Here is a 72,089-nt window from a genome sequence, read left to right on the forward strand (position 1 = left end):
ATATATTGGGATCCCTTTCCATTTTGATGGTTGTTTCTTTGGCTGTGCAGAAGCTTTTAGTTTAATGTAGTCCCATGTGTTCATTTTTTCCTTTTTTTCTCTTGCCTTAGGTGTAATATTATTTTGTTTACTAAGGATTTGGGCCTGAGGTCTCAGGTCCCCTCCTCCCTATGAAATACAACACTGGATTCCTCTTTGTTCTGAAGTACAAAGTATGTTTCCAGAATTGTTAGCTAAGTTTTACTTTATAACTAACTGTTTGGCTGTGCTGGGGACATCAGCCAATTGAACAGAATATTTTCTTCAGGTTTGGGAAGTGATTTCAACTCTTGAATGTTCTCTCAACCTCCTAGAGCGTATCATTTTTTCCTTTGTTTATTGAAATATTTGTATTTGCACCTTTTTATTTACTTATTCACTTATTTGCAATAAGCATGTTTAAAAGTTTCTGGAATGTTTCTTCTTGAAGATGTGTCTAGTCTGGAGAACAGCTGAAGGCCCCGCGATACGTAGCACAGCACGTACCTGTCTCAGCTCCTCATGCTGCTGTGAAACTTACCTTTCACAACAACCATTTTTCACATTTTCCCCAACCCCCAACTCCACCACCTCACTCGAGTCTCTTTTTTTAGCTAAATTTTCTACAGTTCTCTTCTGAGAGCTTTCAGCAGGGCCCGTGGGTCTTGGTTAAGCCAATGGCTTTTCAAATTGCCACACGATGGAAAACTCTGCTCAACCACCTATGCCCAGGGATGATTCTTGAGCCCCAAGAAAATCATATGTATGAGATTTATAGAGAACCATATTGTTCTAAACATCAAATGTGAATTTTACAGCTTTTTCTCCTAATGTCCAGTTCAAATAGAGCTGAGGTGAGAGTGACTATAGGAATAACATTCAAATGTTGTCACCATCTGGTGCCCGTTTGGTGGCCGATGTTGTATGAGCAGGTGGTCCTTGTGTATCTTTGAGTGGCCAGCTGTCCACGTCACAAAAGCCACTGTCACATTTAGTGTTAATTGGCATCTTGGTTGTAACGATCTGTGGAGAAGCCAAAGCTTGAATAGACCTCAGTATATTATTCCTCTTTGTCCTAAGAGCTCTGGGTCAAGGCTGACAGATATTTCTCTCTCTGTCCTTTTCCCCTAATCTCCTACATGAAAGTCTAAAAGGGTGCAGAATAAGCATGCTCTGTCATTTAATGCATAGAACATCAAATGTGCATGTTGTTAGACTAGTTCTTAGCTGAGGTAAGGGGTTCACAAAGGAACCTCAGAGAAACTTCATGGGAATGAGAACAGCTCACTCGCTTATTTTGAATGCTCTGGAGATGATTTTTCTACCCCCAAATTTAAATATTAAAATTTTAGAAATAAAAGAACCTTTCTATTTAGTTGCTGTGTGTGAGGGGGTTCTGATCTATAGGTAATGGCTACCAGAGGATGCAGGGGAAGGGACTCTCACGCAAAATCACTGATCTGCACAACCAGCAGTTTCATATGGTGTACTGAATGCTTCCAATTTCCAGTTTTCAGGGTTTTCTGGAAAAATCTGTTTCCTAAAGTGAAATACCCCTATATCATATATTCTTTTTTTTTTTTCCTAGCATTTTATTTTATTTGGCCACAGGGCTGGTGTTTAAAATAAGTTTACCCAGTCTGACTTGAATGATGAACTTCATTGCCTTAAGGCCAGTCTTAAGACACTATTAATGCACTTTAAGTTTCAATGTTATGCCTCTGAGTTCAAGTTACTTGCCAAGAATAAGGAGTTTTACTTGTATGAATTTTAGTTAGTATGAAGGCTCTATTCAAAGTCATGAACACACATAAATGTTGACATTTAGAGTCGACTTTCAAAAATCTTTTAATCTAATACCCATCACACAGAGAGAAAGAGAACATTTCCAAGAAGTTAAATCATGTTTCAGATACAATGAAAAAAGGTGTGCCTCACAGCCAATACATTGGCTTGAAGTGTTTGCATCAGAGTAACCCACAGGTGGCCTCATAGTCTTCCGCGTGCTCACACCCTTGTCTGTCTCTAAGTGACACCCCGTTCTCTGTGCCACACAATGTAGCCCTAGATTATTAACTGTCTCAAATATTTGTGTTATATTTACATTTTTATGTCTTTATCTGTATTTTCAGATTCTTGGAGTGAGGTATTGATATTTTAATGATTTTGATTCCTCCAAGAACCTAGCACTGTGCCTGGTAAATTGAAAAAAGCTATAATCTCTCAACATTTAGTAAATATTCATGGAGCAAAAGTAAAAGATAGGACAGGGAGCTCTGTAAACAAATTAAACTTTTTAGGTCACATTTTAAAAAAAATGTAAATGAGTAAAAAATAAGCCATTTGCACATCAAATGTCTTGAAGATACCGATCTCTGTATGAGGAAGTTAGGGGTTGGCATAAACCCGGCCATTGTAAGGGAAGGAAAAGTGAGACTGGTATCTTTTATGCATTCCATTAATTCTAAGACTTTCTGAATCAGAACTAACGGCACTAACAAATTATGTAAGCTGAATTAGTCCCATCGCTCAAGTCTTATTCTTTTTTATTTGAAGAATATTTGTCACACAGATATTTAAATGGAAGCAGGGCTACATATGACTCTGACACAATCCTTTGTCAAACAGAGGAAAAGTTAATCAGGTTGGTGAGTAATCACACACCACCTTCCCTGCCTCATCTTCCAGGCTCTTGAGAAGGAGACTTGAGAAAAATAGGTCATTATGAAGGAAACACTACCTTATTTTACCTTAGTAAAACAGAGTGAAATCTTAGTCATTAGTCCATGCGTGATATTTTACCTCCTTTGACAATTAGGCAGTTTTTATTATTAAGAAAAGTGGTTCTATTTAGAGTCTGTCAAATAATCCTGGAAAGAAAAATAAAGTACAATGTTTCAATGTGAAACTGAATGAATCACAACTGGCATGAGTTAAATAACTAAATTAAAATCAAGTTTTGAGCTGCCTTATTTGAATCATCAGCTTGGGAACATCTCGGAAAGACAGATAGCTCTGGAGGCCTGTGGCAGAGGAGCAGAGAGTGTGGGATTCTGACTTTTTTCATGAGTCCTTTTCCTCAAGAAGCCCGGCCCTTGGGCTGAAGAGTGTCTCATTGCAGTGGCTGGAGGGACATGTTGGGCCAGGCTTCCCTCTCGTCCGAGGACCCAGTGCTGTCCTGGCGGATGTAACCAGGGCAGCCACGAAGGGCGTTCAGGAAGAGGGCCGTGTTGAAGCTTAGATGGCAGGGCCGACGCAGCAGCAGGTGGACAGCTCCGGGAAGGAAGAGACAGTGGGAAATAGGACCTGAGATTACAGAGGAAAAAATGAAAATATTAGGAAAAAGTCTTGAGCTCTTACAATTATGAAAAAGTTAAATAATGGAAGAAGACATAACTAGTTGGGAACTCTAGGAAAAATTAAAAGCTGTACGAGAAATGAAATATAATCATATCATACTCTTTGGCTTCGGAGTCAATAATTACATGGTAGTAAGTAAACACCGTCTTAAAATTTCCATGTTTAGGATAAGCTTTTTGGGATAGAATATGGATTACATATTGATGATCAAAAACGTTTGTTATTGCAGTGGCTATGTAAAACATAGATAACAGTATAGGGGGGTCAAAGGTGAGGGAAGGCGGAGATAAGGAAAGAGCAGAGGTAGGCATCTTCTCATAATACATAGTGAAAAGTCAAGAAATACTCCATCAGTTGATGGAATAAGAAATAAAAATATATATTTTTTTAGTTAAGAACACTACCAATGAAAAACTTAAAAATAAATAGTGATGTAACTATTTTAAGTGGATGGTGGGAGGAGGTGGGGCTGATGTGAGTGAGTGAAATCCCGGTCCATCCCAGCAGGGAGTGGATGGTCTATGCTGACAATTCCTGCATCTGTAAATAGGTGTGCAAACATACAAGTTGTCAACAAAGACTTAGCCACAGGAAGAACATATTGAAAGTGGCTTCCTCTGTGGATCCATCCTAGGGGGAGAGATGGTAGAGAGTACCATTTCTTTTCATCATAAGTACTACATGAGGTGATTTTAAATCACATATGTGTAATTCTGATCAGCATTTTGTAGAAAGCTGTTGGAAAAATGGAAAAACTCTCATTTACTGATGAGATAAGCATTGCACCCTTACTCACACCTGTGCGTAGAGTTCAGCTGTCCAAACCGGTCCGGGTCAGTTCCGCCCCATATTTTCCTGGAAAAGCTGTCTGTAGATTTTAGACCTGCATAAGTTCCCCTTTCTCTCCATTCAGTTGTAAGAGGTCATCAGGTTCAGGAGGGGAACTTAAAAATATTTAATAATAAATAGTGTATCTGTATGACTCAAATTCAAAGGGCGCAAATGGAAATATCACAAAGTCTGCATACTATTCATGTTCCTCATTTACTCAATATAATCTTTTTGTTTTCTTTTAAAGACTTACAGTTCTACTTAACACACATAGAAGTTAATATACATGTGTGTACACATATAAACTTATGAAAACCCATTCAATTACAAATTTTGGGGTAGTTTGAATTTATAATCCACTATTTAAAAGGAAAAATAATATATTCCCCCCACAATTGGAAACTCCAATTTGTTTCTCCAATTGTTATGCATTAATTCACCAAGAATGTCTGTATAACAAAACACCAAGAACCTAAATATATAACACTTAATGAACTCATTAATGAGTGTGTTTATATGCAGTGTGCAATGATAACAAAGTTTGTTACTCAAAATAGGATCCATGGATCAGCAGCATTGACATCACCTGAGAAATGCTGACTATCTGACCCAAACCCAAACCTAGTCAGTCAGAATTTACATTTACTGAGATCCCCAATCGATTTGTAGGCACATGAAAATTTGAAAAGGTCTGCTGCACGGGGTCAGTTATTAACCACATTTTCTTTTTATGACTTTGCCTCTCTTTCAATTTGCTTTATCACTTCACATTTTTCTTCTTATGTATGGACATTTCTATATCTCTTAGGCTCCTCTATTTTCTCCTATTCCATTTTTAGGGGATATTTTTACTTAAGATACAGGGGAGTTGATGACAGTGATGCAGACCTTGATTAGGCGGCTTCCGCAGAGACACAGTTCCATGTGGAGAACACTGAGAAATTATCGAAGTTCCCTCTGATCTTGCCTGGAATCATGCATAACATTTGTGGATTATAGCAATTTTCAATTTAGATAGGGAATATCAAATAAAAGTTCTAGCAGTACACACACACACACACACATAATAGACTCTCTCTATATATAGACTCTTCTGAGACAGAAAGGTCAGCAAAAAAAATCCCTCTGCTTTTTAAAAAACAAATAGTGCAGTAATATACAGACTGTGCAACACTTTCATTCGCTCCCTTAGAAATCATCACATGTAAGTACGTATGGTAGTCACCAGAGGGAAGGGGCAGAGGGGTAGTACAGGGTAAAGTACAAATATATGATGATGGAAGAATATTTGACTTTGGGTGGTGGACACACAGTGCAATACACAGGTGATGTATAATGGAATTGTACACTTGAAACCTATATAATCTTATTAACCAGTGTCACCCCAATCAATACATTTAATTAAAAAAACTTTCTTGATCTTCTTTATGGCAGCCAAGTACTCCACTATGTAGTTAAGATATAACTTAATATGCCCTGGCCGGTTTGGCTCAGTGGTTAGAGTGTCGGCTTGTAGACCAGAGAGTCCCGGGTTTGGTTCCCGCTGAGGACACGCGGTTTGGTTGCAGTTTGTCCCTGGCCCTGGTCAGGGTCATGTGGGTGGCAACCATTCGCTGTGTCTCTCTCACATGGATGTTTTTCTCTCTCTTCCCCCTCTCTCTCTTCTGCTCTATCTGAAGATAAATGCAAAAAAATATCCTCTAGTGAGGATTAAAAAAAAAAAAAGATATAACTTAATAAAACAAACCCATTTTGATGGACATTTGGGTCATATTCAATATTTTACTATTATAAACAATGTTGTATATATAAATGTGTACATATACCGTTTCATACACCTGGAAGTATGTCTGTTGGAGAGCATAGAGTGGCTAGATCAAATGACCTGACCACTTGTAATTTTGAAATTTTGATAGTTATTGTTAACTTATTCTCAATTTAATTTATATTCCACATGAGAGGGGCCTGGCTCCCATAACTTTTTCAATAATAGTATGTTATACAACTTTGGGATTTGGAGACTTCTGAACTATGAAAAGATTTTTCAGTGTAGTTTTAATTTATATTTTTGTTATTATGGAAAAGTATCTTTTAATTTGTTTATGAATCATTTGCTATTCTTGCTAACTATCTATTTTAATGTTTCGCTCATTTTTCTATTGGGTCACTTTTATTGATTTCTTGAAATTCTTTACATTAGGAAGACCAACTTTTTAAGTATCATATAAGTTAAACTTTTCCTCTTCCCAGTTTGTTAACTTTTGATATTACTTATGGTTTATCTGTCTATCAATCATCTATCATCTATCTATCATCTATCTATCTATCTATCTATCTATCTATCTATCTATCTATCTATCTATCTATCTCTATCATCATCTATCTATCTATCTCAATAGTTTTTATAACAATGTTTAAAGTATTTTGTATTGCTGAATTAATAATCTTTTCTTTCATAGGTTCTACTTGTTCCCATTCTGATTTGGTAAAAGAATTCTCCTAGTTTATTTAATGTTCATTTGTGGTTTTATTTATTTATTTTTTGGTTGTAATCCTTTTCTAAGTTATTCCAATTCTAGTTACTAAATGATTCTTTTTATGAAGAACTTTTCATAACACAGATTCCCAGAAGCCACACCCAGATATTATTATTATTTAGTAAATTTTGGTGGGAGACCAAAATAATGTCCCAGATCATTTGGCTGTGCAGCCATATTTGTGAATCATAGTAAAGTATTGACTCCAAATTCTTGCTTTTCCCTACACATCCAAACAATTCACGGACACCAGCTGGGTGTCCCACAACACAAGCCAATTCTGACACTATTTACCTGGAGATAGTGTCAGATCCCACAGGTTGAGGGCTCAGTACTACAAGACTGCTCCCCCCTCTTAGATGCCACTTGCAAGTCCAGGTTGTCACCTGTGCTTCTGAAAGACTGTGGCTTGGACATTCCAACAAACCCCTCCTTGGGTTTGATTAGTTTGCAAGAGCAGCTCACAGAACTCAGAGAAACATTTGACTTACTAGATCACCAGTTTATTATAAAAAGATATAACCCAGGAACAGCCAGATAGAAAAGATGCATAGGGCAAGGTATGGGGAAAAGGCATGGAGCTTTAATGCTCTTTCCAGGCATGCCGGGCTCCCCAAATTTTCCCGCGTTTACCAATGTAGACAGAAGGAAAATTTTTTCAGTGCTACGCTTTTCCCACTGACCTGCTGTAGGGGAGGAAAATGTTTCCCTTCTTCCCTTCTAGGTTCTTTGATGGGTCTAATAACTAAATTGACATAAGACAGATTAATGGGAAAAAAATTAAAAATTTTTATGTACAGGAACCCCAAAGATATGAGGCTCAAAGAAGTGACCAAAACAGGTAAGTTTTATACCTTTTAGACAAAGAAACATTAATTTATGAAGCATTGACAAGACAAAGAAGTTTGGGCTCAGGTTAGCAGATTAGTGAAGAAATAACCAGGTTTACAAGACAAAGAAGTTTGGGCTCAGGTTAGCAGATTAGTGAAGAAATAACCAGGTTTCTTTATACAGCCTTCTCAGCCTTAAGTCCCCTATCTCCTTCGACAAGGATGTCTTCCACCCTATGGTACAGGGAAGGTACTTTCCACATGGGAGGTTTATTTCCTGCTTTCAGGGGGTAAAGAAGATCAGATTGTCCTTTTTGTATCAGCTCTTGTTTTAAAATAACTTTAATTAAAAATACAATGCCAAAGTGGCATATTTTGGGGTGGTATATTATGTTCCCCCTTGCTGCTATGGAATGCTAACATTCATCCTTGGATATCTATTCCTTAGACTGGGTAGCACAATAAACTTATACTGATGGAAAGTAAGTGTTCTGTACTTGCTTTCTAGAGGAGTGTGACCACCAGTTAATGTCAGCTTAATTCTCAACCCTGCTGCACATCAGTGCTTGGGAAGCAGTCAAGAATGTTGACGACTGGACCCCACGCATGGACTCAAACCACCCAAACTCAGGACCTCTGATCTCAAGTTCAAGGCCTCTCCTCTTCCTCTGTATCATATGCTCCTTTAGAATAGCAAGAATGGGACAAAAGAAAGTGTGGGCGTGAGGAAGAAGAACTGGCCCTAGGGCACCAAAGTTGTGCTAGAGATTTAGGGAGTTCCAAGAGATGGCAGAGGGGTGTCAAAGGGGCAGAGGAAGGGTGCTGAAGACAAACATATTTAAATACTTCTCTATCTAGAAGGGCAAGTAGATCACTGCTCCATTGTAGGCGACGGAGATAACTGCTCCTTCACCAGGAGACAAAGTGTGGAACAGACATCAGACTTTTCAGACTGGAGTGTTGCTGTTGTCCATGCTTTTCTCTTTCAAATGGTGGGCTTCCTCAAGGCCTTGACCTTTCTCCACGTGTAACATCAGAAATACCGGGAGGCTTTCTAATGCCACAGTTTCAAGGACTTGTTTAGGTTGTCTGCAGGACCTCATGCCTCTCCTTTTCTTGAAGAAAAGTAATGAAATCTTGCTAATTCATAATTCACAGGCTGGACTATTTGCTAAGATTTTGGATGCTATAAACAAGGGCTTATCTTGGCTTTGCAGCTTATATTTACAAGAAGCCTCTAAAGCGTTTCGCAAACAGCACTTGGGCCTAAGGAGCAGTTTCAATCGCGCCATTCATGGCAGGTCATTGCCTTGTCCTGAGGATAAATCCGGTGCTGTGTGCTGAGCAAACATTTATATTACACAACTGCAAGCATTTAACAAGGCCGAAGTGCTTTCTGATCGGAAAAGATGGCAACTCATTAGACCTATATCTCATTACGGACCCACTCTGAGATGCATAATCAGGGCTGAGGTTAAAACAGAGCTTCTGATGAAGCCCTCTGCTGCACGGCTGGGGAGGCAGAGGTGACATGTCAAACAGGCTGCGCTCGCTGTGCTCCAGGCACTGGGCCTGGGATGTGGCTGCAGGCTCTCTCCCAGTCATCTTTACTCTGGTGCAGCGGAGCCTCTCCCAAGTCTTTCCTTCTCCCCTCTGTTCCCTGCGGCCTCCGAGTCAGGGCTGTGCGGCCTTGGCCAGCCTGTCCTCCACAGCCAGGGTGTGGGGGGCCTTGTCTTCTCGTTGCTCCATTACCAGTTCTGAAACCCTTGGTCTGCCGTGAAAATTGAGGGACACTGAGCCATCTGAAGTGCTGGGAATGACGGGTCACAGTATCAGGGCCTGATTGAAACTGCATGTTATACTTTGGCATTTTTTACTTTGCTCCAAGGCTAATGTCACCCACGGAGCCTGCAAACTGCAGCCACTCAGAGTCGCGTGCTAAACAACAGAGTGTCAAACGCGAGAGAAAATCCACTTAGAAACACAACCATATTCACGTGCAAGACCATTTTTATAAGCCTCCTGTTTAATAACCTCCTCCCCTAGTCATATGATCCCTTTTTGCAATTAGTATATACCTTTCACCATTCAATGATGAGATATGAGGGCAAGGATTTCTTGTTGTAAAATTTTGTCTCTCCAGCCCCTGTCATGTAGCAGGACAGACAAAAACTTCTCAATAATTGTCTGTTCAAAGAATAAGTGAAAAACTGGCCTGGGATTTTTAGTTGTTGAATTAGGAGGTCTGGGTGTCAGACACTGTCATTTGCTGTACTGTCTTCATACTACCTGCAGGAGAGTTGAGGAAGTTAACCAGGTGCGGCCTGGAGAAGCCACCAGTCTATCCCAGTGACCCACATGCCACCGTGTCCTGGGTGCCTGTCACGGGCAGGCACTTGGCCCAGGCACCCTTACACACAGCATTTCATTTAGACTGTCCACAGCCTTAGGAAGCGGGTCTTCTCCCTATTTCACAGAGGGTAAAACTGAGACCTAAAGAATAATAACTTAGCTCTGGCTGGTTTGGCTCAGCAGTTGGAGCGTCAGCCTGAGGACCAAAGAGTCTCGGGTTCGGTTCCGGCCAAGGGCACGTACCTTGGTTGTGGTTCGTCCTGGCCCCAGGGTCGTGCAAGAGGCAGCCAGTCGATGTGTCTCTCACATTGATGTTTCTCTCTCTCCCTCTCTCTCCCTCCTTCCTTCTCTATCTAATGATACATGTAAAAATATCCTCGGGTGGGATTAAAAAATAGTAATAATAACTTAAAGGTTATGTAATTGTTAAGAATTCGAATGTGGGAACCTAGAAGTGGAAAGAAGTTATTCTTAGTTTGACTCCTGCATTTGAGGTTTTAAGAGCAACCAAAGGGTTTTCTCCCTGAAGGCCAAGGAAGGGGGAGGGGGAGGTGGACTAGATGGGTGAGGGGTCATGGTGACCTCTGATGAATTGGGGTCCCCATGTTTTTTTGTTTTTGTTTTTACAGTTGTGCCTGTCATTGTCTCTTCCTACCTGGTAGTTTGTGGCTTTCAAGATATCACTTAAGAAGCACATTTGGGAACTGACGTGTGGGTGATAATCTCGAGACTGTGCTGTAATTACTGCTCTGGCGGGGCTGCCCTGAGGAGTGAAGCGGCCGCATAGCGCGGGTGTGAAGAGGACTTGAACACGGCACCAGCTGCACGGCCCTGGCGTCCTCCCAAGAGCTCCCGATGGGATATTCTGCATGATTTCTAAGACCACCTGGAGTTATTAGTCCCTTGAGGACCCCCATAAGACCCACTATTATCCTTTCCTTTGCTCCCCAGGTGCCTTAACTCAGATCCCCATTCATTGTGAGATTGAAATACATGCACCTGCTGGTCTTATTTGAAGCAGCAATAGAAAGCTGTGACTCCAGACCCCTAAGTGGAAATGATGGGAGAGCACTTTCTTAACGTCAGGGGAGCTGGTGTCCGCGTAACCCGGAACCAGAAATTGGGGCTCTGCCTTCTGGCTAACTCAAAGTATCATCCTGATCATTAGAAACTGCTGTTTATGCTTTGTCTTATTCTGATATATACTATTACTAGTTTTAAAGATTTTAATGAGTTTTTCTTTTCGGATTTGAGTTTCAAGGCAACTTTAGAAGTTGGTTCCTGAGTAGATGAGTTCGGTGTAAAGGAGGAAATGAAGTTTGAGTCACTGGTATTGTTTCCCATGTGGTTCCCACCACCGGATGTCAGAAATAACTTTGAAAGTGCTTTTGTCATAGAAGTGCATTGATTATGCACTGATGGGAAAGATATACATTTATGTGAAAAGAATTTTATAATAAATGTACACAACTTCTCACCAAGGGTACATATATAAAATAATTGGCTGAGAATGTGAACATTTTCAGTGATATTACACTAACAATTTCTAACTTATTATTTTCATAGACACCTTAAATATTTATCAGCATGAATTCAACCAATTGAACAAATAATTGCACTTAAAAACATCAAAAGCTGACTATTTGTATCTACCTATCTGTCTGTCTGTCTGTCTTTTTATACCAGTTTTCCTTCTTCCATGGAAAATGTACTTCTGAATCTAGTGAATACAACCAGAGGGAATCGAACTAATTCTGACTGAGTCTGTGGGCGCCGTTTTCACAGCTGCCACCCTTCCTCGTATGGGTGGAGAAGAGCGGGAAGGACAGTGGAAGGAACCTTCCTTTGCATCTGCACCAGGTGGCTGGGCAGGTGCCTGTCATGCTTTGCACCAGGCTCCTCGGAGCCAGCTTCTGGGACAGGCCTCTCAGTTCCGCGAGGGGGAGCCGGCATTCGGACTTACCCCTGGGATGCCAAGGTCCCTGTGTTTCCCACTATCCCTCTATGTCTTCATGGATGCTTCTTTATAACATTGGAAGTGGAAAGAGAGTAATAAGAATTCTAAATAAAACTAGTATTAAGTTGAAAAGAGTATAAATAAACCTGAATTTTAAGATGTGGTTTAATAATAGCTTGAATATCTATGTTTTAACTGAGAGTTAAAGAAAGCAGTTGTACAAATATAATAATTTTCATCTAAAGTGCTGGCAGGCACGTAAAGATCAGGGTTTGGGTGTCAGCAAGGAAGACAACTTAGAGAATACCAGAATTAGGTGTGACCTTGAATTTTAAGTCAGTGGTCTTTTGTTTTAAATGCAGGTGGTTTTAGTAATCTTTTGGGTTTGATCTCAGAGCTGAAGAAAATCAATGGAAAAATGTCCATATTTGGATACAAATTTTTAGGGGTGGGTCGCAGATTTCCTAAAGTTCATCACTGACCCCTTTCTTTCACCTTTTCCTGGGGTCCGTGGGTCAATGTGAAAGAACTTTAAGTGTTATCACAGATATTATTCCTTAAAATATTGGCTGAACTTTGTTCCTTGAAATTTCACAAGGCCTGAAAATGGAAATTAGCCTTTCATTAATAGTCAGATGATAACAGGGTCCATGTTCAGGGAAATGTAAAATTGGGCAAATAGAAATGCAGTGCATCAGACTATAATAATAGCTCAAATGTAGTGCATACAGATGGTTTTTGTGTGTTACAGGTCTTTTCTTATAATTATCACAACCTCACCATGCAAGGAAGTTCTGAGAAGGTTATCAAACTATAACTTTACAGGCTGAGAAGGGAGAAGCTAGGATTTGAACCCAAGAAGCCTGGCACCAGAAACTGTTCATTCGGTCCTTATAGACATTTCTAGTTTGGTTTAAAACACATGTTTTGATTCATAAGTAATGCATTTTCTAATCCAGCTGCTGTGGATGGTTGGATTTGACCTTTAGGTGCCAAGAAAATGGTATTAGTAAATAAAATGGAAAATTCAGTCATCTGAAATTTCAAAATATCTAGAAGTTTGCATATCTGATGAAATGACCAGATTTATTAGATTTCTATGAGGTGTTGGGCTTGAGAGGCACAGGTGACATTATGTAAAGGGTACAGAATTCCCAGGCCCACCAATTTGTGGGCCAGGTGGTGATCTCTTTAACAGCCTCCATATGCTCCTCTCTCCTGGCATACATAACCCTAGGATGGCATTATTACATTTCAAAATGACAGATAATTTTAATAGAATGCCAACAGATTTTTAATTAAATTCAGAATGATGTCTCTTAGTAAAAAAATAAATATTTTATAAATATTTCTAGACTCATGGATAGAACTTGAAAGCAAAGTCCTTACTTGAGCACTGGTGTGAGGGAGTCAATATATTAAGCAGCTTTCCTACCTTACAACTCTGTGAACTCATCACCGAGAATTTATCTGCAAGGTCTTTAGAAGGGCAGGCTATTTGTAAACTCCTTTTGACTTAGTTGGCAACACATAGAAAGTCTTTTTCCCACCGCTAAATGATACTTGAGAAAAGAAAAAAAAAAAAGTGGTGACGCTAGATCTATCTAGTTGAAATAAAAACGACTTCCTTATTTCTGCAGAAGCAAAATATACCACTTACAGAGAAAGAAAGGAGTTATGAATAGAAATAGAATCAGGTCACAGTGCATTTCCTCATTCCCTGCTGGAAGTTATTACTCAAGCACTGTGGTCTTACCGCTTTCATGATACCTGTCATTCTTCCTGTACTTTAGATATCGGTTCATCAGCCCCTGCTATATTCTTAACTGTTTTAGGGTGCTTATCCTGTCTTTATTTATCCTTGAGCACACTTCCTGTGCCCTGTGCCTTTTCCTGCACCAGTTTCTGCTCCATTTGATATTCTGTACTCAGAGGTGTGCCATGTATATTTGAGATTAAATTGAATAGTCCAATACCAATTCAGGAAAGTTTTGACCCATTTGTACAAATTATTTAAAACCTTCCCTTTCCCACTGAGGGAGTAGAACCTTTAGATTACTGCCCACGTTTGCCCTCTAAGCTCTCCAGTATCAATATGATGTTACTTTCTTTTAAATCAAAGCTATTACCTCCTTGGAATTCAGTGTCTGTCCTTGACGACCACTGTCACTGTGATCCCTCTCAGCTTATTCCTGTTAACGCATCCATTTTGGTGGCCTTATAACACCTCGTCTGTGCATCTCCAAATTTTGCTTAAATAGGCATTAACCAAAATAAGAAGGTATTTAGTCCTCTAGTGAGCACAGTGATGATCAGCTGAGTCATCAGAAGAATCTCACAATTAGGGTATCTCCTCCTAAACCAGCTTGCCTTTCAAGCACCGGTGTTCTCACACAGTTCATCTGCCTCCATCCTTTCTCCTTCTCTTTCCTTCCCTCTTTCTCTCCCGGTCTCCGTTCCTGCATTTAGAAAGCCATTCCAAATCCTCAAGTTGTGGTTAATTTTAGAGTCTTTTATTATTTACAATTTGGAGTGCTAAGAGGTTTATCAATTCTTTTTTAAGTTTTAAAATGTTTACATTATTTTATTACTTTTACATTATTTTTATGTTAAAATAGTCCTACAAAGCTCCAACATAGAATACAAAATTCACACGAAACTTTGAAGAAAATTTTTTCTAAGGGATCTTTGGACAACGTATCCAGAAAGACTGGAGGCACAGGGCCTCCCCCCACCCCTTTTTCTGTTGTTAGGGATATTTCTGTGACATTTTTGAGAACTATTCAAAATCTCTCTGTTAAGACCAACTTTTCTTTGCAATCTTACCATTTTTATCTTATGTTTTCCAGGCTCTCGGTCAAATCCCACAATTTCCTACTCAAAGGCCAGCTGGTCTGGGAGGTTAGGTGGACATGAGGGTGGGCGGGCTGCACTGGGCTGTGCCAGAGCACCATTGTAAGGGCTCTGGTCAAATGTTAGCATATTTCCCAACTCCTCCATCGGTGTAATCAAGTTGGCACTTTGAAGTTGACCATGGTGGGGGCATTTACACTGCAGAAAATATCGAGGGCTACAAATCAGTCTTTTAAAAAAACTGGTCATTAGCTATGTTCTAGCAGAGCCTGCACGGTTGTGCCTGGTGCAGGCGTCCTTCTTATGTTTTGTACGTTACTGCTGCATTAGTCTCTGGGGATGAGGGAAGCAATCAGACTTGCCCCTGGTCTGACAAAGGGCTTGGTTATTAATCAAGTGGTCATTTGGCCTAGCTCTTTGTTCAGCCCCTGCTTCTAAGTATGGATGTGTTAACCCCAGACAGAACCATAGATAAGGGACTGAAGCACAGAGTGACTAATGACTTACAAGGTCACAATTCTAATTAGAAGCAAAGCTGGGACAAGACTTCAGGTTTCCTGAATTCTGAGTAGATTTTGTTGCTGTTATAAAATTCTGCCTCCCGTAACCTAAAAAATCCTAATTCATAAATGTTCCATTGTAATGAGCTACAGAAAACATTGCAGGCTACAGAATAAAATACTAGGTCTAATAACCTTAATCTTAATATAATTAATATTAATCTTTTTCACATCTAAAGAATAGAATACATCAAGAGAAATAGAAAATGTATATACTATTAAGAGACACATACTTTTAAATAATTTAACATTTTATCTGTTAACATTTAAAGGAATGTCTGGCTCTTGCTCTCATAACTTGAACCCACAATAGCACAAATTTCCTCATTGTCAGTGGTTTCTTCCAAATCACTTGGTAAGGGAAACTGCGATGTCTTTAGCCAGAAACAGGAAGATAGAGGGCAGCATGGGACCGGAGTGCAGGCTGCCCTTCAGGAGAACAGGACGATGCCACTTGCGCATGGGAAGAGGTAGCCAAGAAGATGGAGAGAGGAGTGGCCAGTGTACCCACATCCTCTCCCCAGCTCTCTAGAAAGAAACGCAGCACCTCTCTCATTGCTGAAGGAGAAAAGGGGGACCTTGGAGACAAAGCCAATGGAGGATAAATGAGGGCTCTCCTAGTTCAAAGTCAATGTGCAGATTGAACCGCGGAAGCATGCCGAGCTCAGAAGGAATTATTTTTAGAGGCTGCAAACAAGGGATCTTGCCTGGCAGGCCAGTTTTTGCTTTGCAGGCCCTTCCAGCCCAGTAATTGGAGAGGTTCGGCAGCCCGAGGAGGGGCTCGTGGTTCCTGCCGCATGCTCCCCTTGCACACGGGCGTGATTTAGCGTGCTGCTGAATAAACACAGCCAGGCCGGGAAGGTGAGAACCCGCCGCTTCAGCAGAAAGAGAGAGTGAGCCTATAAATATGCCAGAGGGTCAATAGAAGTGATTTCATTTTCCTTCACAGGACTGCTGATGAGGCCTGACGGCCGGCTCACTGCAGGGCCGCATCACAATGGTGCGAGCCGAGGGCGGAGCGGCTGCAGGCAGGCTGTCTCCCAGGCTGCAGGCTCGGGAGCACCGGCCTGGGACAGGCGACAGTGCACCAGGGAGGACATCCTGGGCTGCGCCTTCCTCTTCTTGCGGGGAAACGGCTTTGTTCTCACTCAGCCGCCCCCTCCCCTCTACTTCTATCCCTTTGCTATTTCTAGAAAGAATCTTTTTTTTCTCGCTGCTGGAGCGTCGGTAACAAAGGAAACGCAGGAGACCCAGATACGGAGAGGAGGGTAAAGGCTCGCAGGAGCGGTGGGGTCGCAACACGCCCGTTAGGACAGAACCGAGGAAATCCTGGGACAGCACCTGTGCAGACCGTTCAAAGGGACACGAAAGTCTTTCTAGGGAAATCACCTATAAAACAGTTCAGGAGCTGAAATAAAGCTATTTCCCTGCAAATAGTTTCCTTTCGACTTCAGGGAATAGCACATCAATTTCCCGGCGCCACCCAGTTACCCCGTTGTTAGGGCTCTTTCCTCAGGTACAGGCGGCCTCTCTTTTCTTTTTGCTCCCAGACTTCCATTTGCTCCTTGAAATTCTATCTCCTTTTCTAAGGCTGGTGGATAGAACCCTGTTCCTGTAGTCTCCGGCCTTTGCTGGCTGAGCGTGACAAATGCAATGGGACCCCTCCACCCCGATTGTTCGGCCCTCTCAACCCTGGTTCTGATTGCTGCATTATCGATCTGCCTGTGGACCGTCTAGAGAAATGAAAAGGCCAAATGATTGTGACATAAATTTAGTAGTCCTCCTTGGCACCTTCCTCTTTTCTGCACTCAGTTAGTGCAACACTGCAGGTATTTATTTAGTCTTTTCAATTTTCAGGAGAGCAAGGAGGTCAAGAAGGGGTCTGAAGACAAGCTGTTCCCCCACCCTTTCCCCAAACGGCCTGCTTCATGGGTGCACCTGTCTCAGTCCTATATAAATCACGGTCCCATTTTAATGAACAAGTATTACAGTATTTGTTAGAGACCATCATTCTCTCATAGTCATTTATTTTATAAATAGAAAGAGATAAGCAACTATACAAGTATTACTTACATTGCTTAAAGCAAGGTCTATTTCCAGAATTAGAATCTTCTTGGGTATAAGATGTTCAGTTTTTTTGGCCTGCTGATTTATACCAGTTTTCTAAAGTTCATGGGTTAATGTAGTCCTACTAAATGTTTCGTTTACTTGGTGTTTTTTTTTTTTGTATACCATACTTTTGGTGAATGGTTACAGAGTTTATATGCCATAATGCTAAGAAAGCTAAAACTTTAAAAACTCTGAAAACACAAATATGTGCATATTTTCATGAGTCCAGGCCTGAATTCTGCCCCAATTAATGTTGAGTTGATTTAGAGCAGAGGTTTTTGTAGCCTGCAGTGTTTTTTTTTTTTTTTCATATTTAAATAAGTGATTCAGAAGAATATACATTGATAAGGAAAGTACTCCTCATTGTTTGGCTTGGATCTGTTTAGTGTTGTCTGCTCTCAGCACTTCCCCTGGGAAGGTCCTGCCATTCATCCTTAACCTACTACTAGGCCCAGCTTGGTGTTTGTGCATAATAGTGTAGAATTACTGTTATTTGAATAAAATCTAAAGTCTATTTTAAGTATTTTATCTTCAGTAAAAACAACATTTAGGAATTGTGGAGCAGGAAGGGAAACTCCTGAAGATGTACTTAACCCAATAATACATTTAATTTCAGATTTTTACCAATAATTTCTTTTATTTAATAGTATTTAGAAGAGATGTAAAACCACAAAATAGGCAAAATCAAGCTAGGAAACAGAAAGACTCCTTAGTAAAACAATTGAATAAGGATACTCATCAGACAGATAATGAAAGAATCAGCATTCTCAAGTATGTGATTGAGGTGCAGAGGGGGCAGCTGGAATTTCTACCTTACAAGCACAAAGAAGAACAACAACAAAAAATTGATAAACCTATTTGTTTTATAAAATTTGGAAATGATACATATTTCACTACCGCAGCATAGTTGTTTTATCAGAACAAGAGAAAATCCAGTGACAAAAAAGAAAGTAAAAGAAAAAATTCCCATACTTAAAAAAAAAAAAAAAAATTCTCACACTGAACATGACAATAATTGCAAAACTGAAAACTAAGGCCTAAGGAGAAGACTGAAGAAATGGGACAACAAGATAGTGGGGTGAAATATAAACTTTGGCCTGCCCGGCGGCTGTGGCTCAGTGACTGAGTGTCAACTCATGCATAAAGAGGTCACCTGTTCGATTCCTGGTCAGGGCACATGCCCAGGTGGTGGGCCCAGTCCCCAGTGGGCGGCATGCAGGAGGTAGCCAATTGATGTTCTCTTGCATTGATATTTCTCTCTCCTTTCCTCGCTCTCTAAACATTAATGAAGAACAAATATTAAATATATACACACACACACACACACACACACTGTGAATCGTGGCCTTTGGTACTGGCTTTGTACTCAGTGATTGGTCGAGCTCTGTCCACAGAGGCACGGTCCTGGTGACCTCAGCTAAGTGCATAAAGTATTAATATATTTTAGTAAAGATTCTATGCTAGCATCTCTGAGTTCATGCATAGGTAGTATTTCTCCTTCTGTTTCCACTCCTGATCTGGTCCTTGCCAGTCTATGTCTATGGTCTCCGTAAGATATGAATAATGGCTGCCCATTCTGAAAGGACACACTGCAAACTTGTTATATAATGAGAGCAAATTTGGCAAATGCTCTGAGATTTAGTTTCCTTATCTTTAGCAATTTGATTATGATGTGCCTTGATGTAGTTTTCTTTATGTTCCTTAATATGGGTTCCATTCACCTGCTTGAAACTATGGGTTGGTAACTTTTATTAAGTTTGGAAAAATTTTGGCCATTATTTTTTCAAATATTTTTTTCCATCTCCTGCTCTCTTTCCTCTGCTCTGAGGACTCTGGTTACACGTGTATTAGGCCACTTGAAGATTTCCAAAGCTCACTGGTGCTGTGTTTGTTTATATTTTTGTCCGTCTTTTTTTCTCTTTGTGTTTCATTTTGGGATATTTCTATTGCTATGTTTTCAAATTCACTGTTCCTTTTCCCCGGCATTATCAAATCTGTAATTAATCCCATCTAGTATATTTTCCATCTCAGCTATCGTGGTTTTAATCTCTGAAAGTTTGATTTAGATCTTTTTTATTCTTTCATGGCTCCATTTCTCTAGCTTTTTGATTATATGAAATCCACTTATAGTCATTGGTTTCACGTCCTTGTCCTGACTCTAATGTATTAGTTCTGGGCCACTTTAGATTTTTCGCCTCAGTATAAATTGCATTTTCTAGCTTTTTTGCATGCCTGGTGATTTTTGATGGGATGTAAACTTTGTCTTTTCAGGCCTTAGTAGTTGTTTTCTTTTTACTTTTATTAGTATTTATTTTATGTTGAATTTACTCCCAGGCCATAAGTTTTTATAGTTTCCTCTGGAGTATCTTTATTTATTTTTTTTCTGTGCAACCTCCTCTTCTGGTAGAATCACTTCAACGTGGCAGGAAGAGCTCATGTGTGGGTTAATCCTTGTAAATTAAGCTCTGCAAATTCTGCATTGCATTTTGGGAGCTTTGGTCTCCTGGCTGTGCTCAATGCCCAGAGAATCTACATCGAAACCCTTAAGTTCAGCGTTGCTCTCTGCACTTTTAAGATGTGCAGCAAGAATTCAGCACTCTTTTTGGGCCACCAACCCTGTATCTATCCCCACCGTTTGGCTGGGGCACACCTACCAACTCTACCATTGTAACGATGGAGTGGCACACATTGCTTCTGTAAAGTGACATCCTTCAGGGACTTGGTGGCTTTTTGAATATGCATACCCTTGATGGCCTAGGCAGTTTCTTGAATATTCTTAAAGTGAACATAGAAGATTAGAACCTCTTGATGTGTATGATTCTGTGAGGTTTTCTGGGTCAAGTGAATAGTGAACCATTTTCAGAGGTCACCTCTGGCTGCTTTTGGGAAGAGGGCTTTAGTAGTTTTTTATTCCTATACATGTTGAGTTTTGTTCTGAGATAACTTTAAATTATTTAGACACAGTTTGATCCTTTCAAGTCTTACTTTTAAACTTTGTTACGTGAGTCCAGATCTACATTTTTTTCAGTTAATTTTACCCCACTACTGAGGCAAGACCCTTCTGAAGACTCTACCCAATGCCCTATGAGTCTTGAGGATTTCCAATCTGACGGGGGTTATAGGGGACACAGGTACTATTCTCTGTTGTGTGAGTTCTCAGTACTTTCCCCTCTAATCCTCTCCAGTGGTTCTTTCCTGGTCTAGAGAAGTTTCCTCACACACACACAAGCTGGTCAGTACTCTGCTGAATGTGCAAGGGGAGCCCCTGCAGGTCCCTGGGTTTCTCTCTCTCTGCCACTCTCCTGTGAACTCTGTGCCCTGTTCTTCCAATTCTAGCTATTTGATCTAGACTTCTGTCTTCACGGCATCAACTCAGGGAGTCTGCTGACTTCTGCCTGATTCCGTTGCCTGTTTTCATGGCCTGCAAATATCTCTCAAGGAAGTAACCTTGGGGAATGGTAGGGCTCACCTCATTGATTTTCACCCTTTCAGAGGTCATCGTTATTTTTTCCTGATGCCCAGAGTTTAAAAAGGTTGTTGCACGTATTTTCTAAGTATTTTTGGTGTTTTGGACAAGAGGAATTTTTAGTACATCTGGTCCTTGTTACACCTTCTTGCCCAGAATCAAAAGTACTTAATTTTCTTATCTTTAAAATAAACTAAGTTTTTACTTACTACAGAGTTGTGATAATAAAGTAAGATGTATTGTTTTAAATGTATTTACTTATCTTATTTTTAGCCTATCTCTTTCAAAGATTTATAGAAATAAAAATATAGACATCATAGAAGAACATGTTGGAAATTAAGATGAACTCAAGACAAATATTTCCAAAGTTTACCTTAATATTTAATTCAACTACAACTTGTCAAGTGCCCGCTTTGAGCCAAGCCCTGGGCAAGGTACTGTACAAAACATGTCATTAATGTTCAGTACTATTTACAGAAAGTATGCACATCAACTGAGTGTAACTTTGCCTGATGCACAGATTGAAATTCTTCCTGAGGATCCTCATGGAAGGGAACCATGTGATGCAGTGAATGGTTCACTCTTCCTCTCTCACTTCCCCATTTACACTCATCATGCTTCCCCAGGGTTCTGGACTTCCACTCTCTGTTGTTGTTTTTCTGTCTGGATTTTCTCCAGGAAGGCTTCCGTGATCTGCTCATCAAGACTTGGTGACTGTCTTAAGAAATTCCAGAGTCCTCAGGACTTAATTCTGGCATAGCTCTTGTGAGATTGGTTATAATAGTTTGGTTATCTGTCTTCACTCCAAACTATAAGCTCCTTAAAGGGAGGGATGATGACTTTAGTTCTCTGTTCCCAGGGCCTTGGATACAATGTCTGGCACATAATCAATGTCAACAATGTTGAATAAATGCATGAAATGAATGAGTTAATCCTAAATTAAATAGAAGAACCAGAATTAAAGGCCTAGTTCTCATATGTTCTCTCAATATTTGTTCACGGAATAATGCCAAAGCACAAGTTAGGCACATAGCAGTTTAGATACTCACTTAACTGATGGTCTGGCCAAGGATTATATATTTGAAATGTAAGAAATTATTATTCTACTACCTCTAATAATATTAAATTATTTTAGTATTAATAATTAATTATATCGATTATTAATATAATAATAATATTGGATATAAATTTAAATTTAGTAGCTTACAATAATATTAAAATGAAGTAATATTGAATAATAAGTTGTATAGGGCTGACTCTTAGTTTATATGTTTTTTTTTCTTGCAGTTCTTTTTTTTTTTTTAATCCTTATTGTTGAATATATTACAGATGTTCCTCATTTTTCCCTCACTGACCCCCTCCTCCCCACTCCTTCCCCCCTCCCGCCTTTTCCCACACTATTGTCTGTGTTCATTGGTTATGCATATAAGTTCTTTGGTTTATTTCTTCCCACCCCCCAACCCCTTTCCCTTTGAGGTTTGTCAGTCTAGCAGTGAATTTGTACTTCTTAATCCCTTCACCTTTTTCACCCATTCCCCCAACCCCCCTCCCATCTGGCAACCAACAAAATGTTCTCTGTATCTATGAGAATGTTTCTGTTCTGCCTGTTCATTTTGTCTGTAGATTCCACTGTTGATAGATATGTATTCATTGCCATTTTGTTTGTTCATATATTTTATTTTCTTCAAAAGGACCCTTCATCATTTCATACAATAACAGTTTGGTGGTGAAGAACTCCTTTAACTTTTTCTTGTCTGGAAAACTCTTTATATGGCCATCAATTCCAAATGACAGCTTCGCAGGATAGAGTAATCTTGGTTGTATGTTCTTGCTTTTCATCACTCTGAATATTTCTTGCCACTCCCTTCTGGCCTGCAAAGTTTCTTTTGAGAAATCAGCTGACAGCCTTATGGGAACTCCCTTGTAGGTAGCTAGCTGCCTTTCTCTTGCTGCTGTTAAGATTCTCTCTTTGTCTTGAACCTTTTGCATTTTGTTGATGATGTGTCTTGGTGTGGGCCTCTTGGGGTTCATCTTGTTTGGTACTCTCTGTGCTTCCTGGACTTGTATGTCTGTTTCCTTCACCAAGTTAGGAAAGTTTTCTGTCATTATTGTTTCAAACAGGTTTTTGATTTCTTGTTCTCGTTCTTCTCTTTCTGGCACCCCCAAGATGCGAATGTTGGCACGCTTGAAGGTGTCCTAGAGGCTCCTTACACTATCCTCATTTTTTTGGATTCTTTTTTCTTTTTGCTGTTCTGATTGGGCATTTTTTGCTTCCTTATATTCCAAATCGATGGTTTGCTTCTTGGATTTACCTGCTCTACTATTGAATCTGTGTAAATTATTCTTTATTTCAGTTAATGCCTCCTTCATTTCTGACTGTGCATCAATCATTTCTGACTGGTCCTTTTTTATGCTCTTGAGGCCCTCATTAAGTTCACTGAGGTTCTCACTGAGTTCATTGAGCATCCTTATAAGTATTTTGAACTCAGCATCTGTTAGGTTGCTTTTCTCCATTTCGCTTAGTTCTCCTCCTGGGGTTTTGTTCTGTTCTTTCATTTGGGACCTGTTTCTTGGTCTCCTCATTTTGGCTGCCTCCCTGTGTTTGTTTCTGTGTATTACTTAAAGAGAGGTATGGGGCTAGCTGAGACCAGATGCTGCTCGTTTGAAAGAATTTAGGAAAACCTGAAGCAGAATCTAAGACAGGCCAATCCTATGGTTAAGTAAGTGGCAACAGCTTGGGTGGGCCTGAAAGTTGGGTGGGGCGGGGCCTCAGGGAGTCACCAGGGTGGGGCTACCAGTGTGAGCCAGGTTTCTGGAGTCCCAGATATGGGGGCTGTCTGCTCCCCGGGAAGGGCTCACCAAAGGAACAAAGGCCTCTTACAGCACGTTTGTCCCAGAGAAAGCCCCCTCTCCAGCCCTCGCTCCAGTGCCAAACAGCTCAGTTCTTCCCTGTATGTCTCTGGTGCCCCTCGAGATGCCTCCCCTTCAAGCTCAGAAGGAGTGAGTCCGATAAGTCCACGCGTGGTCCCTTTAAGGAGCTGCCTGGGGCTCCAGCCGTGTCAGCGTCCCTGAGCCTCAGTTCCCGCTGGTTTTTCCAGCCAGAAGTTATGGGGACTTCTCTTCCTGGCACTGGAACCCTGAGCGGGGCACTTGGTGTGGGACGGGGACCCCTCAGTCCTCAAGGAGGACCTTCCCAGGCAGGTATCCTCCTGATTTTTATCCGCCACACGTGGGTGTGGGGCCAGCCCCTGTGCCTCTGCCCTTTGCGCCTCTGCCCCGTCTGGATGAGGTTGCTGCTTTAATTCCGTAGTTGTAGGACTTCCATTCAGCTTGATTTCAGGCGGTTTTGAATGATGGTTGTTCTGTAGTTTAGTTGTAACTTTGATGTAGTTGTGGGAGGACGCGATACCGCGTTTACCTACACTGCCATCTTGACCGGAAGTAGTTTATATGTTTTTAAAAAATAATCTTTCATTCTTATTTCATGTTACTAATAATATTTACTATGGACTCAATATTTGTGTCCCCCCAAGTTCATTTGTTGATGCCTAAATCCCCAATATGATGATATTTGGAAGTGAAGAATTTACGATGTAATTAGATTATGAGGGTGGAGTCCCCATGAATGGAATTAGAACACTTATAAATAGAGACAGGAGAGGTGATTTCTGTCTCCATTATATGAGGATCCAGAGAAGACAGCTGTCTACAAACCAGGAAGCATGTCCTCACCAGACACCAGCTCTGCCGGGCTCTTCATCTAGGATTTCCAGCCTCCAGAAGCATGAGAAAGAAATTTCTGTTGTCTGAATTACCCAGTCTATTTTGGTGACCCAAACTAAGACAACACTGCTATATATTTTATTAGTAATAATACTTATCTCATTAATAAGAAGTTTCCTGAAATAGCTTCTCCCTCACCAGCACACATTCTTTCTAGTATCTGACTATGATACTGTTTATACAGCAGCCATTAAATGAATGGATAACAATTTTAAACCTCACAGAGTCCTGTGATCTTGGCTTCATTTTTTATTCTGCCACACAAGTATGCTTATATTATCTGATATGATGATAATTCTTCTGACGGGAAAATTTGGGGATTATTTTACTTGAATGACTAAGTTATTATTTCTTGGCATAATGTATAAAGAAAATACTGTGGGTGACAGGAAAAGACCAATTTTACCTTAAAATAGAGATGAAAGGAATTTCGGATTGCTACAAAGGGAGCTGGATGTTTTTCTCCCCATATAATTAAAAGTAGTGGGATAAAAGGGCAAACACTAAGAATTCTTCTGGGTTGTATAATTGTTTCCTCTCCAATATAGAGAAAGGAATGAGGGACCTTCCCCTACACTGGGTGACGTAGGGAATTAACCTAATGCTGGCATAGAATTCTGTGAGCTGAGCCTAGCACATGCTTGCTTCTCCTGTTCTCTCTGAATCAAATTATGGTGATATGGCTAACATTTAATAAAAATTGAACATAGGCCATGTACCAAGGGCACTCAGGTAATAAAACATGACCTCCAACTTCAAGGAAAGGAAGGTAGAATCACTGGGTGCTGAGATGAATCTATTTTTTTTCATTTATTGTTTTTGTCTCCAGTGCCTTCAATAGAGCCATATCTAAGATCCATGTTTTGCTATGTCTTTATCAATTGAATAAATGGATGTTGTTATAAAATAGCAGTGCTATACTGGAAGCTTGACCAAATGAAGAAATTATGGAGCAAGAATGATTAGTTCCACCTGCGTTGGAATGTGAGGTGAGGAGGTTTCCAACCAAGACTCCATGGAGAGTGGATATTCGAGTTGGAGCTTGAAGGCTTTGTAGAATTTTTTTAGATAAAGAAAGTAGAAAAGGGCACTCAGTGGTTGTAGGTGGTTCTGCTAAGGGTGTAGTCTAGTAACCAAGGAAATAGAAAGTAAATACCTGGCTTAGAGAAGTGTTAGTGGGATTGGAGAGAAAGGGAGTTTGAGGACTTATATGAGGAAATCAAATCATTGGCAGGTTGATGCTAACTGATACGCACAGTGGAGTCATGGAGGCATCAGAGGAGGGCTTGGAGGAGCTTGTATGAAGGATGGAGAGCACTGCATCACCTCCCCACTCCCTTATACTCAACCCATTTTTTTTCTCTCCCAACAGAACGTAAGTTCCGTAAGAGGAACTTGTTACTTTTGTTTGCTGCTGAGTCTTCAGTACCTAGGACAGTTCCCGGCACATTCAACTTTTGGGATGAAGGATTCAGATTGTGAAAAAGTCATCTTCAAAGATTGCAGTTGCCTGGACTCTATCTATTTTGGTGAAATCTTACTGCCTTGGTCTATATTCCAGCAGGAAGGGCTTCTATGTCCAAACTTTAATCAATTCTCTGTACTTGTCCATCCTACTTATGCTGGTGTTTTGTATCAAGCCCAGAGTCTGGGAGGGTTTTGTGGGCCACAGGAAAAGGTTAAAGAAGTGAGGAATATGATTGGACTTTCCCAGAAGGGCTTCCACATTGCATTTGAATAGACATAGGATATTGGGACTGGAAGAAGTATTTAATAATAATGATTCTTTTTTTTTTTTTTTCCTCACCCGAGGACATTTTTCCATTTTTTGTTCAGATAGAGCAAAAAATGGGAAGGAGAGAGAGAGAGAAACATCGATGTGAAGGGACACATCGAGTGGCTGCCACCCGCACGACCAACCAGGGCCGGGGACAAACTGCAACCGAGGTACGTGCCCTTAGCGGGAACCGAACCCAGATCTCTCAGTACCGCAGGCCTACGCTCCAATAATGATTCTAATTACTAATATTTCTTAAGAGCCTAGTACATGTTAGGAACTCTGTTGAGCATATTAATAGATTATTCATTTAATCTTCACAACAACTATTTAATCTTTGCAACAACCAGTTATTATTTTTATTTCCAATGTACTGATGAGAACATTGGTATTCAGAGGTGTTATACAACTTTAAAAAGTCTCCCAGCTAGGAAACCACCTGCTGGTTTCCAATTACAACTAAAGAGCCAGATCTAGGCTGAACTTAAGTGTAAAGACACGATTGTCCAGGGGCCAGTCCAGGAGACACTGACCTAAGAAACTCCTTTTTCCAGTGCACTCTTCTCATTTTCAGGCTCCTGGCTGTAGTTGCTTGCTGGCCACATAGATAATAGCAGATCTTGATGCACAATCACATAATGAAATTCTTTTGCTTGATGTTCTAACTTCATCAACCAGAGGGGAGTGTTTCAGTAATAACTGAGTTACGGATAGGTGGTGAATGATCAATCAGCCAACTCATGGCCCTTGGCATGAGAAAGTCACGACCCAGGGACATTGGGTTTTCAAGCATGAGCTTAAAATGTTGATGCCAGATATCTGTGCTCCTAACTGAGACCAAACTTGCACTTTCAGAGAGAAAAGGTCAAATCACTAAAATGACTGCATTAGAATTAAGCTGACTTCCATCATAGAGCTTCATATAAATATTACACCCAGCTCTATAAGACACTCAATGTTTGGTTTCTGAACCTATTAATATATAATGAGGCTACGATGTAATTAATATCGTTTGTTTTGATTTTCCGTTAAATCCGCTTTAGTAATAAGAATGCAAGGTAATTATTCAGAAAGCCTTTTCAACAAATGTCAGTTTTCATTGATTAAAAATCAAGTCAGTGCTCCATTTGAAATGATATTTACAAGCATGCTTTAAGCTGAAATGAATAATTATCAGGTTATTGAACTGCAAGTTATCTGCAAAAAATTTTTTTCTCTTTGTACTAAGGCTTGATCTCAAATAATAATAGAGGACAAACCAGAAGGTTTCCAGAAGAAATGCTATGCTTTTGATTTCGGGGATTTAATTTTCTTTATGTAGTGTTGAGGCCCGTTTCCCTCCTCTGTTGGTCGTGGAATCTCCAAAAAACGGAAGTTTGGGGGGGGTGGTGGCAGAGCAGACATTTTTGGTTGGGAGAGACTTGAAGCTGTTTATCACACAGTGATCTGAAGTTTTTCTCTTTTCATGAGGATTCACTACTCTGGTGATTGTGCTGAGCCAACTCAAGCATATCTTTTACTTCTAAAATGGTCTTTTCTCCTGTATATTTCTCTTTCATTTTTTTGCCTAAAAAATGGGAAAGTAGTCTGTCATCTGATATTCAGAGTCATGCTGAAGGTAATGTGAATTCAGAGTCATCTGTTTCTTCAGGGACTGATGCATGTGCACAAATCAGCCTCAACAGTTTCCACGGCAGTCTATTCGTATTTACAAATAGACACGCGCACATCAATCAAGCCACCGCAGTTTTGCGCTGCGTGGATTTTAGAATAATGTTCTTCGTATAACTAACTCTTATTTGAAGTACTCCACCAAAATGACGAAAATACATTATGATATGCTCTTTTCATTCACCTATTCATTATCCTTTGTACCAAACACTCTTGTAGGTGCTTAGGATATGGCAACAGAAAAGCTGCTCAAAGCCCCTACCTTGCGGACCTCACATTTGGAGACCGACCATAATGAACAGACATGTGGAATGTGGATCGTGTCCGATGGTGATGGATGCTATCTAGGAAGATGGAGCTGGGAAATGCCTGGAGGGCAGCTGGGCAGGGAAAGTTTCAGTTCACAATTAGGTCATCAGAAAAGTGTCACCGAAAAGGTGATACAGTAGTTGAGCAAAGCCTTGAAGAATGTGAGGGAGTGAGCCAAGTGGGAATCTGGGAGGAGAGCATTCTAGACGCATGGAACAGAATGTGCACATGCCTTGCCCTGCAGGGGGCTGGCTGTTAGAAGGGGGCCGGTGTAGCTGGCACAGCAGGCAAGAGAAGGACAGTAGGTGAGACAGCAGATCCAACTGGGGAGTCATGTAATGAAATACCAGGTCACTGATAGCTCACAACCACCTCACAGAGAAATGTTACAATGACTTGAGGCTAGGAGGCTGTTGATCTGAAGGGCAATTCATGTTCTTCTTTCTGAGTCTTTTCTGTGATCACCAGGAACCAAGCCATTCAATCACAAGCCGCAGCAATCTGAATGGGACTACTTCTGCTTCTCTATGTTCTGGGATTTGGCCAGAATGTATTCTTGCCACATTAGCTAGGCCCACATGGATTGGCACATTTTTTTTCTTTTAGGAGATAAGTTAACAGGAAAATATTGTGCATTTTCTTCTAAATTAAGGTATTTTTGTCATTGTCTTCATTTGAACAATCGACTACATTTTTAATGCCACATTCTCGATGCCTGACAACTCAGAATGTTCTATCTCTCCTTTCGGCTTTATTGGGTTTTACTTAAGTGGCAGGAGAAAGCTGTAATGTGTTTGGTTGAATTGGTTGAATGACTAGATTAAGGTGGTCGGGTGGGAGAGAGGAAGGAAGCTAGGATTTATTTGGTATTTACTTTGGTGAGGCACTGTACTAGGGCTGTGCACATTACCTTTTTTGGTCCTCACAACTCTTTCCTAGGTCGGCAGAGACCTGGCTGAGTACTCTAGGCAGCCCTCTCTGTGACCCCATTACACACCCATGGAAGGAGGTTTCCATTGAGCGATACGGTGGAAAGGGTGAAGGTGTCTAAGTCAGGATCGACATGTATTAATGGTTGCCTGGGAGAAACACCAATTTAAAATGTTTCCTCATCTCATCAGAGACAATGCTGTCTTCAAGTTCCTTTAGAGGTTTGGGCCACCATCTCTCTCCAGTGTTCGGGAGCATGCCTTTCTCAGGTTACACATTATAGTTGGCCAGAAATGCAAATCTTGGAAATATCCAAGGACCCAACCAGTAAATGATGAAAAAGTTTGCAATTAGGGTAGATAAAAACCTAGAAAATATGAAGACCCTCAGTAATCCTATGGCATCAGAAAATTAAATTTCTGTAATAACAAATTATGATATAATGAGGTCACATTAGTGGAAAAAGAGGCCCAGCTGCCTCAATGATTTAATCTCTCTCATCACATAAGCTTGCATCGAATTTTAATGAGTATTTTGATTGATAACATATTTAGTTCAAAATAGGTCTTTGAAGACAGCTGTAAGAGTATTAACATTTCAAAGATGCTATGATAGAAATTCATTTCATTAAGTAACTGATAAGAAAAAAATTATTGTATAAACCTGCTGGTATCTGATATACTATTAAGACCGGTCTACTCCCATTGAGTAAAGTGACAGTAAATATCTTTATTAGACTATTTTTGACCGCAATAGGAGCTCAGTTTTCTTATTTAAGAAAAAGCCACGTGACACCAATGAGAAAGGTACAGTAAACATGCTAAATTTAAGAAAAGAGAATTTCAAGTAAAGCTTTCCAAATATGAAGTAACTTTGATGCCTTAGCTCTTGGTAAAATTGCAATGGCTTTGAGGGATGAGGGATTATCTCAGAGGGGCTGAACCCTTAGAGCAGTACTGTCCAATCGTAATATAACATGTGCCACAAATGCAAGTTGTGTATATACTTTTACAATTTCTAGTGGCCCAATTAGAACAGCAAAAAGAAACAGGTGATATTAATACAAGTTATTTAACCACAACTATCTAAAATACTATCATTTAAGCATGTGATTGATATAAACATTATTAACAGATATTTTATGTATTTTTTTTTTTTTTGCGCTAAGTCTTCAAACCATACTCTAGTCCTTCTGCATCACCCATATGACATACCCTTTTAAATTTTGCCAAAGGTCTTATTTCCTCCCTAGGTCATCTCTTTGTCATGCTAAATATCCAAGTTCTAATAACTATTCTTCATTTGGGTCTTCACACCTTTCTGGTCACTGTCCCCTGGACATCCTCTAGTTTTAACAAATGGCCTTCTAACATTTAAATCCCTGCAATGGGACTGTCACCCCTCCTCATTCTGAATTCATGCCTCTAGTACTGCAACAAGCTAGTCAATAATGCTGGAAGTTTACTAGTTGAGACAGTAGACTTAGTTAGAGGGTTCAGAATGAAACTGCCTTTTTTTATCTGCCTGGAAATGCCTTGAGGCCAGAGGTGTATTTGCTGTGAAGCTAATGGAATGTCAACTTGGAGGCCATCTTTTGCAGGCCCTCCCTAAAGGGCCCCCCAAGGCTCTGGGAGGTCCTTGGCAGTGCGTTCATATGATCTCATGATTTTGTAAATTTTACAAAAGCAAAGTATTTTACTATCTCTACTGCCCTGACTTCACCTTTGCTTTCTTCTCCATGTTTGGAATGACGATGGACTTTTTAGGAATCGAGCTATGGAGGAGCTGAGATGGAAATATATTTAATTGTGATTCAGTGGGATGAATATGCAGTTTGCAGTCATTTCATGTACACTTTTGCAACTAGACATAGTCATGCAGAGTTATTTCAAATTGACCCAGTGTAGAAATGTGTTCCAGAAATCCTGCTTTTCCCTGGACCTACTCACCGGTATTGAAACACAATGGCAGGGTCAGAGGTTGTACAACAGTAACTATGTCCTATAAATCCTAGAGCCAGAAGCTAGTGTGTGTTAGGGTTTCTCTATTATCCATGTACAATTGTAGTAAGTGATTTTGTTCTTATTGACATAGTTAAAAACAGAAGCTCTCTCATCAGATATATCTTTGATAATATGGTATATACAAAATTACCACAATATATAGTTTTTCATTTTTGATGGATTTACACAAAATAAAATTTATCAGACTTCCTGTGTTTTTGGGATAAAAACCTGTGGTAGTACCACACTGAGTAGGTCTTTTATAAGAAAATAACTTGACAAATGTTTCCCCAAAGTTGAAAATATTACTAAACAATTATGTGACATTAAGTTTAAGGAGTCATGAAATCAAAGATACCTTTCTACATTATAATGAAAAACAAATTTTGATCAACCAAATCAGCAAAAGATAGAAATATCTTTCTATTTACTTTAAAAAAATATTACAAAATTAGTGTCATGGGAAGAAGTGATTAAAATGTATGTAGTCAAAATCCTGTAGAAAAATTATTTTACACAGGTCGTAAATCAATTTTTATATTGATTTTTGGAGAGAGGAAGGAAGGGGGTGGAGAGAGAGAGAGAGAGAGAGAGAGAGAGAGAGAAAGAGAGAGAGAGAGAGAGAGAGAGAGAGATTGGTTGCCTACTACATGTGCCCCAGTTGGGCATCGAACTTACAACCTGTGCCTTGACCAGGATTCAAACCTGCCACTTCTATGGTGCATGGGACAATGCTCCAACCACCCGAGCCACACTGTCCAGGACTGATAGGTTGTAAATATTATAGTTTGTTGTTGTTGTTGGATATTTATCAGTTTTTTAAGTTTATTTACTATGATTTTTTTTTATTCTCACTAAATGATTACTTAATGAATAGTCATTATTATTGACTGAACAGTGAGTACTTAATTTTGTGTTGGAACTTTGCATTCTGTAAGAGTCCTTCCCTCTGTCTTCTGGATCCACCCTTACCTGCAGCAATCCTATTGGTAAAAACTACCCATCACTCAAAACCAATATCAAATGTCACTTCCTTTATAAACTATTTTGTGAATTCTCCCAATCAGGAAAGAACTAATTAGAATTGTACACTGCTTTGTTTTTACTCCTTTAAAACATTATTGTACTGTGCCTGGTTCTCTTTCTCTTTTATTTATTTATTTTTAAATTATTTGTATTATTACCTGTCTTCCTTATTGGAGAAATGCAAGTCATGGAGGGCACTGGAACCCTGAGACCAATGCACACAACTGAGTTCCTAGGGACATACTCAGGAGCCTAGTTTCACTACACAATGATCTAGAGCAGCAATTTTCAATCTTTTTCATCTCATGGCACACATAAACTGATTACTAAAATTCTGCAGGACACCAATATATATATATATATTTTGCTGATCTGACAAAAAATAAAAGTAGGTATAATTTCGATTTATTTACACTGGGTGGCTATTATTGTGTTTGCTGTTGTCATTTTGAAAATTTTACAATCCAAGGGGAAAGAGGTCTGAGCACCTGACTAAACAGTCAGGTATTGCATATTTAAAAAATTTTTGTAGCACATGGTTGAAAATCACTGATCTACAGCTGCCAGCATCAAAGAGGTCTAGAAGCTGTCCCGGTGGGTCGGTGGGTCACAGGGACACTGCCTCTCTCAGCTGATAATAAGCAGTGAGCCAGCAGGTGGTGATTAGCAAGGCCATTTAAAAAAAACACTACTGAAGAAGGCTCCAGTAGAAGAGCTAGGATTTAGAGATGAGAATCAATCTTCCAAAAGGCAAAAGTATGAAAGTATGATATCAGCCTTAGAGAGGGTGTATAACAGGCAGGAGAATCTTAAAGCCTTAATCATTGTACCTAGAAGGAGCCTACTTCCTAGCAGAACAGTTTCAACAGCAGTACCAGATGGGCTAACTTTATCTTGGCTGCCGTGTTTTGCCTACACGGGGAGAGGATAAGGGCGGAGCCTGGGGAGGGATTGAGTTGGCTGGGGGGGGGGGGGGGGTTGAGTGGGAAGAGCCCTGATTAGGGCAGTGTGGTTCCTTGAAGGCAGGACTATGGGTTCACTTGAAGCTTCTTAGAAAAATGTTGAGCATGTGATAAATACTTGGTATAATATTGAAAAAAAGGTTTCTAGATAACTTCTATTTTGCAGATACTCCAATATTTTCCATTGCGTTTCCTAAGATGTGGCTCCCAGAAATCAACCACTCTGCTGTGTGACAGTGGAAAGTTTTACTTCTGTAGAGGTAGCTGCTATACTTTATAAATGCGAAGACTGTGTCTTCTCGTTTGATGACAGCTATACGTACTATTTGTCTAATGACCAGTAACACCTATAAGCATGTAGTCAACTGAGATATCTTTGTTTTCCATAACGTCTAATTTCAAGCTTGTTCTCTCTATCTTAAACATGCAACTGGTTTCTTCAACTGAAATATAGGACTTTATGTTTATCAATGTTAAATTTCATCTTAAAGGCTTTTGTTTGAGGATTAAAGAATATTAGGATAATAATGTAGTGTTTTATATTATATATCTCTTCCAGTTTTCTGCCATACAAAATTTTTTAAATATCATTTATTTTTAACAATATATTGCTTGAATGAACTTATATCGATTTTTCTGTATATGCAAACCATTGCTTATGTGTGTGCTTGTCTGTATTCTATACATTTTTAAATTTATTTTTATTTTTTATGCTTTTATTAACTTTTTTTAAGAGAGAGAGAAAGAAAAATCAATGTGTGAGAGGAACATTGTCAGCTGTCTCCTGCACGCCCCCTACTGGGGGTTGAGCCCACAACCTGGGCATGTGCCCTGATTGGGAATTGAACCAGGACCTCTCAGTCCATGGGACGATGCTCAATCCACTGAGCACATTGGCCCGGCTTCTGTACATTTTTTTTTTTTTTTTTTATACAAAGAACTTTGATCAGTGTTCTTTTTACATATTTAACCAAGGCATTAAATATAATTTTGAGAAAAAAGAGCCAAGGATAAATTTTGCTAAGCCTGTTAAATTATTTGGATGATGTTGTAAGGATTAAATAAAAGAATATTTAAAGAATTTTTGGAATATGGAGGCCCTCAGTTAATGTTAGTTACTCATATAACTATGAATTATTTTATTTTGACTTTTAATTTTTGAAATTTTTTATTTGGAAATAGTTTGAAGCTCCTGAAAAAGGTTACAATAGACATTGTACATAGAATATCAACATACCCTTTAGCCAGATTCACTTATTTTTACTGTTTTATCCAATTTGCTTTGTCATTTATTAGCAACCTATCTTTCTCTCTGTCTCTCTCATACTTTTATCACTTTTAGTAAAATTGACATTGATACCATTAGTTTATCTCATCTACTATTCATATTTCATTTTCATTAAGTGTTTCAATTATGTCCTTTACTGCATTTTTTTCTTCCATTAAAGCATCCAATCTAGAATCAGGTTGTTTCTCTAATTTACTTACATTTGATTACTTTCGCATAGCTTTTATTTATCTATTTTTTAATGATATTGGCATTTTTGAAGAATTCAGCATCCCTTCCTCTTTTTTAATTCAATTTTTCTTATATTGGGAGCTTGATGTTTCTTCATGATTAAAATGAAAGCATGCCCGGCTGGTGTGGTTCAGTGGATTGAGTGTCATCCCAGGAATGAAAGGTCCCAGGTTGATTACTATTATTACTATTGTTGCTACTATTTGTTGTTTAGTGACTTATTTGAACTAATGCACTGTACAGTTTGTGTTCTTTGTTGTGTGTGGCCACTGAAGTTTCTATTAAATTAGCTTAGTGGTCAGTGTGATGGTTGGACAAAGATTTCCTTAATTTGCTGGAACTAATATGTATCCCAGTCTTTGCCAAGGGGCACAGTGCATGTGCTGAGACGTGCTTTCAAACACTTACCCAGGAACTATGTAACTGTTCCTTGCCTTTACTTCTTGCTTATACAGAGACACAAGTTTAGCCAGAGGTGATAGCTATGACTCTCATGGGTCTTTTCTGAGCACGCGTGCAGTTTCCAACATGTGCATGGCTCTGTGCATTTACATAGCCTTGTAGACTCCAGGGCTGTGTTGGACTTCATCAAAGTTCCTCATGAACCTCTCAGGCCTGAGATTTCCCTTTTAATCTTCTGGTGAACATATTGTTTGCCCTAACTATTATTCACCATCTAAGAAGCCACAATATTGAATTGCTTTTGATTATTTTACAAAATGGTAAAATAAAGATAGCTTTGTGAGTGGAATCTTTCAGCGAACCACCAAAGACGTTAAATAACGACGATGACTTGGACATGGAATTTTGCAGGACCTCTAAACTTGATCTCCTTCCTCCGATGGCTGCCAGAGCACTAGTTTTTACCATGATTTGGGCTATAGATTTTCAAGATTGCCACAGAACAGAGTAGGTTAAATGAAGATAGAACAATTAAAATACAACAAAACTCACTTAAAAAATAAATAAATAAAGATACAGCTGTTTTTCTTGAATAAAAATTCCCTGGTTTGCTGCAAGCCTTTTGTTAATAACTAGAGCCCTGAAAAAGTTGGTTCTAACATTTTCCCATTGTTCTTACTGCTTTTATAGGTTCTTACTCTGCCATTTTAGACAACCTCTGATAGGCTGTCATTTTAATGCACATTTTTCTGATTGCTAGTAATGAACCTCTTATGTATCTTCTTTAATAAAATGCCTGTTGTGTTTTTCCAGTATAAAAAAATTGTGCTGTCTTTTAAAAATTGATTTATAGGAATACTTTATATATTTTGATTATGAGTCCTTTGATATATGTACTGTAATTATCTTTTCTTAAAACATATCTTATGTTTTAATACTCTGTGGTACTTTATTAATTAATTTTATTAATTTGTTTTTGTTACAGATGTTTCTCATTTTTTCCCCATTGACACCCTCCTCCCCACCCCCCCCGCCCCATCCCCAGCTTTGTTGTCTATGTCCATAGATCATGCACATAAATTCTGTGGTTTATCTCCCCGCCCCCCAAACCCTCGCCTCTGAGGCTTGTCAGTCTGTAACCCACCTCTATGTCTCTGAGTCAATTTAGTTCATCAGTTTGTTTAGTTCATTATATTTCTTTGTGGTACTTTTTAATGAATAAATTTCTTAATTTAAAAAAAGTAAACTTTATAAATACAGGGTTAATATTTTTGTGTATCCTCTTTAAGAAAACTTTGCTTATCCCAGTTTTATAAAGATAATATTCTATGTTGTCTCCTAGAAATGTTTTCATGTTACCTTTCATGTTTAGGACTACTAATTTAGAATCAATTTCTATGTAGGCTATGAGATAAGACCGAACTTAATTTTTTCCCCACATGGAATATCAAATCGCTCCAGCACCATTTACTGAAGGGACAAAGTTTTCCTCACTGTGTTCCTATGACACCTTATTATAAATCAATTTACACACACACACACACACACACACATATGATTCTATATTTTCTATTGGTTTATTCGTCTATCTTTGTGTCACTAATGCAAATAGTTTAGTTATTGTAGCTTTATAATAAGTCTTACTATATGGCAAGGCAAATCCTTCAAATTTGTTCTTATTCAAGATTAATTATATCTAATAAATCCAACATCTTTTCTGCTCAGAGAAAGTTCCTATTGACAACATTTTTCTCTTGTGTGTGGACCATATTTTTTGTTTCTTTGCATGTCTTACAATTATTTCTTTAGAATTAGATATTGTTAGCCTTTTGGGTTTTCATGTAGATTTTGAATCAGCTTGTCAATTTCCACACAAAAATTCTCCTGAGATTTTGACTGGATCAATGTGAGAAAACTGATGTTTCTATTAGTGATTCTTCTAATATACATATGTTTTGCCATTAAAAACATATGGTGTAGCTCACTGGTTGAGCATCAACCCATGCACCAAGAGGTCACTGGTTTGATTCCCAGTCAGGCATATGCCCAGGTTGTGGGCCAAACTCCCAGTGGGGGTCAGGCAGGAGGCGGCCAATCGATGTTCTCTTTCATTGATGTTTCTATCTCTCCCTCTCCCTTCCTCTCTCTGAAATAAATAAAATCATATTTTAAAACAACAACAAAAAACATATTTTAAAATTTATATCAGTACAACTTTATCCTGGGCAGATTTTTATATACTTCTTATTAAAATTATTGTGAGTATTTGATGTTTTTGGTGCCATGGTAAGTAATATTATATTTAAAATTTAGTTTTCTATTAATATTTAGAAATATAATTGAATTTTATTTATTAAACGTCTATCTAGTTACCTTGTTAAATTTACTTATCAATTCTTATAGCTTATCTGTATATTCTTTTGGGTATTCTACATATATAATAATTTGTTTTTAAATAATTTTTGTTTTATTTAAATTTATTTATTTAAATTCTTATATGTATATTTCCTCATCCTGTCATATTGCATTAGTTAATTTCTCCAGCAAATCATTGAAATGAAGTGATTGAAGATATCAAGGTCTCATTTTTTATTGCAGAGGACACTTTCAACAGCTCACCATTATTATGATTGGTTTTTTTTTGGAAATGTACTTTTCACATTATATTATTATATTATCTCTAGTTGCTAGGACTTTTGATTTTATTCAATTTTTAAATTTAGTATAATTATTAAAATTAATTTTGTTGATTGTTTTTAATGCATATTTTGAGAAGACCATGTAGTTTTTCTTCTTCATTCTTCTGAGATAGTGATCTTTACTCATTAATTTTATGATGTCAAACCAATCTTGCATTCTTGATATAAACCCCATCTTGTCATATATATTATTTTTAAATATATTGTTGTAGTTTATTTGCTAATATAAATGACTTTTACATGTGTTCAGAGAGAGATTGACCTATGACATTCCTTTCTTTTAATGTCTTTGGCAGATTACAGCATCAAGTTTATGTTGACCTTGTAAGATGTAAACTTTTGATTTTCTGGGTCAGTGGACAATTGGTGTTTTTCTCTCTGTTGAAGAACGTGCCAGTTAATTAATCTCGGCTTGGAGTTGTTTTTGTAGAAAGGTTTCAAATTATTGATTTACTGTTTAAATTAAAACAGTTCTATTCAAATTTCCCCATCTCCCTTTTTGCTGACAATTTTAGTAAGTTTGTTTTAAGAGAACTTGTCTGCTTTTTCTTTGACTCATGGTTATCTACGTGTTCTGTTTTTTGCAAATTTCTGAGATTTTTCTAACTATATTTTGTTACTGATTTCTAGTGTAATTCTTTTGTTTTTAGAGAAAACATACTTTAACTTCAATTTTTTAAAGTAATGTTTCTCAAACCCTTTACTTTCTTTGAGCTTTAAACTGTATCACACACAGCCCTGGCCAGTTTGGCTCAGCGGTTAGAGCGTCGGCCTGTGGTCTGGAGAGACCCGGGTTCGGTTCCCGCTAAGGGCACGTACTTCGGTTGCAGTTTGTCCCCGGCCCTGGTTGGTCGTGCGGGTGGCAGCCACTCGATGTGTCCCTTCCCATCGATGTTTCTCTCTCTCTCTCCCTTCCTCTCTCTCCCTCCCACTCTATCTGTACAAAAAAATGGAAAAATATCCTCGGGTGAGGATAAAAAAAAATAAAAATAAATAAATAAATAAACTGTATCACACACATACAACACTTAGATAAAATTATGGAGGGATAGAGCATAGACTGAGAAGCCTACTGCTCCATGGTTGCAGAACACCAATGTTTAAGAGCAACTGAGATTCCAGCTAAGGACGCGATGAAAGATGAGAAGAAAGTTCTCATTTCAAGAAAGCTAAGATATTGGGACTTCAAAACCAGCACAGGTCTTTGTCCAAATAGATACTTATTAGCTTGTTATGATATCACTCTTTCCCATAATAAAAATAATACATAAATATAAATGTGGCTGAAGCAGCAATTCCTACCCTGATAGAAGCTTTTATAAAATCATATCTTATCTTATGTTTCCCCAAACCATTAAAATCCTAACAGGTAGAGTGTTAGAGTGTAGGGAATTAGAGGTGACTATGCCGATCAGATCAGTTCTCACTCTTTGAAAAGACAAAGGTTTAAAAGAAAGCACAGCAAGGTCAATATAAAATGCAGATTACAGGAGAAAATAGGACGAGACTGGAGGGAGAGTTCCTGAAGCACTTAAGAAGAGGACATGTGCAAGAAAGGCCTGGTTCACACAAGAGACCAGAATGAACTTTTTTCTTAGGCTAAAAGATTAAGGAACTTTTCCCAAAGCCTAGAAACTCACACATTTCCCAGTTGAAGTCATTAGCATATCACAGGCAGCCCCCTTTCTAGTATGTTAACTGGGGATAACATTTCAACAGAAGTGGGAGCCTGACCTGCTCCTTTTCCACCTCTTGCCTCATTTTCATACTTGAGGGTTCAGAAAATAAAGTTAAGAAGTACATGGCCTTTAATTTTTCTTCCCAGATTTCCGGCATTTTCTAGTAGCTTGGTATACTGTCTTGAAGAAAAGCCACTGCAATGCTTAAAGAAGACACCTGTAGAGAATATGTGCAATGAGTTTCATAAACACTGACTTCTTTTTTGCGAGGTTTTCACTCTGAGCGTTTGTTACATTTTGGAGGACGTGGTTTGACCCGGAGTGAACTGTGGAACTGTGGAACTCGGGTGTACAATAATGGTGAAAGGCTCCACGTAAGGGTCATGTTACCTCCGCCTTGTCTGCCCTCTAGAGAGAATGAGCATGTTAGTGCCGAGGCTTTGGTTCTGCTAAGGACCTCCATGAGTTGGAATAAGAACACGTGGTAGAAGCTGAGTACCATCCCTCTTTTCGTGTTAAGGTTTCAGAAGCGACTCTGCCTGGAGGAATTGAGGGTGAGGGTTGCCATACCGCACGTGCTCCAGAGGGAGGAGACAGCAAGCATGAGAACGGAGGTAGGGAGGTGCTGGCAGGAGACTCATGTGACCCATCCCAACAACCATATGAGTCTTGAATAAATTTATTTTAAAACCGATGAAGTACTTGGAATGGAGAGATTTTGGTGGAAACTGGTAAAAGGGCTGAGCCACATGCCCAGGGGGGTGTATGGAAGAAAACAAGGCAGACGGCATGAATGATGCAAGTACACCTGGAAATTGGCAGGAATTATGAAGCAGTCATCAGACTTTGCACAGCTGAAGAGTAGGCTGGGTCTAGGCCAAGAAAACCTTGGTTTCCAAGGGGCAAGGACTCTTGACATCTCTATTGCATTTATGTGGCATCTCCTTTGTCTTTCTCATTTCTCCTATCTCTTCATTTTTCCTGTTAGCCTTCAAAATGTATTTAAAAAATTGCAGGCCTTTAACATTTGTAAAGAACGGGTTATTTTGAGGAAAATTCAAAGAAGGCAGAGATATTAAACTTGAAATATTAGAAAAATTTGGGACATGATACAGTAATCTATGAAGTCAATAATAGCAGTTAACTAATCCCAGACCACTTTTTTTCTTTATGTGCTATGCATTGATCAATGTATAGCAGAAGAAATATTTTTATAGGTCATATGTTGATATCCTAGTAAATCATTCTATACAAAGTAGAACATGAGAGCAATGGCTATGATGATAATTATTGATTTGAAAAGGATATATTTCCTAAATGTTTTTCTTCCTTGCTTGAGCTTATCTAATTATTTCCCATAGTTGTATATTTATGTCTCGTAGCCATGTGTATGCCTTGTGCTTGTCTTGTTAGTATACATGTATGTATTTTTAAACTTACTGTTTACTTTGACTTTATGTCTTTTATTTTTTATTTTTTGAATTTTATTTATTTATTTATTTTTTTGTTACAGATATTTTACCTTTTTACCCCATTGGCACCCCCCCCCCACCCCCCCCCACCCTGTCCCCGGCTTAGTTGTCCATGTCCATTGGTCATGCATACATGCATATAAGTTCTGTGGTTTATCTCTTCCCACCCTCCCCACCCCCCATCCCCTCTTCTGAGGGATATCAGTCTGTGCCCTACTTCCATGTGTCTGGGTCTACTGTATTCCTCAGACTGTTATGTTCATTATATTCCGTATATAAGTGAGATCATGTGGTATTTGTCTTTTTCTGCTTGGCTTCTTTCACTTAGGATAATACTTTCCAGGTCCCTCCATGTCGTCTCAAAGGATAAGAGATCTTTCTTTCTTACCGCTGCATAGTATTCCATTGTGTATATGTACCACAGCTTTTTGATCCATTCGTCTACTGGTGGACACTTGGGCTGTTTACAGATCTTAGCTATTGTAAATAGTGCTGCTATGAACATGGGGGTACATATATTCTTCCTGATTGGTGTTTCAGGCTTCTTAGGGTATATTCCCAGCAGTGGGATCACTGGGTCAAATGGAAGTTCAATTTTTAATTTTTTGAGGTAGCACCATATTGTTTTCCATAGCGGCTGCACCAGTCTGCATTCCCACCAGCAGTGTATTAGAGTCCCCTTTTCTCTACACCCTCGCCAACACTTGTTGTTTGATGATTTGTTGATGGCCATTCTGACAGGTGTGAGGTGATACCTCATAGTTGTTTTAATTTGCATCTCTCTGATGATTAGTGATGTTGAGCATTTCTTCATATGTCTCTTGGCCATTTGTATGTCCTGTTTGGAGAGGTGTCTATTCAGCTCCTCTGCCCATTTTTTAATTGGGTTCTTTGTCTTCCTTTTGTGGAGTTGTATGAGCACTCTGTATATATTGGAAATTAACCCCTTATCTGATACATCATTGGCAATGATGTTCTCCCATACAGTGGGTTGCCTTTCCATTTTGATGATTGTGTCTTTTGCTGTGCAGAAGCTTTTGAGTTTGATGTAGTCCCATGTGTTCATTTTCTCCTTTATTTCTGTTGCCTTAGGTGATGTATCAGTGAAAATTCTGCTCCGTTTGATGTCCGAAATTTTGTTGCCTACATTTTCTTCTAGAATTTTTATGGATTCACGGGTCACATTTAAGTCTTTTATCCATTTTGAGTTTATTTTTGTGTATGGTGTAAGTTGATGGTCTAGTTCATTTTTTTGCATGTAGCAGTCCAATTTTCCCAACACCATTTATTAAACAGGCTGTCTTTACTCCACTGTATGCTCTTGCCACCTTTGTCAAATATTAATTGAGCGTATTGCCTTGGGTCCATTTCTGGGTTTTCAGTTCTGTTCCACTGTTCTATATGCCTGTTCTTGTGCCAGTACCAGGCTGTTTTGGTTACAGTCGCTTTGTAGTATAACCTGATATCTGGTATTGTGATCCCTCCAACTTTGTTCTTCTTTTTCAAGATTGCTGTGGCTATTCGGGGTCTTTTTTGGTTCCATATGAACTTTTGAAGTATTTGTTCTAGTTCTATGAAATATGTCGTTGGTATTTTGATGCGGATTGCATTGAATCTATAGATTGCTTTGGGTAGTATGGACATTTTAATTATGTTAATTCTTCCAATCCATGAACAGGGTATGTGCTTCCACTTTTTTATATCTTCCTCTATTTCTCTTTTCAATGATCTGTAGTTTTCTGCAAATAGGTCTTTTACTTCTTTGGTTAAGTTTATTCCTAGGTATCGTAATTTTTTTGGAGCGATGGTAAATGGGATTGTTTTTTCAGTTTCTCTTTCTGTGAGTTCATCATTGATGTACAAGAATGCCGTCGATTTCTTGACGTTAATTTTGTATCCTGCTACTTTGCCAAATTCATTTATTAAGTCTAATAGATTTTTGATGGAGTCTTTAGGGTTTTCTATGTACAATATCATGTCATCTGCAAATAATGACAGTTTCACTTCCTCCTTTCCAATTTGGATCCCTTTTATTTTTTCTTCATGTCTGATTGCTGTGGCTAAGACTTCCAGTACAATGTTAAATAAGAGTGGCGAAAGTGGACATCCCTGTCTTGTTCCTGTTCTTAATGGAAATGTTTTTAGTTTCTGTCCATTGAGTATGATGTTGGCTGTAGGTCTTTCATATATGGCCTTTATTATGTCGAGATATGATCCCTCTATTCCTACATTGCTGAGCGTTTTTATCAGAAATGGATGCTGGATTTTGTCGAATGCTTTTTCAGCATCTATTGATATGATCATGTGGTTTTTATTCTTCATTTTGTTTATGTGGTGTATCACGTTTATTGATTTGCGAATATTGTACCAGCCTTGCATCCCTGGAATGAATCCCACTTGGTCATGGTGAATAATTTTTTTGATGTATTTCTGGATCCGATTTGCTAGTATTTTGTTCAGGATTTTGGCGTCTATGTTCATCAGGGATATTGGCCTGTAGTTTTCTTTCTTCGTAGTGTCTTTTTCTGGTTTTGGAATTAGAATTATGCTGGCCTCATAGAACGTGTTTGGAAGTCTTCCTTCTTCTTGAATTTTTTGAAATAGTTTGAGGAGAATGGGTGTTAGTTCTTTTTGGAATGTTCGGTAAAACTCCCCCGTGAAACCATCTGGGCCTGGGCTTTTGTTTGCTGGGAGAGTCTTGATTACCTCTTCAATTTCCTTAGTTGTTATTGGTCTGTTCAAGTTTTCTATCTCTTCCGGGAATAGTTTTGGGAGACTGTGTGTTTCTAGAAATTTGTCCATTTCGCTGAGATTGTCGAATTTGTTGCCATATAGTTGTTCATAGTAGTTGTTAACGATCTTTTGTATTTCCGTGGTGTTGGTTGTGACTTCTCCTCTTTCATTTCTGATTTTGTGTATTTGGGTTCTCTCTCTTTGTTTCTTGGTGAGTCTAGCTAAGGGTCCATCTATCTTGTTTATCTTTTCGAAAAACCAGCTCTTTGTTTCATTGATCCTTTGAATTGTTTTTTTGGTCTCTATGTCATTTATTTCTGCTCTGATCCTTACTATTTCCTTCCTTCTACTTGCTCTGGGGTTTTCTTTTTGTTTGCTTTCTAATTCTTTAAGTTGTGAGGTTAGACAGTCAATTAGAAATTTTTCTTGTTTTTTGAGGTAGGCCTGTAGTGCTATGAACTTCCCTCTCAGAACTGCTTTCGCTGCATCCCATAGATTTTGTGTTGTTGTGTGTTCATTTTCATTGGTTTCCAGGAAGTTTTTAATTTCTTCCTTGATCTCCTCGGTGACCCATTCATTGTTTAATAACATGCTATTTAGCCTCCATGTGTTGAAATGTCTTTGCATGTTCTTTGTGCAATTGATTTCTAGTTTCATGCCATTGTGATCTGAGAAGATGCTTGATATGATTTCAATCTTCTTGAACTTGTAGAGATTTAGTTTGTGTCCTATCATGTGGTCTATCTTTGAGAATGTCCCATGTGCACTTGAAAAGAATGTGTATTCTGTAGTTTTGGGGTGTAATTCTCTGTAGATATCTATTAAATCCATTTGGTCTAGTGCTTCATTTAGAGTCTCTGTTTCCTTGCTAATTTTTTGCCTAGAGGATCTATCCAGTGCTGTCAACGGGGTGTTGAAGTCCCCTGCTATGATTGTATTGTTGTCGATTTCTCCTTGGAAGTCCTCCAGAAGATTTTTAATATATTTTGGTGCTCCTATATTGGGTGCATATATGTTTATCAAGGTTATATCTTCCTGTTGGATAGATCCTTTCAATATTATGTAGTGGCCGTCTTTGTCTCTAGTTATGGTCTTCATTTTGAAATCTATTTTATCAGATATGAGAATTGCTACCCCAGCTTTTTTTTGCTTTCCATTTGCTTGGAAAATTTTTTTCCATCCCTTCACTTTCAACCTATGTGAGTCTTTTGTTGAGAGGTGGGTCTCTTGTAAACAACATATTGATGAGTCATGCTTACTTATCCAATCAGCTACTCTGTGTCTCTTTATGGGAGCATTCAATCCATTTACGTTTAAGGTGATTATTGATATGTACTTATTTATTGCCATTTTTGTTTAGTGTGATTCTATTTTTCTTCCCATTTCTACTGCTAATTACAGCAGTCCTTTTAACATTTCTTGCAGTGCTGGTTTGGTGCTAATGTATTCCCTTAGCTTTTTTTTGTCTGGGAAGCTCTTTATTTGATCTTCTATTTTGAATGATAGCCTTGCTGGGTAGAGTAGTCTTGGATTCAGATTCTTGTTTTTCATGACTTTGATTACTTCATGCCATTCTCTTCTGGCCTGTAGTGTTTCTTGTGAGAAGTCAGCTGAGAGCCTTATGGGGTTCCCTTTGTAGGTAACCTGTTGCTTATCTCTTGCTGCTTTTAGGATTCTCTCTTTGTCTTTAATTTGTGGCATTTTAATTACTATGTGTCTTGGTGTGGGCCTGTTTGGGTTCTTCTTACTTGGGACTCTCTGTGCTTCTTGAATTTGAATGCCTTCTTCCTTCACCAAATTAGGGAAGTTTTCTCTCACTATTTTTTTGAATATATTCTCTATCCCTTGCTCCTTTTCTTCTTCTTCGGGGACTCCTATGATGTGAATATTATTATGTTTCCAGTTGTCCCATAGTTCTCTTAAGCTGTCTTCCTGTTTTTTAATAGTTTTTTCCTTTTATTTTTCTGATTGGTTGATTTTTTCTACCCTGTCTTCTAGTTCACTGATCCGGTCCTCAGCTTCCCCTACTCTGCTTTTTAAACCTTCCAATGTGTTTTTCATTTCGGATATGTCATTTTTTATCTCTTCTTGTTGGTTTTTAATTTCCATTTGGCTTATTTTCAGTGTCTCTATGTCCTTACTCATGCTGTTCAGCTTCCTCAAGATCATGGCTCTGAATTCTAGCTCTGTTAACATGCCTAATTGCTCCACATTGATCTCATCTTCGGTGGAGGTGTGTTGCTCTTTCATTTGGCTTCTGTTTCTGTGTTTCACCATTTTAGCTACCACTGTGGGCTTTGGAGCCTGTCAAGTTCTCCCTGTGGGTGTTGGTGTTCTGCTGTTTGTGGCTCCCTCTCCTGTGTTTAGATGAGTGAGGGAGGACCCACGTTGAACACCACTGTCAAGTCTTACTTTCCTGGTTAAAGTTGCTAGCCCAGGAAACGTACTGTTATCCTCTAGCTTTTTGCCTGGAGGCTATCAGTCTAGGTTAATTGACGAGTTTTGGATTGTCAGTTGATTGAAAAACTCCCTCTGGTGCTCAGCCAAGGGGCTTTCACGAGGGTGGGGCAGATGCTGGTTGTTAGTGAGCCTCAATTAGCACTTCAGTGGCCCACAGGCTGGGGTTGGATCTCCGAGGGAGGGGCTGCTGCCTGTCCCCAGAGCCCTGGGAAGGAGCAATGTGGCCTCCGTCCTGGGTGGCTGCACTCAGCCAAAGCTCTGAGCGCCCTCCAAACCCCGAGTGTCCCGACACAGTTCCAGTCCAGTCTGCCCTCCCTCCGCCGGAGCCCAAGGTGAGTGGCTGTGGCTGTTTCAGCCTCTGTCCCAGCTGCGCTGTGGAGCCACCTGGGAGTGTGACCCGAGGGCGCTGCTCCCAGCTGAGGCCGCTGCCGAGCTGCCGACCGTGGGCTCCCAGCCCCGTCTCGCACCTTCGCAATCCTATCGGGATGGAGTCAGTGTCCCTCGTTGTATGGTCCTCGCAAGCTGCTTTTCTGTTGGTTTTTCCCGTCGATTTGTCTGTGTTGTAGTTGTAATTCCAGTTTGGTTCTGGGAGACGGTCTGTGTAGCTCCGTTCACTCCGCCGCCATTTTTCCGCCTATGTCTTTTAAATCATTAGTAATTCTGTTCAACATGGAGTCATCTACATATATAATGAATAAAATCTAAATTTTATTTGGTCAAATAATACTAGGAACCTCTATAAGACAACATTTTATACCTATGCCGACCACCAGTGACCTTCTAATGATCAATTCAGTAATTTCTTTTCCAGTTGATCTGCCATATTTGACCCTTCTTGAAACACTCTTTTCTCTTGAATTTCTAGATTTCGCTCTTTTCTGGTTCTCTTCTAACTTCTCTCATTGCCCTTTCTTTATTATCATGCCCCTACTCTGCTGGAGCTGGAATTTTAACTTTTTTCTTTCGTTTTTCTATATATTTTGTCTCGATCTTATTCATGTGGCTTTAACAACTGTTTTAAGTTGATCATTTCAGATCTTTGTCTTCAGGTGCACTTTGTCCTCCTGAACTCCAAGTCCGTCTTTTCGGCTGCCTGCTGCAGGTCTGTAGTCAGATGGGCTGCAGACGTCTCCGCTCACACCTTCAGTAGTAAATGCATTCTTTCCACAACTCTCAAATTCCAGCTCCTTCCATAATCAGTCCTCCATGGTGTTGAGGGTATCACGGCCAGCTCATGATGTGAGTGTGATGGGAGAGGAGGACTCAGCACCTTCTAGCTTCTGGTTGGATCCGACCAATGAAGGGCAGGCAGGACGTAAAGGCAGGAGGAGAGAAGATTGGGTTACTCTACTGCTTCGGGATTTTGGAATTGTTCTCCTGTCAGTGGTTTTCTTTAAAATTATGTCTCCATTCAAGAATGCTGTCTTTTATGGCTCCAGTTCTCATGTGGTTTTGGCAAAAACATTTATTCTTTTTGCTGCTTCAGACCTAGGTAGTACCTTCCTCCTGTTACTTGTCCTTGGGTATCTAAGTATCTCCTGTTGTTTCCTTTCATTTTGCCCAACCACTATGAATAGTCTCTTTCTTAAATTTTCTTCTAATACCCTTCTGAGTTTGCTCTTTGTTTTCCACCAGACCTTGAGTCTCCCACATTGAGAACGAGCAGGCTTCTCTGGCTCCTGTGACTTATGTTGCCTTTAATAGAATTTTACTCTTCCAGCCCCAACCCACTGGAATCCAACTCTGACTTTAGTCCCTTGATAGTCTCCTGGCTTGGGTCTCCCAGTTCCAAGAAGGGATTCAGGCATTTTCAAATTTGTGAACCTGTAGCTAAAACAGGAGCCTAGAATTTGAAGCCACCTCTTAGCACGCTCCCTGCAGCCGCCTATCGCTTTTCATTCACTAGCCTATTCCTTTATTCTTTATACATTTCACAAAACGAGGAACTCATTCCGCCTGTTTGCACACCAATTTCCAGAGCCTAACAAAGTTCTCTTTACAGTGCAGGCACTTGAAAAGTATTTATTAAATGGGTGAATGAATAAATTAAACTTCCCCAAATAGATTTGATTACTGTATGTGTTTTAGGGCTGTATTGGTGTGATACATTGTTTATAAAGATGGCTACAAATCTTCCTCTCATCCCAATGCCTGCCCCTTTGCTAACAGACTTTGCCAGTCCTCCCTCCACAAGGTGGCATCAATTTCCCGGCATCTGTGCATGGACCGTGTGTGACCTGTGAGGGTAGGCTGGAAGAGGCCTTGCAGCTTTGCCCTGAGACAGCAAATAAGGATGCCTTCTAGCCAACAGGAGAATGAGAAGCCGTGTGAAGAGGACCACGGAAGGGCATCTAGCAGCCAGCATCTACTGCCGGACCTGTGAGTGAAGCCAGAAGACCAGCCTGGCCAGCCTTCCTAGATGAGTGCAGCCACAGGCGTGAGCCCAGGTGAAGGCGTGAGAGGAATTGCCAACACAAACTGTTGCTTTCTTGATATCTTTTCATGACTTAAAAGGTATCATAACTTTAAAGGTGAACAAGTTAATTAATGTCTTTTCCTTTAAGGAGTTTATAATCTGATGGGAAAGACATATCACGTCCACTAATTCCTAGTTCTTATTTGAGTAGATTACGGATACAATTGTAAAATCATTCTCCTGGAGTTGTGAATAATCCTTGGCAGCTAAGAAAAGGACAGCTAAGATAAATAAAATGAAGACAGAGAGATCCTGAAAAAAAAATCACCTGTGACCTAATACATGTGAAATATTGGAAATGGAGAGAGAGATGCATGCCTAAATCTGGGAAACTGGAGTCATGTATTTTTTGCTTTATTTGGGAAGGAGGTATGGATTTAGAACTGTTGTAACCATCTCAGCTTTTCTCCATGCAGAAAGAATATATTTATACTGGGTGCTATACAGATATTACATACATTTTACATATAGGCTCTGACGGACTCAATTCAAAGCAAAGAGTAATCTTTCAGTTGCTTTTCATTGCATTTATATTATAAACTCCATTTGGTGGGCGAATATCACTGTGAGCCTCAGCATTCATATGCTAATGTTATAAGTTGGAGTTGTCAACAGAATTATGCACAGGCTTGAGTACATGTGTGTGTGAGTGAGTGATATTTGTGTTTGCCAAAACAGCATGTGCTCCTGAAGAGAGAGTGTGTCTTATCTTACTAGCTGTCTGGTCTCAGTTTCTCTCTCAAATGTGCCAGGAAGAAAATGTCTTTATCACTGAATATTTTGGTGAGGCACAGATTCCAGGATGCCCTCCAGTGGTATGAGACATCTGTGTATGTGTGTGTGTGTGTGTGTGTGTGCGTGCGTGTTCCTGTGAGTGCCTGTGTGTGGGGGCCATATATGTGTGTGTACATATCTTTCTTAGGAGAGCATAAATAGGCTGCCTTTGCTTCTGGGTTCTTATCATTTCACAGGATATGTTCTAACATTCAGAATTTTGACTTTTTTGGTTTAACCATAATTTATGGGACAATTTGTCATCACGCAGACAAAGGAAAGTGCTCTGGTATTTCACTCTGAACACTTAAACTGATCCTATGCTTCTATAAGAGCAATAACCTTATTTAATTGGATATCTTCAGTAGAAAACCCTTTCTATATATTTTAAATTTTAATAACTCCACAACAATTATAAGAAGCAGCAGAAGGCACAGAATTTAATATAATAATAAGGTTCAGCTTGAGCAGCGAGACCAGCGGCAAGTCCAGGGAAGAAGGAAGGTCACGTGAGGCCAGGGTGCCCCATTGGACATTCTTCTCTGGAAAGAGCGACATGCTGAAGGGTTATAAACCAAGAGGTAATATGACTGGATTCATAGTTTGGAAGGATCACTCAGGTAGGGGTGTGGACCTTCCACAAGAGTGTGGCTCTTCTCTCTGACTCAGCCAAGTCAGACATTGTGCCCACAACCTAATGTTTCTGAGCAAGTCCTTTGGGAACTAAGATGTGGAGAGATGTTTCTCAGAGTATGGTTCTGGGTCCACCTGCATCAGAATTACCCAGAGGATGCTTGTTAAAGAGGCTAATTGAAGACCTTATCTCTTACTCACTGATTAGTATCTTTGCAGATTGTTAGTATTTCATCCTGACTCTGCTCAAACTGCTCCCTTTGTCCAGAACATTTTCTCTTTCTTTCTCCATTCTAGCCTTTATTCTCCCCTCCAAACCCACCTGAATCATTGCTCCCTTGGGGAAGTACATCATCAATGAGGATAGAATTGACCACACTCTCCATTTTGCTCTTACTGTTCCCTTTAATTATTTCTATAAAATGTAGTGACACATTAATGCACTTTTTGTGCATATTTGTACTCTTCCTGTTGGATTTCTAGAGGACAGTGATTATGATACACATTTCTTTTTCCCACTATGCCTACCACGGGAGTGCAGGTGCTTCATATACATGGTTGAATACATATATGAATAAATGCAAGTTTCTTTAGCATGTCCACATTTTGCATTTTTCTGTGGCCACTGTGTTTAATCTGACAGGTGTTTATTGAATGAGAGTTTTATGCCTAACTCTGTGCTTACTGCTTAGTGAAGGTTGTAGGTTTCTAGTTGGGAGAGTGTACCCCCTCTAGCTGAAACTGCTATGTATACTATGATTCATAATATGATGCAGTGAGCAGTTCCCAAGTGAAGACATTAACATCAGTTAGTAATATCTCAGACAGGTAGGTGAAGAATTTGGGATTAGAAATGAATCTTAAGGGTCCAATAAAATTGGCAAAGTGAGGAGATACTATTCTATTCACGGTCAGTGTTCAAGTAGGAATGTATATGGAAGAGTCCAAGTTTATAATAAGAAATGAGAGTGAAAAAGGTAAGTAAATTAAAAAGAATGGCAATGTATAGGTATGAAAAAATAAAGAGACAGTTCTTGGAGGAAAATGAATGAAGTCCTTAGCAACATCTGAGTAAACAGACTTACTATCCAAAATGGGTAGGGGAAGCGGGGGAGGGAAAAGGATGCAAACAGTGGGAAGCAAAATGAGCAAATAAAAATATTAAAAATCTGAATTTGCCTAAATGGCCCCAGAGCATCTTGTCTAAAGAAAGAAGCCACATGAGGCGACTTTGCCTGTTTTAGCCTTTCCCATGCTTGACTGTGACTGATAATGGATCTGTAACCCACAGTCCTGCCCCACTTTGGACATGTGGGACCTGTCCTTCAGGGGCACCAGAGCAACCCTGCGACAAGGTATGTCTCCATGATGGGGAGCTGGTGGTGTCTATCTTGTAATATGAAGAGACTCACTGGTGACATCAGGAATTGTCAAAAGGTAAAGAATGATGCCTAGTGTAGGTCCCAATTACAGATCATCAAGCATGGCTGAACTATTCTGCCTACAGTTTCCTGACAAATGTAGTGTTTTATTAATTGTATTTAAATATATATATTTTTAAATCTGTGAGCAGTATTTGACTAATAGCCTTCTCTTTGGCCTTTGACTCCAAGAATGAGGTATATTACTTTTTTGTAGGTCTCTCCAGGCCTGTCACGACAGAACCATCCTATATATGAAGAAGTCTAGGACTTCCTGTGAGTACTTCCAAAGAGGAGACACGGGGTCAGTGGAAACCAAAGGCCCAGAAGGATTATGCAGGGAAGAAAACATTGAGGCAGGTATGCTTGGCTAGTCAATGCCTAAAATCCAAAGAAAGTTGCAGTCTGTGTGACTAAGATATCACAACAAAAATGACATATATAAACTTTGAGGAAGGAACATTGGACAAACGGTGTTTATGGTTTGTGAATTATGAGACTGGATAAGTGAGAACTAAATCGTCAAGACAACTTGGAAGATCTCTGCCTTGTGAAAGTTCTCAAAGATTCACTCATATTTCATTCCTCTGTGATGTATGGCTCCATAAATTTTGGGCAAAAGCAGGAGAAGAAAGGCTCACACCTGCAGACATGGGGCTCCTGTCCACCTTGTAGGGAGCTGCTTCTGCTAGTCATAACGTGGAAGCTGTTGTGTGATTTTGGATTAGGAGGTGATTCTAGCAGAGGGGCCGTGTCCAGGTTTGGGAAGGTTTCAACGTGACACAATATCGTTTTCAGTGGGGACCCCTTCAGATGACCGTAGTTAATATTCATTCTCCTCTAAAATCAGGATTTGGCTGACAAACTGCATGAGGTACTCATCTTTTTATGTGTGAGAAGTGGGGACTGGAAATTTATGGAACAGGAAGTGATCAATCAAAGAGCTGGGATGACTAAGAAATGGCTCCCCTAAACTTTTGTGTTTGTTGATGTGGTGGCAAAAAATAAACAGCCTGGAAAAGTGAAGACAGGAAAATACGTTTGAGATCCTCCTAGATACGCGCAATATAAAAGCAATGCATTATATTCATTTATGCTCCTAGAAGGCACAATTCTTTTTGAGTGCTCAAGAGAAAGGATGACTTGATACAAGGGGGAAAAGTGCTAAAAGAAACTTTGGGAACACTTGCCACTGGAACATCATTTCAAACCTGTCAGAAATGTGGGCAGGAAATAGAAAAACTTCTGCCTTGACAATGTTTTGGGGAAAATGGGCCAACTAAACAAATATCATCAGAAGGCAGTAAGGAGTAAAATGCTAGAAACACAATTTTATTTCCTTTTACAAATTCTGCCTCTAGAGTTTTTAGTCACTCACAAACAGATGTCATTTTTGAAAATGCCGAATTGCAAAACACCAAAAAAAAAAAAAAAATCAGCCTCCTTCAAGAATACTGTTGTGCTTTCTTCTTATTTGCTGGTAGAAAACATGTGTGTCTTGAATACCAATTATCTTTTCAGTTCAGTATTTTCTTTGAAGAACAAAAACTTTCTGGTACAGCTGCAGAGCTCAAACCAAATGGTGTCACAGAAGAGCACCTAGCACCTTGGACAGCTGCTCATGCTATTTTTGTCATCTTCTCTTTAACCCTCTGAGTCCTGAATGAAAGTGGGGAACATTCTGGAATATGACTAGGTCTCCGTGTGTGTGCGCGTGTTTGTAAGGCCTCTTCTGCTTGTACTGGGGGGCGCTGCGAGCTGACGGACCCAGTTCTATTCCGGTCCCATCACTACCATGTATTAGTTCTGTGACTTTGGGAAACCAATTTCACCTTCTAAGCGTTATTTTCCTCACGTGCAAAATAGCTCTAATAGTATTTGCTTCATAAAGTTGTTATGAGAATTAACTGCTACAATGTATTTTATGATACTTAGCATAGGATGTGGCACATGATAGGTGCTTGATAGATGGTAGCTATTAAGAGGTTGCAGTTAATTTGAGGTCAAAATCTTGTTTTTGAGCCTTGCTCTACTGACCTATTATGATGATAAACACAGAAATATTGTCCCTCTTTAACACTGTAGAGATATCTCAACACCTACTGTGTGTCAGTACTTTCTGTGATGTGCTATGCTCGTTCTCCCATACATGCATATAATTGTGCCATTATTGCTGTTTTCTAGATAGGAAGCTGATGTGCAGAGAAGCTCAGAAAATTGCTCAAGTTTAAGACAATTAGTGGTAGAACTGGGGTTCAAATGTAAGTCTTCAAATTTTAAGTCTTTCTGGAGAGGATTCCTAAAACAAAGCATAACAAAAAAACAATGACAATACAAAACTAATCCAGTAAGGGTGACATATGTTGGCACATCAGGTTATGTACAAGTGGAAGAGCCATCTGCAGAAGCAGGGGCAGGCGAAGGCAGGGGCAGGCAGGGGCCTCAGGGGCTCTGGGGTTCTGGGGCTCTGGGGCTCTGATTCAATCAAGAGGCCTCAGAGGTGCAAGTGTTCAAATGGGAGGTTTTCTATGACCTGGGGATATGGAGTCAGAGGTTGCTTCCAAATGAAATTATAATTTCATCTTTTCAATCCACAGCATGTGCATTTGCTATAACTTATGTTATTTCAAGCCAGGCTCATCCACACCTTTGGTGTTCCTACTGACTTTCAGAAAAGGAAATTTAAAGGAAGTGTACCTTGATGGACGCAGTGAAGCCAGGAACTCCCAACTTTTCTAAGGAAAGCAACTTTTATATAAAAGCCTTGATTCCAGACCCTTTGGCTTCATGTAGATTAAGTTTAGAAAAAAGTTACAAAGGTAAATAAACAGTAAGATAGAGTGATATTGTTCATGTGAAAGGAATTCATTAAAAAAATATTTTTTTCCCCAGACTCTTTCAGAAGAAAATCAAAGAGGAAGGAAGGGCAAAGAAAAACACAACGTATCCAATTCCCCAGCAGAGGAGGGTTTTCCGTGAGAGGGTGAGTCCAGGACCACGGGCAGCAAGCCATTGCCCTCACTGTCTGTCTTCTCAGTGAGCATTTCTGTGTTACCAAGTCAGGCACCTGAAATGGAGGGAGACGCTCAGACTCTCAGGGTGGCCTGTGGTGTGGCTCTCAGGGCTGGTCTCTGATGGATTCAGTGACTTTGAGGAAGAAGAGGCTGGGCTGCCCGGGCACATGCCCACCAGCATGGTTCATGAGGAAGGGCAGCGCCAGACCCAAGTTGAGAGCCCAGAAAGACCTTGGGGGTGGGCTTGAGGGCTTCTTGCTTCTGGGTGACACAAGCCTTCTAGGTGCTGTCTGTGCCTTTTCCCCCGAATCAGGCAAAGTGACCCGGGACTTTGCTTTCCATTTTCTTCCAACAAAATGTTAAAGGGGGCTCACTTTGTGCTTCTGAATGACTTGGGAGGGAAACAGACAGATTAATTTCTCTCAAGATTGTTTGACTGCTTGAGGCCCTCTAGGCCAGTGATTTTCAACCTTTTTTATCTCATGGCACACAAACTAATTACTAAAATTTTGTGGCACACCAAAACATACATTTTTGGCCATCTGACAAAAAGAAAAAAAAGAAGAGTATTATTTTGATTCATTCACACAAGACAGCTTTTGTTGTGTTGGCTGTTGTCATTTTTTTATTTTTTATTTGACAATCTGAGAGAGAAGAACTCAGTGCCCCTGGCCGAATAGTCAGGTACTGCATGTGTTAAACATTCTTGCAGCACACAGGCTGAAAATTGTGGCTCTGGGCCAGTGAACACTTTTCTGGTGTAAGAGTGGGAAGCACAGTGGGCTGGTGTGGAACTACACTCTGTGCCTTTTGGAATTGTTTTCTAGATTGTAACTGGCATTGGGAAAAGGAGACCTTCTGCAAACTTAACCAGTGACCTGGTGGCCCTAATATGAGTGGGGGAGAAGGGAGTGAGCTTTGAAACATAACCTGGGACTAATGGCCAGTGTTCCAATCACAAAAGCAATTGGAAAACAAAGAGTTTCTGACTCCCCCATCTACTATAATGACACCACTCCTTAATGTCAGGGCTGTTCTTTATTTTGGAGTTGTTTTGGCCAACTTATTGCATGGTGAAATTTTACCATGATGGGCCATGAAAAGTGCTTTTTTGAAGATTACGGGAATATCAATAATAATTCATATCTTTATTTGCCTGGGACTGAGGAGTCTCCTGGGATATGAGATTTTCAATTTTTTGTTGTTGTTGTTAATTATCATCCAAGGATATTTTTCTGTTGATTTTAAATAGAGTAGAAGGAAGGAATGGAGAGAGAGAGAGAGAAACATTGATGTGAGAGAGGCACATAAATTGGCTGCCTCCTGCCTGACCCCAACCAGGGCTGGAGATCAAACCCACAACCCAGGTATGTGCCCTTGACCGGGAATTGAACCCCTGACCCTTCAGTCTGTGGGCTGATGCTCTAACTGCTGACCCAAACTGGCCGGGGATGAGATTTTCAATTTTAAAGCCAGCATGTCCCAGACAAATAGGGACACTTGATCATCTGGTCACAGCAGGAGAGCAGAGCGTAGAGTCTGAACTGAGAATTAGAAACCCTGATATTAAGTACTGGCTCTTTAACTGACCAGCTGTGTGGCCCTGCGTGACCTGTCCCAACTGCAGTTCCCTCAGCTATAAAGTAGAAGTTCTGGCTGCATGGTCCGTGGGGTTCTGTCCTGCTTCAATAGTCCATGATTCCAGGGTGATTTACAGTGACTGAATGAGACCAAAATTATAAAGAGTTTGTAAAATATCTTCAAAAGGTTGCACTTGCAGCTTGTGGGAGAGAGACTGCCCACTCTGAAAATCTGGGGATGCTTTCATCCCTGTTCCAGCCAGCCTGTGCTACCGATCTTCCTGCAGTCACCCCTAGAGTTCAAAGCAAGGACACTCACCCCTGCACCCCACACTCCGCTTTCCTTATTAAAGCTGTCTGTGTGCTTGGCCCTCCTGGCCACAGTCATGACCTTCCTTCAGCCTGTCACTACCTCCCTCTTGGACTTACTTGGCTTCTGCTGTTATGTTTTCAAAAATAACCACATTTTAAAATATATTCTTTAGTTTAAACTCATTCATCACATCAGCCTTTCTCTACAACTCCCAATTAATTTGACCTACTGAAGCTTTACTATGCTTAATTGTAAATAAAAATTGAAATCATATACTGAATTGGGGCAAACATTCTCACTGTGGTAGAAAAATTAACATACTTCTTAACCACAGTCTCATGTGTACTCTTCTCATCAGATTTAGTTTGTAAGTTTAAAACAAACTTCTCTACCATTATCAGGATCACAAATGCCATGCTGAGTACCTAGTTGTCTGAAAATTTTTGGTTTGGACTTACAGTTTGCCTATTTTGAGGTGTACATATAGAACAAGTGTTCTGGGCATCTGTGCTTAACCTATAATTATATATTTTATGTACTAAGTGTGTACAAGTAAAGTAGATATTCTCATTTGGTTGCTTAAGGACCCAATTTTTATTTTCACTTCAACATGGGCAGGGACTGCAGGGGCACCTGCAGATGAAGAGCTTTGAGTCTTCTCAAGCCCCTGCACAACCACTTGACAGGGGTCCTGGGTTATGTACCACACAGCAGGAGGAATTCATTTTAGCACGAACAATGTTAAAGGCATTTGTGACCAACAGAACATCTGTCCAAGAAGGAGCTACATTCTGATGAGCTAGTCAGAATAAAATTAACTGTAAAAGACATTTCCTTATAGTTGAAAGGATTAATGCATTGTGTGAAGTTATTTAAAATTGATGAAATTAATTAAAATGTAATTAATGTTGGGAAATGCCTTTCAATTCAATGAGTTTCCTTTTATGCTTGATGTTTGATACTGATTTGCATTTCCTGAAAGTAACTAGGAAGTGAATCGATTTTATATGATAATTAAAACATATCACCAGAATTTTTGAAAAAGAGGTATACCTCCTTCAGTGTGTGTGTGTGTGTGTGTGTGTGTGTGTGTGTTAAAATAATAAGTCATGTGTTCAGAGGATCTGTTGGGTATACCAAGTTGTCTGATGTAAATTAAGATGACAGGGAGGAAATTAGGACATAACCATGGTCAGCATCATGCACATTGACACTGATATGTGTTATGAAAATATTCTTGTTGATTCTGATTTTAGCTTTAAAATCAAGATACAGTAGCCTCCAACTCCAATATCACAACTATCTCAGATTTTGTATTCATTGACATTATTGTTCACAACAATAATAACAATGAACTCTGAATAGTACCTATAATTTTCCAGGCACTGTGTTAAAGGCTTTGCAACATAGACTCATTTGATCTATGTACCCTAAACCTGGAAGGTATATATTTTTATTATTATCCTAATTTTACAGATGGGAAACTGAAAAACAAAGATATCAACACAGCTGGTTACTGGAGAATCCTGAATTCAAACCAGGGCAATCTGACTCCCGAGTCTCTGCTCATAACTCCTGGATAATATTGCTGCTTTCATAGATTGGTGAATTTCATAAATGGCCCCAAATTGCTTTTTTGTGATATTTCATGGAGATAAAACACTCTATAAAACTGATCACAGTGAGAAAATTATACCTATAATCTGCTTACTCCTCATAAAGTTACTCCTTTTGGAAAAATGTTGTGGTCCTAAAATTTGTTTAGAATTAATCTGCCATGTTATTTGGAAAAAAAAAAATGTCTAGTAGTCTAATAGACTTATTGTTTTGAACAGATAAAGCATTTTTCTTTTGGAAGACAAGGCAAACTACTTTATATTCTTCCTAAGGGGCTTATTAGAGCTAATTAGAGTACACAAGCTTAAAAATTGGGTTTACATAAGATAAATTCTTAAGAGATTCCTTGGTAAGAGACCGCTCCTGGGGTCATCTTTTCTAGTTGTAAGTGATTGATCAGATATTTTAGAGTGGATAGAGTTCTAGGCTCCCAGCTGGGCCAGTTCCTGGAACCTCCAAAGCACAAACCGTGATGGCTAAGTGAAGTGACTCGTCCCGTCATCCACAGAGACAGGCCTCCCACATTCCTGTCACAAAAGTCATGCGATGTCTCAGAACCTGCACTCAAGTGCACCTTACAGCTGAGCCCACAACCTCCCACTGGGGTCTATTGTAATTATTGCACTTCAGGATTTTTTTTAACTGAAAGAAATTGTTAGTTAAAAGATCTTTTGATGCTATCAAATAAAATCTGCATTTGCTAGATTGTAGACAATCAGTATCTGTTAAATCAAGACATATGTTGGCAAATACTTTTCCCCAGTTCCAAGTAATGGTATAATATAGCTGATTTAAGCCTATTGATGATCAAGATTTTGTATAAAGAAGAAACTTCTCCCAAAGGACAGGATGAGTTAAATACTATCCAATCAAGTAAATTAATAAAAGAGTTAGAAAATTCTCACTGGATTTAAACATTATATTTTTGTAATAAATAAGATAATTTACAATGAAAAGTTTTACAAATGTATTATGCCTTTAATACTCTCATTACCCAAAGCACTTTCTTTCTTATCTGGCCTCAACTCTCAGATTATCAAACATACTTTCAACTCATTGGAGGCAGGTAAAGGCATTCTGATAGTCCGGGGGAGGGGGGGGGGCCGGCGCAGACTGATAATTTTGAAACAGAAAGAAAGGTTGTCTCAAGAATTGGGAATGAAGACTATTTATGATCCATAAGAAAACGGAATGCCTCCTTCCATTATTTTCTTGGAACAAGATTCACCCTTTTATTGTTTCAACAATATATATTGAGTTCCTACTGTGTGTACTAGGCACTTCATATAAGATTGACTATTTCAAAAGTGCCATGGGTAGAAGCAACTAATAGATAATGATAAGATAATTAAAAATGTAAATTATTAGATTTACATTTCTTAATTATTGATTCTTCTGATATCAATAATTAATTTACATAATGCACTTTCTTTTCTGTCTGTGTTCAATCACACACACACACACACACACACACACACGATTCACACACAAAAAAGAGAATGAAACCTACTGGGTTACTTAGATTTTTCTCATCGTTCTCAGCATATTAGTAAGAAAATCCAATATATTAAAACTTTGTGACTCAGTTTTTAAAACTCATAACTGAAGACGATAAAGTGGCATACGAAAAATTTGTAGATGTTATTACCCAGATAAATATACAAATCTGTCTTTTTTCCTAGTTTAGTTTTTCATGTCAAGGTGATCTTTTGACATGTCTTCAAAGGTCTCTCAGTTGTTTATAAAATAAATGCCTCACGGAAAGATTATGGTATAGAAAATAGCTTGTTTTTGCATTTATTCAATAAAAATGTATTGTGTGTTTGTTTTATACCAACATTGTCTTAGGCACAGAGAATAAAATGATGAAAAGGTACATTCTGGTTTTCAAGGGATTCACAATTCATCTAGGGAAAATCAAGTTGAGAGGCAGATGAGGAAATGAACAACCCTGATATGCAGTGATGAAGTGCTATAATAATAGAAGTAATAGTGACATGTTGTAGAATCTTAGAGGAAGAAAGTATCTACATTGAAAATTATTGCTAAGGTACAGAAAAAACCCCTCACATTTCCAATTAGGTAGCCCACACACTTGGGATAAATTATTCATGCCATAGCACAAAGCAGTTTTGTTTTTATTAAAATTTATAATCCTAAAGTTTCACTTAGGGTAAGAAAAAAGCAATAAACTAATCTGCCATTGGCTTCTCTATTTTGGTCTCTGACATCAAGGACTGAGTGGGGAGGGTGTGTGAATGTGTAATGCAATGTCCATGTATTATGCTTTTCAATTTTTGAAATCAAAGTAATCAGCATTAATTAGGAGATATTGTGCTGTAATTTCCAAGTGCATATACAATGGGCAGTCTTCTAAATTGTGAGCAATTTGCCTTTTCTTTCGAATTTCCACATGGAGCTTTTCCTATTATATATTAAATTGAGAGGCAGTTAGTTTCACATTCTGGGCATCCAAACATGAGTTTTTTTTTTCTTTTATATTTCCATGTGTCACGTGCGAAATATGCCTACTTCTGGAAAACCTGATACTTTTTGCCGTCCCCATAGCCCACACTTTACGAGCCTCTGGTAACAAACTTGGAACTGTTCCTTTGGTTTTATAAATCACGTCTAAGGGATTCCAAACCACATTTAATTACACATGACAGAAAAGCTTCATGTGCTAATGTTCTTCTGGTTGAAACACCATGAATTCCTGCTAAAATTTTCATAAGCCTTGGAGACAATTCTCCAGAGTATCCCCCAGAGCATTTCCTGGACACTGATGATGCAAGAGCTTACGGTCCCATTGATGGTTGTCCCAGAGCACCCTGGATGGATCCTCCCATCCCCTGAAAGCTGCTCATGGACCATGATGCTCTTATAAATGGCTGAAATGTGATGCAGCTTCCCCTGCAACTTCCTCCAACTCCGCCTAATGGAGATTAAGATCCATTAAGAGCTCTTTGCTGCATGTGCAATTTCTATTGATCAGATTGACTCATTTCATTTCAGCCAATGATCCTATTACAAAAGCTGCCTCCTTCCAGTGTGTTACCGGCACAGGGAAACCTACAAATGCTCTGTACTGTAACAGGCGGGACAGGGAAGGGCATGGGCTGGCGTGTTTTCCTGCTCCCACTATACATCATTTGCAGCATATAATTCTTACAAGTTTGAGGGAGTTGTTATCATTCATGCTTTTACTTGGAATTGGCTTAGAGGTTAGAAGTCTATGCAATTCAGTTTAAAAATAAACATTTGGTTGTAAAACGATGTTAACCACAATATCGAGGTATGAGCAACTCTGTGGCTTGGAAATGAGGTTTCCCCGAATTGGAAACCTGTGAGGGAAGCAGCTAGAGAAAGAAAATGTTTGGGTATAATCACAGCCTGTATTAAGTTAATAGTCATCTTTGCTTGTAAAATGAGGTGTTAAGCTAGTGGCAGACATTATTGTTTTAGTGGTGAACACTAAGTGGAATCATGGACTTCTGAAAGACCTGAGAAGTGCACCTCCTAGAAAGTGTTGATGGGAAATGGTAAGAGTTGGAGGACATGGAACAGTGCAGCTGTCCAGAGTGAAGTCCTTCTTGCCTAATTACATGACTATATTAGTGGTATTAATGATCTGCATATGTAAATCCCTTCATATTCCCAAAGCATTTTCACCTAGATGCAATAAATTCAACTGTCATTTATTGAGCACCTATTTTGTACTATATCTTTAACATATATGGTGACATTTAATCCCTTCAAGAACCCTATAAACTATAAATTACTACCAGCTCCATGCTTTAGATGAGGAGATACACATAGAGAGGTCAAGTGACTTCCCAAGGTCTTGACCTGGATGTGGTGAGGCCTGGTTTCCACCTCAATCTGATTGGTTCCAAGGGCAGACTTTGCTTTTATTTTGTTTTGAAATCACCCTACACTTTTTTTAAACTGGCTGGATTCTCTCAACAGCTTTGCTGATTGAGTAAGGTAACTCTAAAACTCAGCAGAGATAAATAGCCTATTGTATGTATTAAAGTGGATGATGACAGCGTCTGGATTAGAACCCAAGTTGCCTGACATTATTTTCTTGTCTAGTGTTACAATAGAAATTTAGATAGAGCTGTGGAATATTTATATCGCAATTATGGAAGTAAATTTCTGGAGGTGAAATTTATTGTCAGTGACTGTGATTCTAGTTTTAACTCTGTTATTTTATCTTTACCGTATAACTCTTACTCTTGGAGACAATTCTCCAGTCCTTTTTTTTTTAATTCTTACCTAAGGATACTTTTTTCCATTTTATCTTCAGATAGCGTGAGAGAGAGAGAGACATCGACAGGAGAGAGACACATCAATTAGTTGCCTCCCACATGACCCCAACCAGGGCCGGGACTGAACCACGCTTGAGGTATGTGCTCTCTACCTGAATCGAACCCACGATTCTTTGGTCCACGGCCCAACACTCTACCGCAGAGCCAAACTGGCCGGGGCATCTCCAGTTCTTTCTAATGTAAGAAACTGTGATATTTATTGAGCTTCAACAATAGTGAGACATAACACATTGTATGAGGCTTAAGTTAAGAAAAAAGGTGAAGATGGACGACACCTTTAAAAAAATAGTGCTTACTTATTTTCAGGCAGTAGAAATTCCTTGAATTTTTTTTTTCATGGCCAGGTGAGTCCTGATGTAGAGTTGGGATATGCCAAAATCATTCACTGAGTTTGAGAATCACTGTTTCTGTTTGTGAATTTCACCGGGTTTTTGGAAGTTGATGAACTGCTCTTCACTGAAAAAGCAGTCATTTCAAGTATGAAACTGGACAAATATATGTTTTGTACAAATGTGTCTTAGTTTGGAGGTGAATTAGAGCTACTATGAATTCTTATTTGTTACAAACAATAAATGTAATTTGATTTTTAAAATCATTATCTGAGAAACAAATGAAAAAGTGCAGTTCAGAATGTTCTCAAGCAGGAATAATGTGAGAGCATTCATGTCCTAAGAAGACATTCCCTGCAAAATATTCAGAGTAGCCCAAACTCGAGCTTCTCACAGCTTAACCCTGCAGGGCACACGTGGTCAAGAACAGTGACTTAAAAGCATAAGGAGAATATAAATCTTGCTCCATATTTTGAAAAGTCCAGATGTTTTCTGGTAGACTTGCAGAAGCTTTTGGGATTGCGAAAAGAAACAAGTCATGATTTGGGTTTGAAAACAACTCAACAGCAGCAAAGCACTTTTCTTAAAAATAGTAGTTAACCTGGACTATGCTAAGTTTCTTAGAACTTTCCAAAAAAGGTGCCTTTTATATTTATTAGCTATGAAAAGAACATATTTTGCTTATTTCCTCATGGCTGCATACTATTTTGAATAGCTGCTGAAGAATATGTATTCTAAGATGTTATATTTGGGCTTTTGAGAGCAGCTCCAAAGATCACGAGTCTTTCCCTTGAAACTGACATTGGAATCAAGATAGTCCCCATCTGGTTAATGCTGAGAGGAAGCAAAATCTCCAAACCAAGAGACGTGCTTGGGTGATGTGAGATGTATAGGTGTATGCAGGTATGTGATACCTTAAAAAGACCAAAGCTTAAGGGGTGCATCCCCATTGCCCAGTCAAACATACTCTATGAGCTATTTGTTGTTGTTGTTAATCCTCACTCAAAAATATACATATTTTTTAATCCTCACCCAAGGACATTTTTCCATTTTTTTTGTTCAGATGGAGTGGGAGGGAGAGAGAGGAAGAAAGAGAGAGAGAAACATCGACGTGAAAGGGACACATCGAGTGGCTGCCACCCGCACTACCCAACCAGGGCTGGGGACAAACTGCAACTGAGGTACATGCCCTTAGCAGAAACTGAACCTGGGTCTCTCAGGACCGCATGCCGACACTCTAACTGCTGAGCCAGTCAGGGTCACCCAAGGATATTTTTCCATTGAGTTTTAGATGGAATGGAAGAGAGGGAGGGAGAAGGAGAAGATGCCTAATCTTTCTTGATTGGTTGCCTTCTGCACTATCCTGACCAGGGCCAGAGATCGAACCTGCCCTTGTCCGAGAATCAAGCCCAAGACCTTCAGTTCGAGGGCTGATGCTCTGACCACTGAGAAAACTAGCCAGGACTGTGAGGTTTTTTTGTTTTGTTTTGTTTTTTCCTTTTTTCCTGCACCTGGATGAAATTCAGTGGAGGTCTGCTACTTTTCCAGATTCTTTATAATAATAACAAGTCTTATGGTACTTTGCATTATAAAATAATTCTTACTTTGGAAGCAAGCTTACCCAGTCTATTATAATAACGACAACTCAGAACTTTACTGGGGGTTAAAGCTATTTCCTCCTCAAGATGCTGCAGATGGGATGCTGCAGTGAGGATGGGGAGTCGGGTGGTGTCCTGTCCGTTCCTCGGTCTGGTAATCAGCCGCGCTTGGGACAGACTGGTTCTTCCAGGGTGGGAGCCAGAGGACAGAGGCAAGGTGAGGTCCCTGAAAGGCCTGCCTTGACCTGCACAGCTGTGGCCCGGAGTTGATGTTCTCTCAGCTTGCTCGATACTTGGCCAGGGAAATGCGGGTGGGCACACTTCATCACATGGATTGTTTTATGGGACCTTCAGAAACACCACAACTACCAAAGGTACTTCTTGGTCTTTCAACTCAAGACTTAACACCCTCAGCGGGTTGTTGTGTAGAGTCACCCTAAAAAGAGTGCTCGGTCATCTCCTTTACAATTCTGAGTAGTTAATCTAGCACCCCGCTTTGTAATGTGGAAATCCTTGGCACTTGTCATTCTATGCTCAGTGTTTGGGCTTGAATGAAGACTGAGAGAGAAAGAACTTCCTATTAACATTGTTAAGCACCCGAACTGAGGTCGTCAGCTTGGTGCACTGGAGAGAACCCCAGAAGCATCTGTAAGTGGCCACGCAGGGCTCTGTGCTCTGCCCGCCTCCCAGGCCCACCGCTAGGCACAGACTATCTTCTTCCCTGTTTTCCAGACAAGGAAATGAGACTGAAAGAAGTGTCGTGACTGCCTCAGGTCGAGCAGCCAGTAAGTGAGGGTGGATTAGGAACCATGTCACCAGTGGAGTGTGGGAACTTTTTTTTTTTTTTAATCCTCACTTGAGGACATTTTTCCATTTTTTGTTCAGATCGAGTTGGGGGGAGAGAGAGGAAGAAAGAGAGAGAGAGACATCGACGTGAAAGGGACACATCGAGTGGCTGCCACCCGCACGACCAACCAGGGCCGGGGACAAACTGCAACCGAGGTACGTGCCCTTAGTGGGAACCGAACCCGGGTCTCTCTGGACCGCAGGCCGATGCTCTAACCACTGAACCAAACCGGCCAGGGCTGTGGAACTTTTAAAATGTAAAATTTGGGCCCGGCCCGTGTAGCCCACTGGTTGAGTGTCGACCCATGCACCTCTAAGAGGTCGCCAGTTCGATTTCCTGTTGGGGCACATGCCCAGTGGGGAACATGCAGGAGGCGGGTAGTAGATGTTCTCTCTCATTGATGTTTCTATTTCTCTCTTTCCTTTCCTCTCTCTCTCAAATTAATCAGGAAAAAATATTTTTTAAAAATGTAAAATTTGGGATTGCATCCCACACCTACTATACCAGAAACACTGGAGATGGACCCTGCAATGTGAGTTCAACACTCCTCCTGCCCATAGACACTGCCAGCAATGCTCACATTAAAAAACCACTGCAGTGCAGTATAATCAGGGAATAAGCTTTGCTTTGCATTGATCATATACAGAAAGGCAAGCAGTTGCATCAAGCCTGTTTTGGGGCTAGCAGTCTATTTTTGAAAGCTGCTTGGTCTCATACTTCATAGAGTGGTGTTCTGAGGCAGATACTGGTGTACGTGGTTTATTTAAAGTCACTCGTCTGTCCTTTATTTGATGGGGTCCCTATGTTAAAACTGAGGAACAACTGTGGATGGGTCAGTGAGGATTTCTGCTTCAGGTCAGTTCTAGCAGGTAGCAGATCAGAGATTCGCACTCAGGTCGTTTTCAGAGCACCTGCCCTTGCCATTCACAAAACTGTTAAACTTCTCAGAAGGATAAGTCACCCAGCTCTGCTGACCTGATTGTACTTGGGTCCTACACTGAAATAGCAACACAGACCACAGTTTCTTTTTTGGAAATAAAACTTTAGAATTCCTCTCTCTCTCAACACTTATGAAGGGTTGGATGAGAAAAATATTTATGGAGGGTTTTATTTTTAAAATAAAGCCATGTATCTATTCTTTCAGATGTCTGGCAACAAGCCAGAGCATCACGTGGACTTGCGTCCCTGTGGATTTGCTGAGCCGTGTTTAGCATGCCGCCGTTGACCTTCACTGAAGACTGCTCTAGGAATCGGTGCTAGGAACGCACTGCATTTACTACAGGAGCACTGTTAGAGGAATTTCTCACCCTGCTACTCAGGAACCTCCTTCTGAGAATCTAAATGAGGTGTTTTTCAGTCACTGGCAGCAAGAATAATCTTGCTTTTCCTGAGCATCTGATTAATTTTGTGTTGTAGACACAGAGTATCATATAGTTGATGAGGATCTGCCTTTGTGTTGTGGGTTTAGCTGTGTCCTCCCAAATTCCCATGTTGAACCCTTAACCCCCAGTACCTTAGAATATGACTGTATTTTGAGATGGGGTCATTAAAAAGATTATTAAGTTAAAATGGGTTCACTAGCACTGGCCCTAGTTCAACATGGCTGGTGTCCTTATAAGAAGAGGAGATTAGAACACAGACAGGCACAGACGCTGTGAGGACAGAGAGAAGACAGCCATCTCTGAGCAAAGAAAGAGGCCACCGAAGAATCCAATCCCATTGCCATCTTGAGCTTGGGCTTCTAGATTCCAGAACTGTGAGAAAATAAACTTCTATTGTTTAAGCCACCCAGTCTGCAGCACTTTTTGTTATGGTAACCTTAGCAAATTACTACATTTAAAATGAAAAATATTTTTTCTTTATTGATGTTAGAAAGAGGAAGGGAGGAGAGAGAGATAGAAACATCGATGAGAGAGAACATGGATTGGCTGCCTCCTGCATGCCCCCCACTGGGTATCGGGCCCACAACCTGGGCATGTGCCCTGACCAGAAATTGAACCCACGGCCTCTTGGGTCTAGGCTCAGCCATTGAGCCACACTGACCGGGCAAATTAATACATTTTTTATTGGTGCTTGTAGTTATAATCATGAACCATATCTAACAATGTAGAGGATTTCATATCATTCCTTTTATATGTAACCTTACTTCTGACCTTCATCTACTTTTTCCTTTTCTTATTTGCTCTTTACTTCCTTCCTTACTTATTTTATCTCTCATGGTGCTGCCATCCTTGTTGGGAACCGTACTGTACTTGGCACTCACTATGGGCTGCCTGCTGCCTTCGCTGTGCAGCTGGCTTGGAAGGATGGGCTGAGCGAGCTGTTGCACTCTTCCCGGAGCCCCGAGGGGAGTCCACGGCTGCGCCCTCGACCTGCGAGGCCCTCGCATGCGTGCCCCCACTTCTCCCCTGTGTGGCCAGATTACGCAGATGCCTTGATTCTTAAACCCAAGCTACAACACTCAAGGCTTCTGCTTGTAGGCAGCCACGCCTGCTGTGGTATCTGCCCTGAAGCTGACTGCTTTCTCTAGAGTAATCCGACCAGCCCCCATGTAGTACGCTTCCTGCTCCGAGCTTCCACCCCTTCTGAGTGCAAAACACCCTTAGGTTGCTCCTGGACTGTTTGCAGTAGAATTCATTTTTTTGCATGTCCTGAATGGGAGATTTTTCATATGGGTGTCTTTTTTTTTTTTTTTTTTACAGCTTTTTATCTTCTTCCAGTTTTTCAGAAATTTCTCAGTTTCTGATTCACTGTAATTTCCCTTTCTTGTTTAACTAATATATAATTTAGATATATACATAAATATATATTTAAATTTTGTTTTACATAATAAACATTATATATAAGTGAATAAGATGTGTTTATATGTTTACATTTTGTTTTAAGAATATTTCTATCACTTCCAAGGACATATCTGGGGAGGGAAAGACTGTAGAGTATACAGAATGTACTATGATGAACTGAAACTTAGACTTTATATTGACTTACATATTATTTTGTGAATTACCTTACTTTCCTTTTTTTTTATCCTCACCAGAGGACATTTTTTTTTTTTTCATTTTTTGTTCAGATAGAGTGGGAAGGAGAGAGAGAAACATTGATGTGAAAGGGACACATCAAGTGGTTGTCACCCACACAACCAACCAGGGCCAGGGACAAACTGCAACCGAGGTACGCGCCCTTAGCGGGAACCGAACCCGGGTCTTTCTGGACCACAGGCCGACGCTCTAACCTCTGACCCAAACCGGCCACGGCAAATTACCTTACTTTCCTTTTGAAATGAGGTTGCTTATACAGACATCCACACTTAAGTAATACTGCAGATCATATGTGCGACTTGGACTACGTTTTTTTCACAAACCCATTCTTGCTTCCTAAAAGGTAAACTATGAGAGAGAGTGAAACTGCAGTCCTGCCAGACGTAAGTGAAGTCCACACTGTGTGTCCTTGCATCTGCAACTGGCCTCATCTGACACATAAACAGAACACATATTCCACCCTCAAAATATTGGAGAACATGGTAAATTTCTCCTTGAGGAGGCGGTGTGATGTCTTCCACTTCTCAGTGCTATACCCAAGTTTCTTTAATATTCTCTTTAGATGTCTCTCCTACGAGGATCCCCCTCTGTGTGGTTGTTGTCATCCCCAAATCTCTCTTCTCCACCTCAGTCTGGGAAAGCTTGCTTACTTTGCATACATCCCTTCCTCCTGTCTTCCTCTCTTTCATCACTCCCTTTCTTGTTCAGCCAATCCAGTCCCTCTCAGCGTTTGTCTCCCTTGTCCCAACCTCTTACATTCACCAGCACAGCAGCACAAACAGGATCTGCTTTAGAAGAAGGTGGGTGTAGGGAAAGGCGTTGGAAGCTTATGCTTTGATGTCTTTGATCCTGTTGGAAAAGATGCTCTGATTCTATACAGACATATAACACAAGCCAGGGCTTTGTCAGAGCTGCCGTTTTCAATGGGAAATACACAAGGAGAGGAACAAACCCAGCTTCCTCTGCTGCCCTGGGCCCAGTTCGTCAGAAAAGGCATTTAGAATCTGTCTGATGATCTTGATCTCAGACTCCAGGTGGAAATAAGCTTGCAACTAAGATTTACTGATTTATTACTGGAGACATTAATTTCGATTCTTCGTGTGACCCACATAGACGATGTCCTTGTTGACATGTGAGGATCGCTAACTCACCTGCTTGCCATCATCAGGCCTTGGATTAAGATTCTTGGAGTAAAAGTATAAAATCATAATTAAAGGCATGAATTTGGTGTCTCAAAGGGCTCCATGTGCTTGATGAGAGACCCTGGGCAAGTTACTTAATTTTGGTGAGGTTCAGTTCCTCATCTATAACAAAGAGAGGACAATGATATTTCTCTTAAGATGTTACTGAAACATTAAATAAAGTGCTGTATGTAAAAAACAGCTGAGGTCACTTTTTGGGGGTCTACACATGCCTTAGCAGAGACAGTGGGTCCTGTACAACCTGATTCCTGGTGGAGTCCGACCACCTGCCCTCCTACCCTCCACTCCCATTTAACAATGTGCTCCACACACTGGTTACATTTAATAATGTGCTGCGCACGAGCTCTGTGCTGTTCTCTGGGGATAAAGATATGAAGAGACACGGCTCCTGGCCTGGAGGCATTCACAGTTTATTGGTGAGTAAGAGACTCATAAACAAACGAACAATCCTGGTTGTTGAACATTAAACCAGTGGTTAAACTGTTAGGAAAAGAGAAAGGAGATAGCTATGAACTTTGCTTGGATGGAAGGTGGGGGAGACACACAGTCCACTGAGACCACTCCCAGCTTGTCACAAGGCCGTCCACGCAGTTCCAAAGTCTCTGCAAAGTGGGATTTGGTCTACAGAAGAACGTGCAAGAAGATTGAGGGGAGCGAACAGGACGGCCAAGCTGGAGGGCCCAAGGCAGAGCTGCTGCTTTTCCTAGGAAACACCTCTTCCTACGTGTCCACACAGATTTCACAAAGCAGGCGGAGGACATTCCCTTCCTCCCAGCTCTAGTCCCAGTAACTCATACTGAAGATTATTCCAAGTGGTTCTGAGCACTTAGATGACCACGACTCAGCTTTCAGCAAGAGTTCTGGGTTCTTTTTATATAAGATTTTTCTTGTCATCAATATGTGGAATCTGAAGAACAAAATAAATGAACAAACAAATTTGAAATAGACTTGCAGATACAGAGAACAGACTGATGGCTGCCAGAGGAAGCAGGCTTGGAGGACCGGGTGCAAAGCTGGAAGGATGAAGAAGTACGAATTGGTAATTGCAAAACAGTCACAAGGACGTAAAGTACAGCATAGGAAATACAGTCAATAACACTGTAATAACCATGCATAATGCCAGGTGGGTGCATGACATATGGGAGGACCACTTTGTAAAGTATGTGACTGTCTAACCACCATGCTGTACACTTGAAACTAATACAAAATAACATTGAATGTAAACTATAGTTGAAAAATAAAATGGAAACAGATTTCTTGCTGTCGTGTAGCTGTGCACCAGCCCTGTGGCAGAGCTGGGTGTTCTCAGGCGGAAGCCAGGTTTTCCTGTCACTGGTAGGTGGTGTTAGGCCTCTGGCTACACCATTCGCAACAATGGCCCATCTTTTCTGCTTTAATTCTTTAGCTCACTTTGTACCCTTCCCCTGGAATTTGCTCTCCAGTTTCTCTCTCTTCAAGATCTAGTTAAAAAAAATATTTGCGTACCTGCCTATAATAGGCATAAAACAATGACTGTGTCTTATGATTTTTGTGTCCCCAAGGTCCCTCACACTCATTAGGGACTCCACGAGGCTTTACGGAGGAGGTGTCCCCGAGAGCACGCGAGTGGGCCCTGTGCGACGCTGCCGAGACAGCAGGCAGGAGCCTCCCGGAGCCCTCTGGACCTGGCACGATAAGGAGAGGCTGCAATAGAATGAAGAAATGATTAGCATGACTTTTAATTCATGAACATTTGATCTAGCTCTCATGTTGACCAGCCCAAATTTGAATTCTGGTTCTGATGCGATTTCTGAACTTGAGAAATCTCCTTTGTTTATCTACAAAATAGACTGCCAATTCTTCAGTTACTCAGACGTGACCTTGCTGCTCAAGAGGCAGTCACAAATTCGATAGGGGCTGGAGTTCCAGGCAATCTGAGGGAAAAGTAAATAAATTATTTCGAATTAGTTGGGCTACACATATTTAAACAAGTGTACGTTTGGCGTCAATCCCAGAGAGAGTGCAATAATCTGAATTTAAAAGTAAAAATGATGGCACATTACCACCTAGATTCCAGTCTTTAAAAAAAGTGTGAGTTCCCCTAGTTGGGCAGAGTTGACACAAATAATTCATGCCTTTGGTAGGGTGTGATGCTTGAATCACACAGCAATACCTCAGCTAAGATTCTGAATTTTTACTCTGTTGCTAAAGGTATTTTTAATTTTTTTTTGGATGTTCATGAAGAAACCAGACTGACCAAGTGCAGTGAATCCACTATAATCACGCTAAGTTGTGAGAGAGTCCTAAAGCTTCTAAACAAATAGGTGTGACACAGGGGTAGGGGTGAGAGGTTTATCTTTTTGCCCTGTCATTTGTAATCGGAAGAGATGGAGCACAGAAAAAACCTGCTTCCTTACAGAGCTGTGAGCACACTGAGGAAAACGTGTGCCTATCAGAATCATTTCAGCGACGTCTCTGGATTGAAGAGAGGTTGTTTTGTTTGTTTTGCGTTCTGTACCCTACAGTTTTAACATTAAAACAAGAGGCAAAATACCATTAAAAAAAAAAAAAAAAAAACTGGTAAAGAGGGCTTGTTCTCAAAAGCAAGTTTAGTGTACATTTTGGAATCAAAACAAAAT

The sequence above is a fragment of the Molossus molossus genome, unplaced genomic scaffold (genome assembly GCF_014108415.1).
Source record: "Molossus molossus isolate mMolMol1 unplaced genomic scaffold, mMolMol1.p scaffold_m16_p_16, whole genome shotgun sequence".
NCBI lineage: Eukaryota > Metazoa > Chordata > Mammalia > Chiroptera > Molossidae > Molossus > Molossus molossus.